Raw genomic sequence first — 72089 nt, forward strand, 5'->3', positions numbered from 1 at the left:
AAATTACTAACTCCCCTCTCCAGAGGGGGCTACTTATACCAGAAATAAAGTGTGTGTGTAATTCATGTTGCGTTTGGTTTCAGTTTTGGTCTATTGCTAATATAAGCCCTTTAGCACTACTGCGCTCCTCTTTGTGGTGGGGTTTGGAATAGGTATGAAGGGTCAAATGCTTCAGCCTTATCTTCTGACTGATGTGCTGGGCTCATCCATCATTGAGGATGGGGACATATTTAGAGCCTCTTCCCCTAGTGAGTTGTTTAATTGTCCACCACCATTGATGACTGGAAGTGGCAGGACTGCAGAGCTTAGATCTGATCCAATGGTTATGGAATGCTTAGCTCTGTCTATCACTTGCTGCTTATGCTGTTTGGCATGCAAGTAGTCCTGTGTTGTAGCTTCACAGGTTGACACCTTATTTTTAGGTGTGCCTGATGCTGCTCCTGGCATGCCCTTCTGCACTCTTCATTGAACCAGGGTTGATCCCCTGGCCTGGTGGTTTGGTAGAGTGGGAGATATGCCAGGCCATGAGGTTACAGATTGTGGTTGAGTACAATTCTGCTGCTGCTGATGGCCCACAGGACCTCATGGATGCCCAGTCTTGAGCTGCTAGAACTGCATGAAATCATCCCTTTTAGCATGGCGGTAGTGCCACACAACACGATGGAGGGTACCCTCAATATGAAGATGGGACTGCGTCTCTACAAGGACTATGCGGTGGTCACTCCTCCCAATACTGTTCTGGATGGATGCATTTGCGGCAGGCAGGTTTGGTTAGGATGAGGTCAAGTATGGTTTCCCCTTTTGTTACCATCTGCCGCAGACCCAGGCTGGGATATTCTGTGCCCACTGGCATCAGCTGTGTTTGGTGGCGTGAGCAGACAATATGTCATAATCGGTTTCACGACAGTGTGAAACCAGCTTGTGATCGTCCGCTCAGCCCGCCGATGATGGGCCGCATTTCCCGCCATCGGACGTTGGGAACCTCGATGTAATACATCAGCATACCATTACGAGGCCAGCCCGCCGGGGTCAGCCCCCCCCCACCCCCCCACCACCACGTGGATCTTCTGCCCACGTTGGCAGGAAAACATGCCAACGTGTTTCACAACAGCACATAAGCGACGTGCACCTGGCGGGCTGCACTTCACTCAGGATTTCAAGGTTTGTTTGCCTACCTTGCTTCAGTCAGCACTTTCAGTCATCAGTGCCAGGCTTCACAGACAGCACCACATCACTTTTAGGGGGCTCATGGCAGGTCTCTACCTACCTGGTCAGCCATATATAGGTGGTTTTTCAATGATTGCTGGGCTAGGGCTTGCTTGGGGAAAGGGGAAAAGTGGCTTCAGTCAAGAGAAGAGGTTGCAGGACGAGAGCTGTTCAGGGAAAGGAGGGTATCCCAGGGTGTGTGTCGGGGCACATGTTGATCTGTGCAAGTGGCCTCAAGATGGTGAGGGCTGAGGAGGCAGTCTCCTGAGGAGATGAGGCCAGATGGACATGTGAGGGGATGTGTGTTAGAATGGGTAGTGATGTTTCTTGTGAGTGACAGTGAGTGAGATGCCAGTGAATGTGTGATGGGCTTGAGTGTGTGAGTTTAGAGTGAAGAGATGGTTGCCTTACCCTGGCTGCACAGATGAGATCATTCATCCTCTATCTGCATTGGATGGTCAGCCTCTTCTGTGCAACATTGGCACTGACCACCACCTGCCATGTTGGATTGGTGATGCTGCTGCCCATCCTGGCCAGAGCAGGGATAGAGGACATCATGGCGGGACTCCACGGTGTCGAAAAGACATTCCATGACGCGTCATTAAACTTGGGAGCTGCAGTCTTTTTGCCTTTCACGGACATCTTCCCTGCAGTAGTCATGGGCTGGGAGCACTGAGTGCGCATGGCTGGACTTTAAATATGGCACCTGGCATGATGAAACGGCAAGGTGATGACGAGGTGGGTGAATGAGAGCCTGCCCGCCATGGAAACGGCAAGTTTCCCAGGAATGCATAGGTAATGCAGCGGGTTTAGGAAGATATGGCGTGAAAACCCAGCACCGTGGCCGACGGGTAAAATGTCATTTTACCCACCCGCTACCGCACTTAGTGAATATCTGGGATGCTTCCGCCCCTAGTCTAGCAGCTATGTCCTTTAGGACTCGGCCAGCTCGGTCAATAGTGGTGCTACCGAGCCACTCTTGGTGATGGACATTGAAGTCCTCCACCCATGGTACATTCTGTGCCTGTGCCACCCTCAGTGCTTCCTCCAAGTGGTGTCCAACATGGAGGAGCACTGATTCATCAGCTGAGGGTGGGGGGGAACAGTAGGGGGGGAAGGAGCAATACGTGGTGATCAGCAGGAGGTTTCCTTACCCATGTTTGACCTGATGCCATGAGACTTTACAGGGCCTGGAGTCGATGTTGAGGACTCCCAGGGCAACTCCCTCCAGACTATGTACTGCTGTGCCGCCACCTCTGCTGGGTCTGTCCTGCAGGTGGGACAGGACATATCCAGGGATGGTGATGGTGGCGTCTGGGACATTATCTGTAAGCTATGATTCAGTGAGGATGAGTATGTCAGGCTGTTGCTTGACTAGCCTGTGAGACAGCTCTCCCAATTTTGGCACTAGCCCCTAGGTGTTAGTAAGGAGGACTTTGCAGGGTCGACAGGGCTGAGTTTGCTGTTGTCGTTTCCGGTACCTAGGTCGATGCCAGGGACTCCATGTGATTTCATTCCTTACCCAATTTTCTGTAGCTTTTTGATGCAACTGAGTGGCTTACTAGGCCATTTCAGAGCGTATTTAAGAGTCAGTCACATTGCTGTGGGTATGGTCTGGACTCACATGTAGGCTAGACCACGTAAGGGAAGGCAGATTAATTGCCAATGGTCTCATGGTCATCATTAGGCTCTTGATTCCAGATTTTTTTTGAATTCGAATCCCACCATGGTGGAACCTGGGTCCCCAGAGCATTACCCTGGGTCTCTGCATTACCATCCAGTGATAATACCATTACGCCAAAGCCTCCCTCGGAGGCTCAGTGTAAAATATTTTTCCAGATTGTTCCTGATTTGGAACAAATCTGTCACACTTTAGGGACAAGAATGACCTCACACTAATTATGATTATGATTCCCTTCTCAGGAACAAGCAGATATTGTGGCCGTTGCAGGATGTAAAGACTGTGCTGCTGTGCATAGACACTTGGTACATGCGGAGGGCCACTTTGGAATTATGATGGTAATTCCCTAAACAGCCTCCAAATGACTACAATTTTCTGTTTGTGTCATTGGCCCTATTTGAGTTAATTTTTGCTGTTTGACCTGTAATCCCCTTCCATGTTGAATTTCCACACTCCTCCTGGCTCAACAAAAGGGTGAAGCAACTGGGATATCAGGCCAGCATCAGATTTCCCCCATGTCATTTTTCAATCAATGATGTTAATCACAGCTAAAGCTCCAGCTTATCTCCAGCATCTTCAAAGGTTCCACTTTCTGCGGTGATGAAGTCAGGGCTTCAACCATGGTTTCTCCTGTCAACAGGAAATGTCACACTGTTCAATGTAGTGTTGGCACCCTGTAATAAAGGTGGGGGCGGCGGTGGGGGTGGGGGGAACATAAGATCATTGTTAACATTTGAATCGTTAACATGTGGCTCAGTGTAAAATATTTTATCAGATTGTTCCTGATTTGTAGGAAATCTGTCACAATTTGGGGACAAGAATGACCTCACACTAATTGTGAATGTTGATTCTCTTCTCAGGAACAAGCAGACATTGTGGCCATTACAGGATGTAAAGTCTGTGCTGTTCTGCATATTATTTAATAAAATCAAAATGGAGTTGAGACTATGATCATCATATGTTTATGGTCTTTCTGCTAGCAAATTTTTCTGTAAATCCAATACCAGTTACAAAGGGAAAAATGTCCCCAGTTTTTCCCCTTCATCTACTGCCGATTGTTTGTCTTTATTGTGTGCTGTCCCTCACAGAACTTCTCTCTTTCCTTCACTGCCTGTCTCTAGAATTTCATAGAATGTATGCATTTGTCGATCAGTCTGACTTGCATCCTTCTGAGTATGAAACAATATCTCTTTCCCTGTTTCAACTGCCTCAGAATATTTGTATGTCTGTGTCTCCCTGTCTTCAGTTCCTGAGTGTAATTGCCTGATCCTCTTTTTCTCTCAGACAGATGCTGAACCCTCACAGTGCGCTGGTCTCGCTTTGTTTCCAGCCCATAAGAATATACTTTTATGTGCCTTTTGCTGTCTCCAGCCCCTTGGTGTGTGTCTCTCTCCAGTACTTGAGTGTGTGTGTCTCTGTCAATCAGAGTATCTCTCTTCCTGTCCCCATTGCCTCAGAGTGAATGTGTCTCTTTGTTCCAGTGAGTGAATGTTTCTCCACTCATCTGCAGTATCTGCTATCCTATATTGAAGCTTTCTTCTATCCTGCTGACCAGTTCCCACATCAAGCAGAATTTCCTCCACCTAAAATCAATTTCACAGTTTTTGTTAGCTGAGAAATATATTTAAGGTGGAATTTTCCCAGAATTGCACTAAGTGCGGTAACGGGCAGGTAAAATGGAGACCTACCCGCTGATGAAAATGGCGGGTTTTCACATCGTATCTTCCTAAGCCTGCCTCATTATATATTCCCTCCCGCAAAACACGCGGTTTTCATGGCGGGTGGGCTCTCATTCTTCCGCTCGCCATCACCCCGCTGCTGCACCATGCCAGTCACCATCTTTAAAAGGCAGCTGCCAGCAAAGCGCTGATCGCCACCAGCTCACCACCGCTGCCTGGGAGACATGGCCTGTAAAGGCAAAAAGACTGCAGCCCCCCCGCTCCAATGATGGGTCCCTCGAGCGCCTGCTGGATGTCGTGTAGGCCTGACGGGATGTGCTCAACCCCCGCTCTGGCCGTTGGATGGGTAGCAATGTCACCAACCCGGCTTGGGAGGCGGTGGCAGCGGTGGTCAGCGCGAACGCTCTGCAGAGGAAGACAGCCATCCAGTGCCTCAAAAGAATGAATGATCTCTTTTTTTCCGCCAGGGGAAGTCACTCTTTTCATCACTCTCAACTCACACACTCACAAACCCATCACACACCCACAGGGTCCTCACTCACTGCCACTCGGTCTTTCACACACTCCGTCATTGTCCTCATCCCGTCCATGGGACCACTCACCACCCACACAGGCCAAGCATACTTATCATCTGGCCCATCAGGCATCCTGATACACTCTCCCCATCTCTATCCATGCAGAACAAACTGGCTCACAACAGGAGGGAAAGGTCGCAGACAGGTGGAGGGATGTTGGAAATCAAAGTTCTGACAGTATTCGAAAACAGAGCCATCCAGCTGGCTGGCGATGACCGGGACCAGTCCTGTGCTGACGGTGAGGTTGGTGCTGCTTTACCAAGTGAGGGTCCAGCAGTGCAACATCCATCAGATAACCGTGCTGTGAGTGAGGTGTCCTCTTTCACAGACCACTCACTGCCATGCACTAATTATCTCCCCATGCTTTCGCAGGCACATCTGCCAAACAGTCAAGGGAGTCCATGACCCAGAGCCTTCAAACAAGCTCCAAAGAATCCTCTGAAGTAGAATCTGGAGGCATCCTCCCTGAAGTCTCGTCACAGTGCTCACCCACACCCTCCACCAGTGCAGAGACACACACCTCGGTGGGACTTAGCTTTAGAGTAGCCTCAGGATCACAATCTGGTGAGCACATTGCACTGTCTGATCCACAGCAGGCAGCGGCAGGGACTTTGAACAGTCCCTGGCACTCGGAGGCCAGAACATTGCTGAGTCTGAGTCAGATGACGAGCCTCTGGACTCGGTCATGTCACAGTTGCTGGAGCTGAAAAGGCAAGCTCGGGAACATCAGGAAGGGATGTCCACTGCACTCCTCAGATTGCAAAGCACAATGGAGGAGTCTGTCCGTCTTCAGGCTGAGGTGATAGCGCCGGCATTGCAACGCACTGAGATCAACACTTGCAGGATGATGGCCACCATGGAGACCTTGGTCCAGGACGTCACTCCTGCACTGCTGCATAGGCTTAACTCCATCACTGATGCCATAGTTCTCCTCCAACAGTGTGAATGCGTTAGGGGTGCTGTGGAGCTCGATCTCACTCCAGCTGCCCCTTCTGCTCACAGAGTCAGCCAGGGGCCCTCGGGCACCCATGGGGAGGAGGATCAGCAGCTGCATGCTCCAGGGCCATCCACCCAGGTGACTCTGGGAGTGACTGGCCCACCTGACTCCCTTCTTCCTGTGACCTCCACAGACCCAGCTTCACAGGCCGAGGAGGGTGCCACTGTTACACAGCAGGACCCCGAAAGCAGGCCAGGGCCCTCCAAGTCTCATCCCTTCAGAGGACGCCCGCCAAGGTCATCACAGACAGGGCATCACGGTTAACAGGCTGCCTCCACAATGGATGTCTGGGGAGCACCAAGACATGGCGGTAGGGTTAGGACAGTTAAGGAGAATTAGTTTCACAGCCTCGGCACAGGTGTTAATCACTTGTACATAATGTTCACTGTTGTCAGTAAACTCCCAAGAATGTCTCCCTGCCTATGGCTCCTTGTTCTGATGAGCAGTGTTCTTGTCACTCAGATGTGAAACCTTTTTGCACAAGATAAAGGCAGGTGTCTCAGTCCAGAGCCTCTTCACTGTGCTTTGTGCAGCCTTCAGACCAAAGTGATGGTCCGGCCTCACACTCCTTGGACACGTTACTGATGCCTGCACCTCGGCAGTGCTGGTCATTGCTGCCAGAATGTAGTGGGCAGGCGCCACAGAGTTCTCTCATACTCTCTGTGTGCTCTCAGCACCTTTAAGATGGGGCTGGCCCCCATCACACCAGCATCTGTGACCAGTGATGCTGTGCACCAGCTCCTGAAGGGCTGAGGTGCTGAAGGCGGACACAGCATCGGACGCGTCTAAAGTTTCAGGGCTGCGTCTCTGAGATAGCCCTGATCATGGAGCGCAAGCGAGCTGTCCTCGGCCATACAGGAGTCAGACATTCACAGAGGCTATGTGAAGATCAATGGAGTGCCCTCACTGCATGTTGTCATCATCCTCCCACAATCGAGCGACGATTAGGGCCTCCACTGTATCTCCATGACAGGAGCATTCTCGCAGAGGGTATTGGCACTGACAAAAGCCAGACTGGAGTCAAATGTTCACAGATGTGAGTATCTACAGGGACACCTCGCTGCATGTCATTATCGTCCTCCACAAATCTGGCAGCTATGAGGGCCTCCCGAGTGTGCCTGCCTCATCTAGCCAGTGCGAGAGCCTCATTCCTGTCATCGTCACCACCGAGGACCCCCCTCACCCTCATCCCTGTCAGTGTCCTCCTCATCGGAGGAGATGTGCTGTTCCTCCAGCTCCTCCTCAGCCAACTCCTTACCCTGTCGCTGTGCCAGGTTGTAAAGTGTGCAGCAGACGACGACGATGTGTGACACCCTCTGCGGACTGTATTGCAGGGCTCCACCAGACCGGTCCAGGCACCGGACACATCTTTAGCATCCCGATTGTCTGCTCCACCAAGTTGTGAGCTGCTGCATGAGCCTCATTATAGCGTCGCTCTGCTGCAGTCTGAGGCCGCTGCATGGGTGTCATCAGCCACAGCCTCTGCAGGTAGCCCTTGTCCACAAGGAGCCAACCCTGCAGCCTCTGTGGACCCTGGAAGACTGCAGGGATCTGTGAGCGATTCAGGATGTAGGTGTCATGCACACTGCCTGGAAACCATGCGCGTACCTGCAGGATGCGTTTCTGGTGGTCACATACCAGCTGCACATTCAGTGAGTGGAAGCCCTTGCGGTTGAAATCCACTGAGTGTAGCGACGGAGACCTGAGTGCCACATGAGTGCAGTCAATCGCACCCTGCACCTGTGGGAATCCTGAGATCAGGGCGAATCCAATGGCCCTTGCATCCTGGTTGTCCCGGTCCCGGGTGAAATGCACAAAGTCGTGTGCCATGGAGAAGATGGCATCTGTGACCTCACAGATGCATTTGTGGGTGGCGGATTGTGATATCCCACAGAGGCCACCTGTGGGGCTCTGAAAGGAGCTACTGGCATAGAAATTGAGCCCCACGGTCACTTTCATAGCCACTGGTAGTGGATGCCCTCCATGCCCCCTTGGCGCCAAGTCCTGCAGTAAGTGGCAGATGTGAGCCATCAGGACCCTAGACATGCGCAGTCATCGGTGACACTGGTCCTCAGTCATCTACAGGAATGGCAGGCGGCGTCTATAGACCCTGGGTGTCGCTAGGCACTGTCCAGCCACGGCTCACTGTCACTCCTGGGCAGCTTGTGCAGGAGCCCCTGCTGCCCCATCTTCATGAGGTTGCTGCTCCTGCCTTTGTGCGGCCAGGAGACTCAGTCACTCTCTGCTCCGTGTTCTACAGTCTCTGTAGGCCATCAGGCATACAGCTAGGTCACGAGGATCCATGATCCTGATGTCGTCCTCCAGCATCATTAAAAAGAGAGAGAGACGTGGCTATCATGGTTGTAATTAGCACCTTTTCCTGGCCCTGTGTGACTGCTCCTTAATGCTTCCTGGAGAGTGCTGGTCACCCCTCAGATGGCTAGAGATGGCTGCCCTGTTAACCTGCAATATGGTCCAAACCAGGATGCTGAGATTGCAAGGGGCTGTGAGCGCCTCCAGCAGTGACTGCTACATGGCCAGCGTAGGCACGAAGATTGTACAGCATGTGCAGTCCAACTGCCCCGCAGCCCAAAATATTGGTGACGGACTCGAAGTCTGTGCCGGGGGGGTGGTGGTGGAGGGTGGGGCTGGGGGTAAGGTATGGAGTGCTTGGTGGCCCTTTGGTGTCCCTGTGATGCTTGCATGGGTGGGCAGTCTAGGAGCCCGACCCCAATCCTATCACTGTGGCTGTGCCTGATCTGTCTTAGTTGCAGAGGCATGGTCAGTTTATACAGGTGTCCCTAATACGTGGCCACTCCTCTCGCTTACCCTGACCCTCACCTCGATTGCCTGTGCGTGGGATGCAGCGCCAGGGCGGCATTTGAACTTCCCCCCCTCCAACCTCAGCAGTGGCCTCCGAGGCTGGCCAACACTTGCCCCCGGGCACTTCCCACTCCTCAGCAGTCGTCTGCGGGGCCAGGCATCAGTTGCACCGCCACCCCCCCCTCCCCAATCCGGTGTCCCTGAGGCCTGTAAACAACGGGCAAGTGTGGAAAATTCTGCTGCTCACTCACCTCAGTTCCCCAAAGTGAAGGCCGCCAAGTGCACATCACCTGCATGTTATGGTGAAACATGTCGGCGTGCTTTCCCGCTGATGTGGATGGACGATACGGTGGGGTTCCAAGAGCCTGGCAGGATGGGCTTTTAATTATATGCTGATGTATTACAATCAGCTCCCCGCCTACCGATGGTGGAAAACGCGGCCCACTGTCGGCAGGCTGAGCGAAATATCGCGACTTGCCTTCACGTGGTTGTGATGTGGTTCCTGCCATATTTTCCGTGCACACCCCTTATCATGCCCACCGCCAGCGGGCTTGGAAAATTCTGCCCTTAGTTTGATAAACATAATTGTCATAGAGTGGTGAGTTAAGGTTTCTTGGCCCTTTTTGTAAACAGGCACAATGAAATGTTGCAAACACATTGTCCTTGTGGTTTCTGCTATGCTGCTACAGGTGTTGTTCTTTATTACGTTGTTGATATGTCTGTAACCACACTAGTGGCTGCCGAGTCCAGGTGCAAGATTGCCTTGCTTCGTTTGCAGTGCTTTTATAATTACAAGGTGCATTTCTGAACTGGCTCTAAAGACTGTTTTTGCACAAACGGGCCTTCGCAAAACAGCACAGTTATACTGAGTGAACGATCGAAGTATCAGCACAAAGGGAGCCCATTCAGCCCATCATGCCTGTTTTAGTGCTGGCTCTGTCTTGGAGCCCCCTAATTTAATTTCCCTGCTCTTTCCCCGTCTCCTTGTAAGACTTCTTTCAATCTAATTCCCTTTTTCATACTGTGATTGGCCTGGTTTTGTTAGACATTTGTATCATCCTAGGGAATCTGCATTGCTCCTTTTCACCTCACGCTGGCTTTCAGATGGCACAAGAGGTAGACCATTATGTCGCAAACTGTGCCTACAGGCTCACACACTGACTAATTAGCAATGACAATGGAGAAGTGCAGGCTCCAGATCCACAGAAAAAAGCTATCTACAGAGCTATTGTTTCTGCTGTTAAAAGACCTGTATCTAATCTCAAAGACAGTATTGCCTAACCAGCAACATCAGCATGGCAGACTGCCTAATTTCACCATACTGTTGGATTTAACAAGGTACAGCAGGTTATTCATGGCACCCTTTAGGCCACCTGAGGCCCTTGGCACCATGCAAAGACCCACATTAACAGAAGGTGGTTCTATTCCATCAATGCGATGCTAAAAGTATCTCAGGGGTCACAATGGAGCAAGTGAACAGTCTTAAGGTAGGAGAAGACTTGGGAAATGGTAACCACTTCTAATCAAACATTGTTATCTTTTCATTCTCTTCTTTAGATATTTGCAGTGTAAATCTAATTTGCTTACTAACTACCATATTAAAAACTGATTTAAAAACAAGGAGTCAAAAATAGATAGATGTTGGGCTGGAATTTGGTTCATCTCAGTGGGATGAAAGGAAATCTGCTCCGAGTTAGTTAGTTGGGAGAGAAAATGAAGACTGCACAGTGGACTAAGACTTTAAATATGAGATGGATAGTGCTACAATTCAATGAATTGAACTCATAACCATGGACAAAAGTTAAAGACATTTTCATTGTGTGTGAACACCGGGTTGTATATTTGGAAAGTACATAGTCTTATATAACTGTAGAAAACAAAATGGTAAGAAATGTGAAGAGTGTAGAAGGAAATAGAAAGAGAGATTAGAAATAACCAAGGGAAAGAGAAAGCAATTGTAGAAGCACATAAGAAGTGAAAGGACAGATAAAGAAGAGGCTAGGGCTCTTTAGAAATATAAGGCCCACCTTACATTTGAAAGTGTATCAATGAGGGCAATGCTTAAGTATTTCACCTTAGTCATTACAGAGGAATAATTTGACTGTAGGAGTACCTGAGCAGGATTTGAAACTGTATTATAAATGTGAAAAGGAAACTGGATTATAAATGTAATGGAAGAGAAGGGGGTAAGGTCACCAGGCCCAGTTGATATGCATGCAGAATACAGAAGGAGAGTGGGAGAGAGATAATGGAAGCATTCATTATAAATTTCCAACTCTTTGTGTAAACAGGAAGAGTGCCAAAGGATTGATGGTATCAGATATTATCCCATCCTTCAAAAAAAGGTAAAGGGCTAAGTCAGGAAATGATAAGGCATATCCACCCTTGGTTGTGGATAAAAATTATGGGTGCAAAATTCAACCCACACTGGCAGCCATTTCTGTCACGGTGTGCCATCTTGAGAAGAGCACCTGTGCAGGCATCCCCTGCAGTTGCCAGAATCAACTGAACCGATGCTATTGCCTACTGACCATTGCCTGAATTTCGATCACTCAAGCTCATTGTACGAATCTGTCCATCAGATCTTCAGCTGCAAGAGGGCCCCCACATTTGTGTTACTCAAAGGACCAGGCACCAACTTGCTTCTCAACCACTCCTGACCCCCTCACTGTCCGACATCCAGTATTGGATGAGCAGAAATTTCCTCCAATTAAATATTGGGAAGTCAAGTCATTGTTTTTGATGACCATCACAAGCTCCATTCCCAAGCCAACAACTCCATCACAGTTCCTGGCAGTTGTCTGAGGCTGACCTAGGCTGCTTGGAGCCTTGCCATTATATTTGACCCAGCGATGAGCTTCCTATCACACATCTGCACCATCACTAGGACTGCCTGTTCCCAACTTGCAGCATTATCTGGCTTTGACCTTATCTCAGCTTATCTGCCGTTAAAACCTTTATCCATTCATTGCTACCTTTAGACTTGATTATCCCAGTACACTTCTGGTCAGTCTCCTACATTCTACCCTCTGCAAATGGAGCCTTGACTTTAAAATTCTCATCCTGATTTTCAAATTGCTTCATGGTCTCGCGCCTCCCTTTCTCTAATTTCCTTCAATCCTGAATCCCCTAAATATCTACACTGCACAAATTCAGGCTCTTGACCATCCCAATTTTAACTGTTCCAGCATTAGCATCCATGCCTTCAACTGCCTAGGCCCTAAGCTCTGGAATTCTCCCCATCTCTTTTCCTCACTTTTCTCCTTTATGTCTCTCCTTAAAGCCTACATCTTTGACCAAGTTGTTGGTCAACTGGTCTAATATCTCTTTATGTAGCTTGGCGTCCAATTTTGTTCCATAACATTCTTGTGAAGTGCCTCAGGATATTTTATTACATTAAAGACGCTATATAAATATAAATATTTGTTGTTATTACTGTTCCTCACTTCCCACACTCTTATCCTCAAACAACCAATCAGGTCCAGTACAGCTCTTTGAAAGCCATCAGGTTGATGCCATTTGACACTTTTTTACTGTCTTCCAGTTTGGGCCCATTCCCTTTCCATTATGTGCCAATTTGTTCTACAAGCAGAGCAGTCATTTTGAGATGTTGCAAGGTTAAGCAGCACATAGAGCAGCAAGCAGCTGCACAACTTGCAACCCGTTCTGTGTGCCAGTAAATGAATGTGCATGAAGCAAATAAATAGCATTAGGTGATTTTTCTGAGATGCCCTTTATGATTTCACTGTGTCAAGAGTTTCAGGTACATGTTGCAATCTGTGTTTTGCCATGCTGCAATATAGTCAAGTATTCAAAGGGCTGTAAGGTTGTTTCAGTGCCTTGGCTGGGGCAACAGTGAAAGAATAACATGAGGAAATATGTGACATATATACTTGAAGCAACTATTAGATACAGGACAAAAACATAATTACCTGGAAAAACTCAGCAGGTCTGGCAGCATCGGCGGAGAAGAAATCAGTTAACGTTTCGAGCCTTCATGGCCCTTCGGCAGAACTGAAGCATAGTTAGGAGAAGGGAGAAATATAAACTGGTTATTTCTCCCTTCTCCTAACTATGCTTCAGTTCTGCCGAAGGGCCATGAAGGCTCGAAACGTTAACTGATTTCTTCTCCGCCGATGCTGCCAGACCTGCTGAGTTTTTCCAGGTAATTCTGTTTTTGTTTTGGATTTCCAGCATCCGCAGTAGCTTTTAGCTTTTTGTTTTTATTAGATACAGGATGCTGGTGAATCACTTTATTTGGCAGCTTTCCTTGGGTCTTCCGTCTTCTCCTTCATTTGGAACCAGGTTATCTGAGTGTAAGCGATAGTATTCGCCCTGTTAGCTGTCTTCTGTTGCATCCCTCTTTTCTGTCATGAGCCAAAGACCCTCCATGAAACAATAGGAATTTTAAAGCACAGAAGGAGGGCTTTTGGATCTTAGTGCTTACACTGACTCTATGAAAGAACTATCCACAACCCATTCCCCAATCTTAGAGAATCACAGATATACTTTGCTTGGATTCATCTAGCATAACCATGAGCAGAATTCAGGCTTCTGGGTTGTGAGGCTGGCAAGCCTCCATTATCAAGAAAAATGTCAACTTAAAAGCCTATTTTTCTGGTGAGAATGCGATTGTTTAAATAGTTGGTGGAGCTCTCTAAAATCATATCTGAAGAATCCTACTGAGTATAGAATAGCATGGAGCTTGAGAGATCTCTGACTGCACTGTGGTGGACATTGGCTGTGCAAGGCCTGTGCTGAACAAATGAATTTCCTTGATATTCAGAGTCAGGTACAGTGAATCAGTCCTCAAGGTCAATCTGGGATGGAGAAAGCATCAGTAATCACTTCAAACGCTCACATGGTGTCATTTCTGTTCTTGTTTTAATGTTACTTGTTTGAAATTGTTTCAATATCTGTTAATTTTCTTCACATTATGAAAGAGTATTTTGTATTTTTTGTTTACTTGGCTTGAAGTTGTCACATAGCAAGTATCTTGCATCCACCATGTGCTAAAATTCTACTTAAAATAATAATGAGGACATGTTAACACTGTTTTAATGAGGTGGTTAACTGTCCAGCAGTGTTAGTGAGTGAATTAAAAGTCAGTCTGAAAATGACTGGCAAGGTTCCATTTGTTTAGAAAGAGCTATATTAGTCATAGAATGGTCAATACTGATTGGACGATGACTTGTTTTTTGCCTTAAAAGGTGATTATTGTTTCAGAAGGGCACGCACAGCTCAACGGACGAAAGTGAAAAAAAAAAACCCCATGCTCTCGCTCACAACATCCAGACGTTAACTTTTCATTTCCAGACTCTGGCTTTGTCAGCTGCAGCAGTTTCTAAATTAATCAGCTTTGAACTGAAACTCTTGCCTGAGCTCTGCTGAGTTGGACTAATTCCTCAGTTTTGCAATGCTGCAGCTCGCAGCACCGCCACATACAGAAAGAGAATGGAGAAGGCGGACGAGGTGAGGTGGCGTGGGTGGTAAAACTCACAGCCTGGGAACGCAGCAAGCAGTCAACCACAGGCTGGGGAGGGGAAGTTGCTGTTCGAACAGATAAGAAATATCTGCTGCCCCACAGGAGCCCATAAACTTCTCCGATTGCACAGTGGCACACATGAGCTGTATAAAGCCTGTGCTGAAGAAGCCAACTTCCTCATTCAATGTGAGGCACAGTCAACTAGGCCCCAAGGTCAAATATGGGTTTTCAGTAAAGCTGCTGAATACTTCAGCCCCTTGCTAAGATACTAGACTGATGCAATGTTCCAACAAAGTCAGCTTCCTCTTTCTGTGAATAATTTTTGTTCTGTTGTTTCAGTTCTTCAGATGGTTTTATTGTAAAAATCACCAGACTCCAAATTAAAACCTGTTCTTAAACTGGCACCAACCGTTCATTTCTAACAATAAATAAAGAATAACGGATAACCAGGAGTGGGTTTACAGGCTGGATCTAATCGTGGAGGTTTGGATGGTTTACACACACAATATCTGAAAGTAAGGTACAGCCTGGAATCTAATCAGGGGCTTTCGGTGGTTTTATATATCGAATGATGGATACCTGGGAGTGAGTTACAGGGTGGAATTTAAGCAAGTGTTTCAGATGGTTTATCAAAGTGTAGATATTGACTGAGTGTGCTGGTAGTACAGGTGCTAAATGGGTGAGCGTGGAGTTGGAAAATCAGATGAAAAAGCTGTAGGCCTGTATCTTGCCTGTTCCACAAGCCACACAGTTTCCTGCTAAGAGAAAGACATTACACAAAGCCCTAAAAGTAATAAATATTTATGCTAATGACTATCAGTCGTGATGTTCCTTGCTTTTTGTGTGGAATGCATTAACAGGTTTGTTTGCCCATATAAAATGGACACTGGAGGAAGGGCATCTTCTAGCCTTTTGCTAATTTAATTCTTTATTGTAGGAATTGAAGTTTATCTATTGAAGCATGTGCAATTCCTTTTGCCACATTTTACTGTGGCATTAGTTTCTTCTTTTGCTTGGCTTTCATTTTGCATTTTATTTGACTCCACCGCATGCTCCCCACCTCCCCCCACACAACCCACCCCACCTCCCCCCCCGCCCTCCGCCCATCAACCCCCACCCCGGTTTGTTTACCATGGCATTATCATCATCTACAATTTTAGCTATTGCAGCCAAATATTTAATGAACATTTATACTACCCAGCATTATCTGCCATATTAACCCCTTAGCTGTGTATTAATGTATCATTGCAGCTGACAGAGGACGGAATTTTCCGTTCTGGAGACTAAGTGTGGTGGCGGGTGGGAAAATTGGCGTGTTTACCGCTGGGTGGCAGAGCGGATTTTTGTGCCCGGTATTCAGCTTTTCAGTGCACTACTTATGCATCAGCAAGGAGCTTATTGAATCTCGTGGCGGGACAGGCAGCGATTCGTCTGCCCTGTCATTACCTCACGGGGTCGAAATTCTTGGTGCCATATTTAAACGGCACCTGCACACACATTTACTCTCTGACCAGACCAAGTGTGTGCTGATAACTCAAAGCATGGGATCGAAAAGAAACAAACTATGTGCTCCACGGTTCAGCGGCCTCCTTGCTGATTCTCTTCCTCCATGCAGGAAAGGCGGGAGGTCCTCTTTCTGAGGGACGGTAGCACGAGGGCCGCCCATCTATCCTCGGCAGCCTAGGTGGAGGTCGCCAGGGAGGTCAGCGCCCATGGGAAATAAAAAAGGCCCGCCCTGCAGTGCAGAAGACAATGAATGATCTGACCTGCTGGCCACCAGGGTAAGTGAACTTTCCCCTCATTCTGAACTCACATTCTCATAAGGGTTTGCAGTCTAAGGGCTACAGTCCACAGGGATCTCATACACTATCAGCAGATGGGGCATCAACACTTAATGTCTGCCAGCCATTTTAACATCACCATCTCACCTAAGACCTTGCACAAATGGCACCTTCAGCCCTTACTGGGGAGGGCTCAGCACACACAGCAGGCATGCATTGTCCTGAATTCCTCTTCAATCTGTAGTACTCACAGTCCACCCAACTGTCTTTATGCAGGCCAAGATAGCCCACAACAAGAGGGAGAGATGCCAGACTGGAGGGGGCGATCCCGGATTTGCAGGACCATTCCCACTTCCAGGAGGAGGCGGCAGAGTTGGCTGGAGAAGAGAGGGATCAGTCTTGTGTGGAAGGCGAGATTGGCCTCCCCCAACAAGCCAGTGAGGATACATCCTCTATTCCTTGGCCACACCCTGACAATCACTGTGAGTTACATAAATCTGCTTACTCAAGCATTAATTCTATCTTCTCTCTGTTCCAGGTGCCAACAGGGAGAAGCTGGGACACTCCTCCAGCCAACACATCAGCCCCAGCCCCCAGACCACCTCAGATGAGTAGGAGGACAATCCACTTGAAGAAGACCTGTTACTACATTCCCCTGCACCCTCCACCAGTGCAGAGACACACACCTCGGTGGGTCCTAGATCTATAGTAGGCTCAGGGTCACTCTCCGGTGATCACCTTACCGAGTGTGTCCATAGAAAATGGAGGCAGTGACAGCTGAGATATCTGGCACTCAGAAGACTGCTGGAGACTAGGCCCCTGCTGAGTCCAAGTCAGATGATGAGCCTCTGCAATTGGCCCTGGCCAAATTGTTAGAGATGCAAAGAAGGCAGGGGAACATCAGGCAGAGTTGTCAGAGGCCGTTACCAGACTGGAACGAAGGATGGAGGAGACCATCTGTGTTTTCTCTGATGCTGTGGCTCTGGCGTGCGAGCACGTCGAAGTATCCATGGGATGGGTGGTGGTTGCCTTGGAGACCAGGGTCCAGCAGTTTCTGTCGATTTGCGCTCAGACCTGCACACCATCGCTCTAGTCCTCCCTCAGGTGCCCCTTCTCTTCAAGGAGACAGAAAGGGATCCTCGGGCACCCAAAGGGAAGAGGAGCATCAGCCGGACACCCAGGGCCACCCCCCAGGACACTCCCAGGGTGTCCAGCTGCTCCAAATCCCCTCTGCCTGTGACCCCATCAACCCCAGCTTATCATGCCGAGGAGGATGCACCTGTCCCTGAGCAAGAAACGCACAGCAGGTCGGGGCCCTCCAGGCTTCAGGCCCCCAGTCACCTGCCTTAAGTCAGCCCAGACAATGGGGCCTAGCAGTCAGCAGGCTGCCTCCTCCTCTGCTGTGGATGTTGGGGCTGCACCAAGATGAGGCGGTAGAGTAAGCAAAATTAAGAAATTATGAATGCACAGTGGTGGCACAGGTGTTCAATCACAGTAAATAGTTTGCACCTTTGTAAATATATTTTGATTCTCTCACTCAATGTCTCAGGTGCTGAATAGCTCTTCGATGTGATTCAATGTTCTATGCTCATTCAAGGGTCTCAGATGCCCCCAGTCCTAAGTTGTGTCCTTTTGTGTCCCTCAGCTCCATGTTGTCTAACTCAATCTCATCTCAGTCAGTCGCCTTCAGTTCCACATAAGCAAAATGAACAAAGGCAGTTCCTGACCGAACATGATGGTTGGACAATGCAAATGTAAGCTTTGCATCAGAGGATCTAATAATGTGGCCTCATGAGTATTGTCTTTGGAAGGTTATTGATCATGCTGATGCAGCAACACTGAAGTCCATTCTTTGTGAATGTTATAGGACTTGATTGAGAACCATGTTGGAGTTACTCCAAGTCCAGTTGGCAACAGCCTGCATTTAATGACTGTCAGGTTTTGGTCACAGTATGAATCATTGTTGAGGACCATAGTCTTTCATGGCTGCCTTCAGCATTCTCTCGCTACCATGCTTATGGCTAAACATTAACCCTTTATTAGTTCCCATTCTCCACATGCATGATGTAGAGCTATGGAGGTTGGTTTTCCTTGCTATCATTTGTAATGTCTGCTAGACGGCAATGAGTGTGCAATGTCAGAGTTGCGTGCCAAGTCTGGTGATACCAGCCTATTACATATGAGGGTGTTAGCTGTACCGGAAGGGCTGCCTGGATTGGCATGAGAGAATCCTGTGCCAGGTACCAGACGCGCATTCATTGTGGATTTCATGACCTGACTGTGCAATCAGTGTATTAGGGTTCCTTGGAAATATTGCACTTTGGGAGGTCGAAAAGGTGGTGGACTGGAATGGGATGAAAGCGATGCACCGGCACATCTCCTGAGTGCTCTTCAGTATTAACAAGGGTACTAAGTTATCATTAAATGATGTGTCAATACTGAGTGGTCGATGTGTCTTCCAGATGCCAGGGCAATGCTGAAAGTCAGCTTTGCTGGTGGAGTGCTTATCCCATTGCACAATGGCCACATGCTCCCTAGGGTGCGTAGCCTTCCAATGATGAGCCCACTATTAGCCTTGATGCCTTCCTTTGGAGATTGATGACCTTGAGTCTATGATGACAAAGAAAGTCTTGATGTCTTTCCTGGCTCGAAGGGTCAGGAGAACTGCACTTGTATCAGCTTGTCTTCACCTTACCCTTCCCGGAAAGTTGTTGCTATGAGGGTGTCATGCCCATACAATGGCATCCTCAAGAGGTGTGTCTGCCTCCTCACCCTCTTCAGCTTTATCTCATTCCACGTCCTCCTCGTCCAAGGAGTCGTGTGGCTCATCCATGTCTCCAAGTGGCAACACATCCCCCCTTTGCAGCGCTAGGTTGTGTAGGGCACAGCAAACAATGATGATGCAGGACACCATCTGTGGAGAGCTTTGAAGAGACCCACCTGACTGGTTCAAACATCTGAAGTACATCTTTGGGATGCTAATAGTTTGCTCTATTAAGGACCTTGTGGCTGAATGTGCCGCATTGTATCTCTCCTTTGATGCACTTTGTGGATGACGAACGGGTGTCATTAGCCACGTCTTTTGTGGGTACCCCTTATCACTGAAAGGCCAACCCCCAATGCATCAAGACCCCTCAAAGATCTGTGGCACCTGGGAGTGACTCAAGATGTAAGAGTCATGTGAGCTCCCTGGGTACCTAGCACAAACACGCATGATCTTCCTTCAGTGATCACAGGTAAACTGGATATGTAGAGAGTGAAATCCTTTTCTATTAATGAACCTTAATGGCTGCTGCCAGGGAGCTCCTGGAGCCACATGTGTGTAGTCAATTGCGCCCTGCACAGGGGGAAACTGGAGATCGCCATAAATTCCACAGCTCTGGCAGCCTGGCTTGCTTCATCCATGGTGAACAGGACATAGCAGTGTGTGCTTTACAGAATGTAAGCTCGAGGGATAGCGCCACAACTTTTGATTGAGCACTTTACAGCCTTATGGACTGAATGCTGAGTTCATCAATTTTAGATCCTAATCTCTGCCTCCATTTTATCGGATGTAACTGTTGGTGAAGATTGTGCTATTTTCATTTACACCTTCTCTAGACCCATCCTTTGTTTCTTTACCTGTCTCATTACTATCTCATTTCTCCTTCCACCATCACCCCTTTTATCATTTAATTTCTCCTGCCTTTCATCTTATCACGAACTTTCCCTTTGCTCCCCCAGGCCCATTCCCTGCCTCTCGGCGGGATTTTCCGCACCTGCCCACCGCCGCGATCTTCCGGTCCCGCTGCAAGTCAATGGACTTCTGGCTGGGGGGGGGGGGGGGGAGGGCAGCCTCACCCATGGCGCCTCCCACCCGTGACGGGGCTGGAAAATCCCGGCCTCTGTATTTGCTTAAAACCTGTTGCATCTCTAACATTTTCCAGGTCTGACGAAAGATCATTGACCTGAAATGCTAACTCTGTTTTTCTCTCCAAAGATGCTGTCTGATCTCCTGAATGTTCCAAGCATTTTATATTTTTGTTATACGAGGGTTTGCTAATAGGGCTAGATGAAGAATGACAGGAGGAGGTTTGTAAGGCCATAAATATTGGCATAGACCAGTTTCTCTGCTGATAGACACAATATAATTCCATGTAACATAGGCCAAAATGTACTGCTGGTGACAACAGCAAACAGCTATTTAATACATTTATTTTAAATAGGCCAACCCCCTGTCCCTATTAAAATAATACATAAAGAAAGGTGGTAGAAACACATTAAGGGCAGAATTTTTAGCTCGGCAGGCGGGTGTATGCCCAACCCGTGAAATCACACGAGATGATGTCAGGCGAGCATCCCAATGTCATCCTGCGCTCGCTCGATATTTTGGTCGACGGGCGAGTGCAAAAGTTGGAAGCGACAATTAAGAGGGCAATTAAGTCCAGTAATGGAGCAATTGATCCTGATTTTTCGTGGTCCGTCCCACCTCATGGTTGGCTGGGCGGCCTTTACATTTTTCATGAAGCATCATCCACGGCTGAGATGAGGTTTCCGTGGTTAAATAAAGTATAAACAAATTTTTGTGGACAGCAGTTTCAGTCGCTAAATTTTCAGGTGATTTATTATGACACACGGACACTTTCTTTCAGCCTCTGAAACCTTTATTTTTGTTTTTTCAGGTCTTCAGCTCCCCGAGGCAGCTCTCTGCCTTCAGGGAGATTTCTCTTAGCGCTGGCCTGCGCCCGTGTTGACGTCAGTGCCTGCCCTCTCGCCGTTCCCACCCCGCCAGCGCTGAGCTTCTCAGCACATTTCACGCGGGCTGGCTGTTAATTGGCCAGCCAATGTGAAATCGCGGTTAGGAGCCGATTGCGGTCGGCGGTCTGTTCCCCAGCCGATCCTGGGCCCGCCGATCTCGCCCAACTGCCGACCTAAAAATTCAGGTCAAAGCGTTTGTCAGCTATTATTATCAACAGTGATATGATATGTCGATGTGTCAGAAAGGGTTTGAAATGCATGGTGGCTTCATGACCATCTAAAAGAGGAAAAAATAGTATACTCTCTGGGTGTGGCTCTTCACCAGTACTCTAATCTGAGGCTTCCTTTTGATGACACTGACTCACCCTTATTTCTCTTGAAGCAAAAGCAAAAGCTGTTTACTTCAAAAGGTACGATTAGCGCATAATTAGTTTAAGTAATGCCTGACCCCCATCATGCTATGGAGTCAGGGAAGAGGGAGGTGTGATAGTGCCAGAGTTTTGTTCATAAGTAAGTGTCTAGATTGTAAACTGTTTCACAACCAGCAGTTCCTATCTTTCTCCGATATTCAGCTGCCTCTATGTAGTGATAAAGAGCAGGAGCCTTGTCTTATTTTTACCTCTTTCAATGTAGGAGCATCGAGGCTATTTATAGCTCCTCAGCTGCTGCTTAACTAACTAACCGCAGAGCTGGGATTGAATCTTGGATTTGATCTGTCTGGCGCTGTGCTATATTTGGAGGCATCACTTTGAGGACTTTCACCCCTTTCAGGGGTGTCCTCAAAGCATCCCTCCAGAGTCCAAACATGCCCGTTGACTCATTAAAGACCCTGGCTTGGGACCGACCAAAATGGGGAAAGCTCATTCGGGAAGACACCACAAACATCAAGAGACTTGGTCAAGAATGTGCAGAAACGACGTCGGGATGCCGGAGGGAGTGCACAAACCTTCAAACATCCAATCTATCCATCGCTTCAAGCAACGCTTGCCCCACATGTGCCTGAGTCTGCAGGTTGCACATTGGATTTATCAGCCATTTCAGAACCCATTGAACCAGAATGGAAGCAAGTCACCCTCAATCTCAAGGAGAAAGAGATTTGGAGACACCTTAACCCAGCATGTTTTTGGGACAAATTGCTTGGCATTCCTTATTGAGGTTAATTTCTCTTAGCTCATTAAGAATGTATTAAATGAGAGTTTTGTTTATTTTTTGCACATAAGCATGCCCGCACACTTGATTGGTCTGCTGTGAGGTTAGAATCAATGTGGAGAGCAGTCATGATGGACTGAATGGTATCCTTCGGTCCTGTATTATTCTATGATTCTATGAACTAAAGCACATAGAACTGTCATTCAGAACCTGCAGCAATGGTGATGAATCACACTCTAACCATCTCAATGATCACTTATCTAGAATAATAGAGTCAGAGAGGTCTACAGCACAGAAAAGGGCACTTCGGCCCAACGAGTCTGCGCTGGTCAAACAAGTACCTAACTATTCTAGCATTTTCCAGCACTAGGCCCATAGCCTTGTATGCTATGGCATTGCAAGTGCACATCCAAATACTTCTTAAATATTATGAGGGTTTCTGCCTCGACCACCCTTTCAGGCAATGGGTTCCAGATTCCCACCACCCTCTGGGTGAAAAAATTCTTCCTCACGTCCTCTCTAAACCTCCTGCCTCTTACCTTAAATCTATGTCCCCTGGTTATTGATCCCTCTACCAAGGGGAAAATTTTCTTCCTGTCTACCCTATCTATGCCCCTCATAATTTTATACAACTCAATCATGTCCCCCCTCAATCTCCTCTGCTCCAAGGAAAATAACCCCAGTCTATCCAGTCTCTCCTCATAACTAAAACACTCAAGCCCAGGCAACATCCTGGTAAATCTCCTCTGCACTCTCTCTAGTGAAATCACATCCTTCCTATAATGTGGATTCCAGAACTGCACGCAATACTCTGGCTGTGGCCTAACCAGCGTTTTATACAGTTCCAGCATAACCTCCCTGCTCTTATATTCTATGTCTCAGCTAATAAAAGCAAATATCCCATATGCCTTCTTAACCACCTTATCTACCTGTCCCGCTACCTTAAGGGACCGGTGGACATATACACCAAGATCCCTCTGATCTTCAGTACTTCCCAGGGTCCTACCATTCATTGTGTATTCCTGTGCCTTGTTTGTCCTGCCTAAGTGCATCACCTCACACTTATCCGGATTAAATCCTATCTGCCACTGATCAGCTCACCTGACCAGCCCGTCTATATCCTCCTGTAATCTAAGGCTATCCTCCTCACTATTTACCACCCCACCAATTTTCGTGTCATCCGTGAACTTACTGGTCAACCCTCCTCCAATCAAGTCTAAATCGTTTATATATACCACAAAGGAAGGGACCCAACACCGATCCCTGTGGAACCTCACTGGACACAGGCATCCAGTCACAAAAACACCCCTCGACCATCACCCTCTGTTTCCTGCCACTCAGCCAATTCTGGATCCAGTTTGCCAAATTGCCTTGGATTCCATGTGCTCTTACCTTCGTTATCAGTCTCCTATGCAGGACCTTATCAAAAGCCTTGCTGAAGTCCAAATAGACTATGTCAAATGCATTGCCCTCATCTACACACCCGGTCACCTCTTCGAAAAATTCAATCAAATGGGTCAGACATGACCTCCCCTTAACAAAACCATGCTGACTGTCCTGGATTAATCCCTGCCTCTCCAAGTGCAGATTAATTCTGTCCCTCAGAATTGCTTCCAATAGTTTCCCCACCACTGAGGTTGAGGTTAGACTGACTGGCCTGTAGTTCCCTGGTTTATCTCTTCCTTCCTTCTTGAATAACAGTATCGCATTTGTTGTCCTCCAGTCCTCTGGCACCTCTCCTGTGGCCAGAGGTATTGAAAATTATTGCCAGCGCCCCTGCTGTCTCCCCCCTTGCCTCACTCAAAAGGCTGGGATACATTTCATCCGGGCCTGGAGATTTATCTACTTTTAAGCCTGCCAGACCACTTAGAACCTCCCCACTTTCTATGCTAATTTCTTTAATTATATCACAGTCCTTCTGCCTGATTTCCATACCCACGTCATCCCTCTCACTTGTCTACACCGACACAAAGTATTCACTTAAAACCCTACCGGCTCCACACACAAATTACCACTATGGTCCTTAATGGGTCCTACTCTTTCCCTTGTCATCTTCTTACTCTTAATGTACTTGTAAAATAACTTTGGATTTTCCTTTATTTTACCTGCCAATGCTTTTTTAAGTCTCTTTTTGCTCTCTTAATTTCCTTTTTAAGTTCCCCCCTACACATTCTATACTCCCCTAGGGCTTCCGCTGTTTTGAGTCCTCGGTATCTGCCATAAACCTCCCTTTTTCTCTTTATCCAATCCTGTATATCCCTTGACACCCAGGGTTCCCTGGAATTATTGGTCCCACCCTTTATCTTTACTGGAATATGTTGGCCCTGTACTCTCCCTAATTCCTTCTTGAATGAGTCCTGCTGCTCTGACGCAGATTTACCTAAAAGTAGCTGCTCCCAGTCCACTCTGGCCAAATCATATCTGATCTTATTAAAATTGGCCTTCCCCCAATTTAGAACTCCGATTCCTGGCCCATCCTTGTCCCTTTCCATAACAACCTTGAACCTAATGGATTATGATCACTATCTGAAAAATGCTCCCCCACTGATACCTCTACCACTTGCCCAGCTTCATTCCCTAAAAATTAAGTCCAGGACCATCCCCTCTGTTGTAGGACCTTTTACGTACTGGCTTAAAAAGCTCTCCTGGATGCATTTTAAGAATTCTGCTCCCTCTAAACCTATCACATTATGGCTAACACAGTTAATGTTGGAGAAGTTGAAATCCCCCACTATTACTACCCTATTATTTTCACACTTCTCTGAAATTTGCCTAGATATCTGCTCTTCTACTTCTCCCAGACTGTTTGGGGGTCTATAGTGCATTCCCAGCAATGTGATTGCTCCTTTTTTGTTTTTAAGTTCTACCCATATGGCTTCATTTGAGGAGCCTTCTAAGATGTCATCCCTCCTTATGGCTGTAATTGATTCCTTGATCAATATTGTGTTACCCCATCTTCTTTTACCTCCTTCCCTGTCTCGCCTGAAGACCCTATATCCTGGAATATTGAGCTTTCGATCCTGCCCCTCTCTCAACCGTGTCTCTGTGACAGCAATGACATCATACTTCCATGTGTTAATTTGTGCCCTCAGCTTATCTGCCTTATTCGTCAGACTCCTTGCATTAAAATAAATACCATCCAACCTTGCCGAACTCCCTTGCGCCTTAACTGGCCTATAATTCCTATGCCTTCCAAGCTCACTTGCTCTCTCTTCTAATTTTGGCTGTGCATCTCCCCCTGCTGAACCTCCTCTCAGGATCCCATCCCCCTGCCAAGTTTAAACCCTCCCCAACAGCACTAGCAAACCTCCCCGCAGGGATGTTGGTCTCATTCCGGTTCAGGTGCAATCCGTCCACCTTGTACAGGTCCCACCGGCCCCAGAAATCTAAAGCCCTCGCTCCTGCACTATCTCTCCAGCCATGCATTCATCTGGACTAACCTCCTATTTCTATACTCACTAGCGTGTAGTACCGGAAGTAATCCAGGAATTACTACCTTTGAGGTCCTGTTTTTTTAATCTGCTTCCTAGCTCCCTAAATTCTGCTTGCAGGACCTCATCCCTCTTTCTACTTATGTCATTGGTACCAATATGTACCATGATATTTGTTTGTTTGCCCTCCCCCTTTAGAATGCCCTGCAGCTGTTCAGTGACATCCTTGACCCTGGCACCAGGGAGGCAATATACCATCCTGGAGTCACGTCTACAGTTGCAGAAATGCCTGTCTATTCCCCTTACTATCGAGTCTCCTACCACTATTGCTCTTACCCTCTTTTTCCTCCCCCCCCTGTGCGGCTGAGCCACTCACAGTGCCATGAGCGTGGCTGCACTCCCCAGAGGAACCATCACTCTCACCATTTTCCAACACAGTAAAATGGTTTTCGAGTGAGATACACCCTGAGGATTTCCTGACTACCTGCCTGACGCCTTTCTTCTGACATTTTTGTGTTAATTGAGCTGTAGAGGATGTAAGATTGTGCACTCATAAAGAGATCAAAGGTGATTTCAGTGAAGCAGATATCACTGTGGGGACCCTAGCCTTCATAGCGAATGATATCCAGGAACTGAAAAATGGTAGTGACAACCCCATAGCACATAGCGGTTCTCAAACTAGAGCTGGGGGTCTGTAAAGACTCTACAGACATCTGTGAAATAACCTTTCTAGCAGGCCAGAAAGAAAAACACAAGAGCGGGGTGAGTAAAGACAAGGAAGCAAAAAAAGACATATTGTCCACTTTGTATAAATTAATGATAGTTGATGTTATCCTTACACAAGTAGCTGACAAGATGTGCACTCCAGAAGTTCCCAATAGCTGCCCTTCTTCATGGTGGTAGGTGCCTTAGCTGCCAGGCTTTCGATGGTGAATCTTGCATTTTCTTCTGGCGGGAGGGGCGGAGAGAGCCCAGCTACTGCTGCGACAGTGGGTTTGCATTCAATGTTGACACATGCAAGAGAGCAAGTGCCATTATAATGTTGCCTGACCTGCTGAGTGTTTTCAGCATTTTTCAGTTATAGTAACCTTTTGGGGGCACGGGAGGAGGGGTTGGTAGTGGGGTATGGTTAGCTCAGTTGGCTAGACAGCTAGAATGATGGCAAGAGCACAGGGTTCAAACCCCATTCTGACTGAGGGGGCCTGTCTCCTCAGCCTGTCCCACAGTAAAATCAACGCATAAGCCACGGTTCAGCGCCCCTCAAATAATAGAGGATGCTGCATGTAGAAGAAGAAGTAATCTCTTACACAACAAAAACAAACTTACCTGGAAAAACTCAGCAGGTCTGACAGCATCTGCGGAGAGGAATACAGTTAACGTTTCGAGTCCGAATGACCCTTCAACAGAACTAAGGAAAAATAGAAAAGAGGTGAAATATAAACTGGTTTAAGGTGGGGTGGGACAGGTACAGCTGGATAGAGGGCCAGTGATAGGTGGAGATTGCCAAAAGATGTCATAGACAAAAGGACAAAGAGGTGTTGACGGTGGTGATATTAGCTAAGAAATGTGCTAATGGTGACATTAAGGGTAGAAAGCAGGACGAGCAAGGTACAGATAGCCCTAGTGGGGGTGGGGTGGGGGGGGAAGGGATTGAAATGGGCTAAAAGGTAGAGATAAAACAATGGATGGAAATTCATTTAAAAATAATGGAAATAGGTGGGAAAAGAAAAAAATATATAAATTATTGGAAAAAGGGGGATCAGAAAGGGGGTGGGGATGGAGGAGAGAGTTCATGATCTAAAATTGTTGAACTCAGTATTTAGTCCGGAAGGCTGTAAAGTGCCTAGTCGGAAGATGAGGTGCTGTTCCTCCAGATTGCGTTGAGCTTCACTGGAACATTGCAGCAGGCCAAGGATGGACATGTGGGCATGAGGAGTGATCTCTTGTTGATTTGATTCTAGTAATCATGGAAAAGTTGTCAATCTCAAATACATAAATCTTCCATCATATTGCAATAATGTTAATTTCTTGCATGATTAAATAACACTGAGAAATTGGGCAGGATTTGCACAGATCTGTAAAATGTTCTTGAGAGTGTGGCATTCAAGTAAGTACTCTGAAATAGAATTTGAGGAAAGGAAACACATAAGTATTTAGGAAGTTTTGTTTTAAATTAAATAGCTGCCTGCTTTGAGCCTGTTAAACTTCTAAATATGGTGAGACTGCAGTTAACACAGATTTGGCCAATAGCTTTTTGTGATCTGCGAACTGATTGTATATGTACACCATTTGCAGGCAAGTATTATTAAAAAAGAGTTCTTTAATTGCTCCCCAATGATAGCCTGCTGCCGTGTCAATTCCTGCTCCAGCACACCAGACTCCACATAATTCCTGCTGGCTTCAGCTAAAAGTCAGTCCTGAAATACCATAGTGAGCCAAGGTGGTTAAAGGGACCTCATGCCAGTGTGGCTAAGCAAACCTGTCACCAATCCTTCTCAACCCCAGCTTCAATGTTATGCACTCGTTCTAAGTTAAAACCAGGGCTAATGTTTCCCACCTACTGTATTTGGAAGAAGGCTATGTAGAAGAAAGGTGCAATAAGGGTTACTGCAGCTATCTAACACCATTCGAAATCAGATTGCCTGTCAATGAATTTACATTGTTACCATAATGTTGGCGTAACGACTCCGCCCACTCTATGGGCGGAATCTTCTGGGCCCTCCTGGAGTAGGAAGAAAAGTGGGAGGAGAACGTAATTGCATGGGAGGCCAAAATTCAGCTTCCCAATGGCAGGATAAACTTTTGCAATTAAGTCCTCGGAACTTTAAAGGTGGGTCGAGCTTCCCCACAGCATGCTTGTCAAAAGGCCAGCTTGTCAGAATTCAGCTCCCCCTCCAAATTAAGTTGTCCACGAGCGAGAAATATGTGCCTTCAGATTCACGACTGCAAATAAGTGGTGTGCACCTGGCAAGGTAGACTCCTTCCTGGGCTTTGGAGTGAGTAGCCACTGCTTTGCCCTTCTCAGGGACTGTTCGTAAATGTCAGGCTATTGATTGACATCAGGTACCAGTCGGCCAAGCTGTATGGGAGCTGGGCAAGGGTGGCAGGGTCAGCGAGGCAGAGTAGAAGGGTGCCTGGGGAAGGAAGCCAGACTGACCAGGGCAGCGAGGGAGGAAGGCTGTCTGGGCCAGGGAGGGTGCAGGGACGTGGGTGGGAGGGAAGAGCCTTACATATTGTTATAGGTTCAAGGGTAACAGGGCCAGTTCAAGGGTGACAGAGGGGAGAGGGATGGTTATCTTGGGTTGGTCAAGGGTGATGGGGGGAAGTTGGTGGGTGACAGTGGGAGGGTAGAAGGTGGTGGAGCGAGTTTGAAAGGTGACGTGTGGTTTTTTTTATCTGAACTAGAGAACACAGTCAGTCAGCAAGTGCAATCCCTCAAAGTTGAAGGAGGGTCTTGTTGTGTGGGTGGAGTTAAAAGTGAACGTAATTGGTCAACTAAAGGGACATCCTAATAACCATGATGCAACTGGATGAGAACCATGCTCACTTGTATTACTCCCTCTGTGGTGCAGCAGGTTGCTCCCTGATTCATGGAGCTTATAACATCCAACAAGGTCAGGAACTGCAGTAATCTTACCTCATAGGACAATCCCCAGTCCCTGGAATAAGTCTGGTGAACCTTGGTTGAAACCCCTTCATGTGAGGTCAATCCTTCTCTAGGTAAGGAAATTAACAGGACAGGCAATACTCCAGGTGAGATTACTCCAAGGCTGTAGTCACCTACAGCCAGGCCTCTTTTATCTTACACTCAATCCCTCTTGCAATCTTAGGCCAATTTGCCTGTTGCCTCCTTTCTTGCCGGTTGCACCTGCTCCTTAGCTCACAGTTACTTTTGAACAAGAACAGCCAGGCCTGTTCGGATGTCCACACTTCTCATTATCTCAGCATCTAGGAAGGACACTGGTTTTCTATTCTTCAGACCACAGTGGACAGCCTGACGCTTTTCACCCTCACACTCCATTTACAGTGTTCTTGACCATTCACTTAGCCTGTTTAACTCCCCTTGAGTACTCTTTGCATCCTCCTCACATCTCACATCAGGACAACAGCAGCAGGAGATGCAATGACTTTGTTGCAGATGCTGTGCAGGCAGCATTCTCATAGAGCTCAGAACCTGGTGAGGTGAAACTGATGGAATGCATGATGTGTGCTTAGGCTGCACATCTTCATTTCAGAATAGTCAGTGATTACGATCCTGATGATGTGAGACAAGTGTCTGGATTATAAGATGTATTTGGGATCTGAAGGGAGACCAGATTCCATGCCCTGACATGTCCGCAACCGTTGAAGCAACTAGCAGCAAAATGAGAATGCAGCAAACTTCCAAACTGCGCAAGTGAGCATATATTTACAAGTTTGCAACATCTATACCATGGTTGGACGCCCATGCCATGCATGTGCCTTCAAAGCTTCTTCATCTTTCTTTTCCTACCCGGTACACTTGGATGACTACAACACTCTGGTCTTTCCATCCACGTAGGCTTTGTCCTGGTCCTTCCTGGCAATTTCCGCAGCCTCTTCCTCAAAGGGCATGAGGATTCTTATCTTGGATAGACCTCCTCCAGTCTTATTTTGCTCCTGGCAATTATGAGCATTGTTCATCTGCAAACAGATAGACAGAATGATTGAGAGTCATCTCAATGGGTGTATGACCGCTTTATGAGCATGTATGCCCATTACAGCTCCTGAATCTCCTCAGTAAGTGCTTGACAGCCACATTGCCCTGCAATTGGGACAACATTGACAACAGGAAGTGGCTACCACACATTCAGTGCACATGTTCCATCTGCTGCTGAGGCTTGCAAGCCAAAACCCTTGTCTGACATCCTGCACTCACATGCTTTCACTGCCTGATGCCCTAATGAGTGTCACTTTGCAGCGGGTAGACAGTGCCACTTACCCTGGCGGAGTGCAGCAGATCATTCACCCTTTTGTGGCACTGGAGTCAGTCTCTGGAGAGGGCCCCACGGGCTCTAACCTCTGCTGCGACGTACGTTCAGCCTGTCTTGATCAGGCAGGAGGGCATCCTGTTTCCATCCCTGGGAAACAGGGCCTCCCACCATTCCTAGATGGCCTGGAGCAGAACCTACAGCGAGTTGTCTCTGACCTGTGGGGCCACTCTTTGTCTGCTCTGAGACATCACTGGTAGTGGCAGGGTGTGTGAATGACAGTGACAGTGATGCCGATGGCTTGCAGGGAGTGAGTGGTTATCCAGGTCCCTTTAAATATGGCGCCTGGGCCTTCGATGCCTGAGGTAAGGGAGGGGACAGTGACTCCCTGCCCGCCCCCGCCACCAGATTCACTGTGCCCCTAGCACATGCATATCTAATGAGCTGATCTGCATCCGATCACACGTGGCCAGTCGTCAGACCCCTAAACGGAAATCACCCTCATTTCCGCTCCCAGCTCTCAACTTAAATTCCAGAATGGAAGGTTCAGTTTGAGGGCTCAGTCAGCTGCACCTATTGGATCTCCTTAGTGGGACTGCCTGTCACATTGACTGGAGTAACAGCAGGTTTTCTTCATGGTGGCTCAGCTGTGAAGGTTGGTCATTGTAACCCTCCAGCCTGAGTGCTTGCTGGGTCTGGGGGAACTGAACGAGACCGCTCGGCGTCAGGTCAGTTGTACCCATTACTAATTGATACCTAAGGAGGCTACAGATGGCAGACATATTTGCCTGAGCATTTTCACAAAATATAACCACAAGAAATTTATTCTGTGTTCCAATTCTGACAGTTCAGTCAGGTAAGAGGTAAAAAATCCAAACAGGCTCAAAACAGACAAAGTCTATATCAAGCTGTTACGAATGATCAGACCAAACCTTGAGTACTGTGTCTAGTTCTACACCCAGAGATGTAAGGAAACATTCAAGCTCTGAAGGCAAGGCAGAGAAGAACCATGTCTAGTCTTTGATATCTCAGCTATGAGGAAAGACAGGCTCTTAAACATCCAAAGGTGACATCTTAGAGGTGATCTTGTAGAGGTAAATAAGATTGTAGAGGATAAGGTAAATACACAAAATTATTTTAAGTTAATTTGTATGGAGCAGTGTAAAGAACCACAGGGGATAAATTAGACAGACCCAGAAAACAGGTGTAGTGATTGTGCTGTGCAGTTTTCAACGTAAAGCAGGCAGCCGCCATCTTTATGTTGCCTGTTCATGATCATGTTTTCTGCATGCAGCCAGTACCAATCATGCTGTTCACTGCTAGCACCACTAAAAGATAACCTACATTGCTTAAAGTTAACCTGCACCACTGAAAGGGAAGGGGCATCACTGCTGCTGGAGGTGTTACATCATGCGGTGTAAACCAATGCAACAAAGACCAATGGCTGACCTTTGGAGAGCATGGCCAACAAAGCTTTTGGATGCTGCACTGGAAGAAGAGATGTCCTGTAACTGCAGTGGGTCAGAGCCCCCCGCACCCTCCCAAACCCCCCACCACACACAGTGAGAAGACAGTGGGAACAGGTAGGCATGTAGGTCAATGCAGTTTCACCCTGAGAACTTAGATGCAATGCCATAAGAAGTTTAATAGCTGCACATGAATGGCCAAGGCTAGTGAATGCATCTTCAAATGCCATACCATTCCAACTGCACCACTATCCCCAGCCGCTGCTCAATTCACCACATCCTCATCACTCACCAAGCGACAATCTTTATCAATCAAGATACATATCGAATATCTATATGCTTCACCTCACCCTCACACATTTAGCACCGCTGCAAGTCTCAAGCCCACATCTCACAACTTGAACACACTGGCAGCTATTCAACCATGAAGCCACATCAGGTAAACCTGCTGCATGACAGTCATTGACACAGTTCCCTGTCTCTTGCAGAAGAAGGTGGGGTGCATAATCAGAAGCAGCAGGAACTAACTAGAGAGGGAGAAGGAATGACCATTGCTGAGGCTGTGGCCAGTGATGGGCTTAAATCATTGAGGATTATGGTATATTTCTGCCCAATTGACCTCACACCCTACTTCAGCCTCATTCCACAACCTCTGCTGACTGAGAAGCTGCAGGTGCTGTAAGCAGGTATGCCTTACTTTCTACCCCTTCCCTCACCACAACCTTACCTTTGGGCCTTTCCTCTTTCAAGCTCCTCCATGCAAGGAGGAAAATCAAGAAGACAATGATGATGAAGACACACCATCACTTGATTTCAGACTTGCAGGCACCAGCTGGGGGGATATATTTTAGAGGATAGCATGGATCTCCGTGTGCTGAGACACACGGGGCACAAGTGGGCTGCAGTCAAAGCAGGAAGCAAGGATAGTGCAGGTTCAGTTTGTTGGAGATAAAGGTTCCACACTAGTTCTGCTGCAGATGACTTTGCTGGGCCAGGGTACAGAAAAGGGCTGATGGGTTTACACAACAAAACCTTCGGTCCATTGGGAAGCCTACGAGAAAACCTGAGTTCAATGTCAGAGAGAATGGAGGATTCCAGCTTGGCACAGGGCTTTGTGCAGAGCTCAGAGCCCATCCTTTCTAGCAGGAACTGGTGGCCAACTCCATCAATACACCTGTGGACACAAACATGGTGCAGCATCTGATGGTTGATGATTCAACTTTCAGTGCAAGGTCAGACTGCTGACATAGTTGGTGCGAATACCAGTATTCAAAGAGTTTGCAATGCGTCACAATAACCTTTCCTCCAATAGATATCTAGGGTTCCTGAAGCACCATGCTGGAAAAGTGACAGTGGCTTCATGGAGCATGAATTTGTTGTCCTGTCTCAGGATGACTTCTTTCATGTTCCCACCTCTGCTACTCTGCCACTGCCTCTGTTGTTGCCTGTCAGTAAGCCAACCCAACCTGCTGCCATCCATGGTGAGATGATGCAGTCTGAAGCTGGGTCTTTTAGGTCCAGAGCTGCTTAAGGTCATCCTCCAAGGCCATCTGCAGTCTCCCCCACTGAAAATTAGCAGCCTCCCACCAATCCACGTGGAAAGGGGCTGTCTTGGTTGCAGCCCCCCTTCTTTTTCCACTCCTTCTGCTGTCTCCTCATCCCTCTTCTAGCACCTTGTCCTGTTCTGCATGGTCCCTAGTCATTCTCCCAGTCATGGTTCATGAGTGTACCCATGTTTGGGAGTAACTGGCTTGTGAAGAAGCCTCAAAGTCACCAAAAAGTAATTTAGCACCTGTTGCAGTACTCTCTGCAGACTTTTGAGACTTGAAACAACTTTGGAAAGCACCAAAAACATATAGAATTGTGGCAACAATCAGAAGAAATAAACTAGCAACTAACTTTTAAGTGGTTGATGATCCCTTTAAATAGCATGAATGGGTTGGAGGGAGGGGTCATCAAGCTGCTTAACATTATATTCAGTGCAAGGTCATAAGAGGGTGTGAAGCTACAAAATGACAGCACTGGCAACAAATCAGCACTTCACACTGATTGACACCACAATATACCTGCTCTGCATACTTCTACTGGATGTTGAGAGCAACGCACACTAATCCATTACCAATGTGGAGTCTGGTGCACAGAAGTGTGCACATGTGCCATGAATGCCACATTGGTACCCTAAGTGCACTTGATAATGCCCATAAAAGCACTGTTCATGATTTTTTTCCAGCATTATGTAGGAAGTGGAATACAAAAGATAGGTAATGAGGTTATTTCAGAATTATTATTGTATGCCAGTGAGAGAGTTTGATCATTATGTACAAACAGAACAGGTGTTACAAAAGTACTCTAGCAAAGTAATTGCACTCTAATATAAACACTTAATGCAGCTCTCCCTAATGTTAATAGAGTTTGCAATGCATTTTGCTTTTTATTTGCAGAAGAAAATATGATGGCTCAACCATTGAGAATTAATTCAAAAGTCACACAACAACACAACTGTTTACATGTACAGGGATCAATGGCTGCTTTTGGAACTTACCCTCCCTGGACTATATGGAACAGCTAGGTGGCTGTCAAGCTGTTGCCAATCCCTTAGAAATACAAGTCTTCTGAGAACATATTACAAGAAGCATAAAACCCAAAGCATTCACAGCTAGAATAAGATGTGCTGCTCCTGGGCCCTGGGGAAGGGATACTTATCAGCTGTGGAACATGTAAAGTTAGCTTCCCAGTGCCAAACAGGTTGTCAAGATACTGCTCAGGAGTCCTCCACATCTCATCCTCTTGTGACTGTTCCACTCAGTTGTCACCAGTCACAGCTTTTCGCATCAATTGTCTTTGTTGGGTCAAGGTGAATGCATAATGAGAACTCATTAGTGTTTTTATCAATGCTTACACAAATGTTGAGGTGCAACTACGTTGTTGAACAAATTGTGACTGTTCTTACTGATGTCTCCTAGTGGCATCCGGAAAATTTTAGTGGAATTTGGTTATTTTCACTTTTAGCTACTTTCACTATCCGTTGTATGTCCTTGGCCACATGCCTGGTTCTGGAGCTTACACAGCTCATTGACTTATGTTCCTGGTGAAATGCAGCCTCCTACAGATCCAGGCCTCTGTTGCGCCCATGGTATCCGAACTCCATTGGGTAGTTGTGCTTCTAGCTGGTCTGCTAGCTGCATGCTCAAATCTCCTCGATATCTTCTCCTGTTGACCCTGTTCCTCCTTCTCAAATATGTTTAATACAAACAAAACATTATGATGCACCCATGATGCTAAGTTCACTGAGAGACTCCCTGAATATTTTTGTAAACCATGGACCTTCATAATCTGTCAGCTCCCTTGGAGGGAAAGGGGGCAGAATTGCTTTGGCCACTGGGTGTAACATTATTTTAATTACATGCATAATGATTTTCTTGCTTCATTTATGTGTTAAAGGCATAGACATGTTCTATTTGGTGAAGAAAGGAAATGTAAAATAGGCAGCAAGTGTCCCAGAATATTACAATTTTATTAATTTAATAAAGCTTCCTTTTGTAATCTGTTGTAATCTGTTTTTCATACTTATTATTGTTTATTTTACTCTTTTGTACCCAATGGTATTCTATTGTACCTTATATCTCATGGTATCTTTTTGTATCCTATTAAATTCTCTTATATTGTGTCCTAGCATATTCTATGGTATCACATTGTAATCAGTTGTATCCTATTGTATTCTATGGTATCATTTTCTATCAAAATGTATTGTACTCTATTCTGCTGTACGTTTCTGTATTCTGTGCCATCCCACTGTAGTCATGCTCATGCTAGTACAAGTTATTAAAGACTCAAATACAGTGAAGATTATCCAAATGGACTGAGGTAGTCTTTTAATTAATAGACTCAACTTCTGTAATCATTCAATCTATCCACAACTTAATATTCTGGTACACATGCCAGCCTAGTCACAGCTTGATGCAACAGTACACTAACCATGTGTGGTATAATAGATTGGACCATCAATTAATACAATAATTCATAGATAATGAGCAGTAAACATAATTGGAGGACTGTATTCAAAGGCGTTAATCTCAGTTTTAGACTTTAATTGGTGTTTAAGTAGTCTACATTAGTGTGACAATTGTAACACATATTAGCTTGCACTGATTATACTAAGTAACACACTATATTGTCAAAATACAATTGTAGAGAAAGAGTTCTAAAATTAAGTCTTAATGATAGATTTTGCAATCAAGTGGAATCTCCTTGTCACCCAGAAGACTGTGTGTAGGAAAGTCGAGTGAATGTTTGATTTGTATTCTAAATAAACGCCTTTTACTTAAAGTTAAATATTTCTATTTGTATCATTAATAAAATTAGCTAAGATTCAGAACTCAGAGATATTGGAATTTTAGAGTTGACAGTTTCTCCTCCAGTTTTTTGATGCTTGTTCAGTATCTGCCCAGTCGTCTATCCATAATCAATTAGTGTGAAGATCAAATGTTTATAAATAACATCTGCTTCCTACATTACAACAGTGACAACATATCAAAGATATTTAACTGTAAAACACTTTCTGATACCTGAGGCTGTGAATGGCATTATAAAAATGCACATTTTTTTTTCTTATGAAGTGAATGAATTATACAGCTATCCATTTTAGCTGCACTATAATCAAACCTATACTAATCTGTGGAGAGAGTTCTCAGAGCAAGTGCTGGATAATTTTGTAATCAGACCTGCACTAACACTGATAATGTGTAATAGGAGCGAAGGGTGAAGTGCCCTATATTCAGTGAAGGATGAAATGTTGTATAAAATGATCAATTCTAACGCTGTTAGTGTGCACTGGGAGTGAAATGCCTCATAATGCTAATGCTAATCTTCACAATTTGAACCAGGAGTGAAGGGTAAACTGATGTATAATCAGACTTGTTCTAATGCTTACTGGGAGTGAAGTGTCCTATAATCAGACCCATGCTAGTGTGGACAGTGTAAAAAGGGAATAATGAGTGAAGTGCAGACTTCTGCTAACGCTGATGGTGTATACTAGAAATGAAAGTTTAAGTGCCCAATAATCAGACCTGTGTTTATGCTGATGGTGTGTACTAGCAGTAAATGAGTCTGTTATACGGTCTGTGTTAATATTGATTGCGATTCCTGCAAGTAAAGGGTGAAGAGTTCTGTAATCTGACTCATTAACACTGATAGGTATACTGAGATTCTGCTGCAGCATGAATATGTAGCAGTTTGAACATGTCCGAGCTGTAAATGGTTTCAAAGGTCAAGCTTTTTACAGCTAAACCTACACCAAGGAATTTGATTCTAGTGAAGAAAGGATGCCCTACTCTTTCAGTTGCTTTTGCTTGATCCCAGAGGCAAGGGAGATCTAAGATATCTGGGTAGCTGCAGTGGATGACCGATGCAGGGAGTTTCTCTGCTTTTACACTTTGCTGCAGGCCATTGACGATTGCTAATTATGTCTTATGCCATATCACTATTGTGCAAGACGAGGAGGTAGGCCCAAGAACTATCTCAGCCAATATGGGGATTGAATCTGTGCTGTTGATCTTATTCTGGAACATATTGTTCGTCAACTTAACTAACTGACCCGATGCAGATTTTGTTGTAATCTCTGTAAGGAGGCCCAGTTATAGGCTAGCACAATTAGTTTGTGGTTTTTTTTATATTTAAAACTTCCAGGTGATTACTAGGATAAAAAATGAATTGATTTAAGGTCTCTTCAATTTAACTTTTGTGATCTATGAAGATAAACTAGATTGCCTATATTAACAGAGTATTGCTACAAACAAAGGCTACAGCTTTCATTGATTGTTGTCAGGATTTTTGGGATGATCTTGGAGTTGTGGTGATTTCCATTTTTATTAAGTTAGGCATGTAGAATTGGAGAAAAATTGGATGAAATCTCATCCCAGCTTCTGAAGTTAGATTGATAGTTTCGATTTCAGATAATTTTGGACCGTGAAGAGGAGCAATATTAGACTCCAGAAAGCCCCATTAGGGCTAAATATCCACGTGACTGCAAGGCAGGCATGTCAGTGTCAGATAGAAAAGTCATACATCCATTCTACTGCCAACCACCAATGTACATGTGCCCCATCCATGTTACTACCAGACAGGTGTGGTGGTGCCAGATACCTATGCTGGTGCTGGACAGGCATACGAGTATCATAAAGCTGTGCTACAGCCAGACAATGATGAAGCTAGAACCTGTAGTGGGATCTAAAGTTCTAATGTGGGAAAAAGTGGATTCTGTTATCTCCTAAAAGATGATGGTTGAATTTGCAGTTGTTTGGAAATTGTTAATTATCGATTATGTTCCATGAACATTAATTTCAAGATGTTGCAATTGGTGATTTTATCAGCACAACCAGCAGACCTCAATATAAGAACCTGCCTGGTCCTGATTTGAGGGACCTTGTTGTCGCTGGGTAGATTGCAACCACAAAGTGTTCCTAGGGGAAGGGGACAAGTGTCTGAACAAGGTGGGAATCCACAGGGGTTTCCAAGATAATGGTTGAGATACAATAGTGGGAACCTATGTGAAACCATAAATAGCTCAAGGACTCTGTACCATAATTTGCTGGTGATAATGGGGTTGGCACGCATTGAGAATAATCTAAGGCTAGACTGTGCTTCCCTCTCTGTTAAAAAGCCTGTTAGCACTCACTGTTTAAACTCACACATTAGGTATGGGAGGGCAGCCAGCCACCATAGCAACTATATTCCAGTAAGGGACAGTTCCTTCAGGGAGGAAAGAGAAAAATAAATACAGGCAAAAACCTGGTATAATGTGGTGAAAAGCTGGTATCATACTATTGTATACCATAGTATTGACTCAATCCAACATAAACCTGGGACAGTGTAACATCACGAAATTGAGCTTGTCACTCAATAGCTATGCCTTGGATGAATGGCAGAGTTCAAGATTTCAAGTTATCATTTTTGCTAACAGAAACAGTTGAAAAACAGGACAGGTCTCAATGGAAACAACAATGAATTTTAATTGAGTCAGATTTGGAAACGGTTAGATACGGAGGTTGTTCAGAAGCTTTTGTTTGTACAGTAATCATTTTCAGGAGGCTGGGCAAAGAACCATCTCTTGCCAACTAACTTCTTCCCCTCACAATGAGATAGAAAGGCTGAAACCGTGAGCACAAGTCTGCCACTAATCCACATAACCTCAGGGCAGCAGCTGAAGAAGAAGCTGTAGTGCCCAAGAAGCAGTTGGGATTTAACACTGAGAGATGGCTGAGTGCAGCGTCCATAGCTTTTAGTTTTATTCATTGCAGAATCCCAGGTTGATAGCCCTTTGTAATTTTTAGCTCTCAGTTCCATTAATATTTTATTTTGTGCTAAATTTATACTGGAAGTGGAGTCTCAGGATGGAATTGTTCTAGATTTGCACTAAGTGCTGTAGTGGGCATGAAGAAAGTCGCTTTACCTGCTGGCCGCAATGGCGGGTTTTCACGCCATATCGCCCCTTTCCCATCTCATAAATTACGCAGTCATTGAAAACACACTGTATTGCTGGCGGGTGGCCTCCAATTTGCCTGCCGCACCATTACCTCTCCGCTTCCTCTTGCCGGGCACCATATTTAAAATGCAACCGCGCGCGCACTTCTCAATATTTGCAGCCCAAGGCTGTTCCAGTCAAGACATGGCCCCAAAAGCCAGGAAGAGTGCAGACCCATGATTCAGTGATGCAACCCTGGGACACCTTCTGGACATTGTGGAGGCCCACTGCGATGTCCTCTGCCCCTGCTCTGGCCGCAGGAGGCCTATCAGTCTCGCCACTTCGGCTTGGGAGGCAATGGCAGAGGTGGCCAGTGACAACGCTGCACACAAGAGGTCAGCCATCCAGTGTAGAAAGCGGATGAATGATCTCATCCGTGCCATCAGGGTAAGTCAACTATTTCATCAATCTTAACTTACCCACTCACAAGCCCATCACACATTCACTGGCATTTTACTCACTGCCAACTCAAGGGACACCACCACTCACTCTCTCACACACACCCTCAAATCTCTATCTGGATTCACCTCCTCTGGAGATTGCCTCATCATCCCGTCCATGGCTCCACTCAACACACATGCACACCTGGCATCCTTCTCATTTGGCCTGGCATGTGCCTTGCTCACACCCTCTCCGTTTGTCTCTATGCAGGACAATATCATGCACATTTGCCGGGAGAGGTCCCAGGCCAGGGGTGGAGTGCCAGACATCAAGGTCTACACTCCATTTGAAAGCCAAGCCTTTGATCCGGCCAGAGAGGATGTCGACCATTCCTGTGTTGAAGGTGATGTTGGCGGTGAACACCCACGTGAGGATCCTGCACCACATCATCCCTCGCTCAACGCTACTCTGCGTCCACTGTTCTGCGTTCAACATGGCTGCCAATCACTAATAATCCCTGCTTTCTTTTCTAGGCACCCCTGACACGATGCCACCTGTCAACCATGACCCTGACCCTAGTATCTCCTGAGGACATTACCATTGAAGGCCCATCACAGTGCTCACCCACACCCTCCAGCAGCGCAGCGACACACGCCTCGGTGGGACCTTGATGTAGAATAACCTCGGAATCGCAATCTGGTAAGCACAGCACACAATCTGTTCCACACCGGTTCTCAGAGGACTTCTGGAGGCAAGGAATCTGCTGAGTCCGAGTTAGATGATGAGCCTCTGGACTCGATCCTCAATCAGTTGGTGCAGCTGCAAAGACAATCACAGCAACATCAGGAAGGGATGTCTGGTGCACTCCTCAAATTGCAGGGGATGATGGAGGCGCCTGTCCGCCTTCAGTCTGAGGTGATGGTGCCAGCATTCTGACACATTGAGGTCAACACTGGCAATGATGGCATCCACCATGAAGACCTTGGTCCAGGACATCGGTCCTACACTGCTGCGCGGGCTGAACTCACTCACTGACACCATAGTTGGCCTCCAACAGTGTCAGTGCGGGAGGGGTGCAAGGCAGCTCACTCACACTCCAGCTTCTGCTTCTCCTCAAGGAATCAGCCAGGGGCCATCGGGCACCCATAAAGAGGATGACCAGAAGTTCAACATCCCGGGGCCATCCACCCAGGTGACTCTGGGAGTGTCCGGCCCATCCGAATCCCCTCTTCCTGTGACCCGCACAGCTCCAGCTCCACAAGACAAGGAGGTGGCCCACAGCAGGACAGCCAAAGCAGGCAGGGGCCCTCCAGGCCTTGGCCCTCCAGCGAACACCCACCAAGGTCATCACAAACTGGGCACAGCAGTCAGCAGGCGGCCTCCGCTCCGCTGTGGATGTCGGGGAGCACCAAGACATAGTGGCAGGGTTAGAAACGTTAAGAAGATGTAACTCTTTTGAGTCAACCAAATAAACTAAATTAACAAAAGTGAAGAAGATGTAGTTGCACAGCCTGGGCACGGGTGTTAATCGCTTGCACATAACCTTCACTATTGTAAATAAACTGCCAAGAATGTCTCCTTGCCTATGGCTCTTTGTTATAATGAGCAGTGTTTGTGTCACTCAGATGCAAAACCTTGGTTCCTGCACAAGATAAAGGCAGGTGTCTCAGTCCAGGGCCTCTTTCTTCCCTGTGCAGTGTGTAACCTTCAGACCAAAGTGATGGTCTGGCTTCACACTCACTGGACACATTGGTGATGCCTGCACCTCAATGGTGCTTGTCATTGCTGCCAGAATGTCATGGACAGGCATCACAGAATTCCATCATTCTCTCTGTGTGCTCTCAGCACCTTTGAAGTGGGGCTGGACCTCTTCCCTTCAGCATCTGTGACCGGTGATGCTGTGCTCCTGAAGGGATCAGGTGCTGAAGGCTGACAAAGCATCAGGTGCTTGTAAAGTTTCAAAGCAGCGTCTCCATGATATGACCCTGATCACAGAGCATAAGTGAGCTGCCCTCAGCCAGACAGGAGTCAGACGTTCACAGAGGCTGTGTGAAGATCTTTGGAGTGTACCCACTGCATGTTGTCATCAGCCTCCTGGAATCTAGCGACTATTAGAGCCTCCACTGTGTCTCCATGACATGAGCCTGAGCGCTTAGTGTACGTATGCTGCCATTAGCCACACAGGGGTCAGACATTTACAGATGCAGGGTGAGGATGTCAGGACTGACCTCACTGCATCTCGTCATCATCCTCCACGAATCTTGTGACTATGAGGGCCTCCCAAGCGCGTCGGCCTTGTCTGGCCAGTGCGATGGCCTCATCACCGGCATTTTTGCCTTCAAGGGCCTCATCACCATCACCCCCTTCAATGCCCTCCTCGTCAGAGGAGACGTGCAGCTCTTCCATCTACTCCTCAGTCAGGTCCTCCCCCCTTTGCAGCGCCAGGTTGTGGAGTGCGGCTGTGGGGACTGTATTGCAGGGCTCCACCTGACCTGTCGAGGCACCGGAACCTCATTTTCAAAATGCCTATCATTCACTCCACCAAAGCCTGATTCGCCTCATTATACCATCGCTCTGCCTGCAGTCTGAGGCTGTTGCACGGCGTCATCAGCCACACACTCTATGAACAGCTCTTGCCCCTAAGGAGCCAATCCTGCAGCGTCTCTGGACCCTGAAAGACGTCAGCAATCTGAGACCATTAAGGATGTAGGAGTTGTGGACAGTCCCTGGGAATTTCAGGCCTGCAGGATGTGTTTGTTTTGCTCACACATCAGCTGAACATTCAGCGAGTGTAAACCCTTGTGGTTGACGTAGTTGACTGCTTGTTGTCATGGAGACCAAAGTGCCAGGCGAGTGCAGTCGATGGCACCTTGCACCTGTGGAAAACCAGAGATCGGTGCAAATCCCAGCGCTCTTGCTTCCTGACTTTCCTGATCCAGGGCAAAAATGCACAATATTTTGTGCCTTTGCAAAGATGACATCCATGAACTCCTGGACACCCTTGTGCATGGAGGTTTGCGAGATCCCAAACAGGTCACCTGTGGAGCCTTGGAAGGAGCCACTGGAGCAAAAATTGATCACCGCAGTCACTTTCACAGCCACTGGCAGTGGATGCCCTCAATGTCCCTGTGGCACCAAATCTTGCAGCAGGTGGCATATTTGACCAACTAGTTCCTTAAACATATGCAGTCTTCAGCCACACTGGTTCTCAGTCATCTGCAGGGAGGATAGGCGCTGCCTATAGACCCTGGGTCTAGCGAGGCACCTACAAGTGAAAGCTTGCTGTGGATCTTCAGCTGCAGGTGCAGCAGGCCTTGCTGCCCCTTCATCTTGAGGGAGGGGCTCCTGCTTTTGCCGAGCCAGGTGCCTCTGCCACTCTCTTCTTCTTATCGGCTCCCTATAAGCCATGAGGTATACCGCTAAATCACTAGGCTCCATGATCCTGATGTTCTCCTCCTGCAGGATCAAAGAGAGAGATGCGTGGGTCTCACATATGCTAATATGTATCTTAAGAACCTCTCTTGGTTAAGTCCAAGGCCCATTCACGCAAACGGGAGAGTGCTGGCCACCACTTGGGTGGCCAGTGTGTAGTGCACTTCATGGCTGCCCGAAACCCCACCCACCTCCGCCCCACTCTACTTGCTGATTGGTGGCAGCTTTGCCCACTGGACTGCATGCTGTGCTCTCAGCTCAGGCACAGGCATTCTCCTAACTCACACTGCAAGGCTGCCCTGTTGGCTTGAACTATCAGGGATATGGGTCCAAACCTTAATAAAGACATTGCAAGGGGCTGTGAGTGCCTCCACCAGTGTCTGCACCATGGCCACCTTTGGAAGGGGATCATACAACTTGCCCAGTCGGTCAATTGTCCTGCTGCCCTCTAAAATGCACATTAATTTGCAGTCTGCGCCCGAGGAGTGAAAAGTTCTGGAGCATTTGGTGGCACATTCATGCTTTTGCTTGAGCGGACAGAAAAGCTTCAGAGGCCCAACTCCAAGCATGTCAATGGAGCTGCTGCTGGAAGGTCTCAGCTGCACAAAGATGCTCACTTTTGAGAAGCTTTTCTTAGAGCTTGGCTGTATCCCTCACCCAAACCCCTCCCCACCACCAGCATGTGCTTGTGTGCTTCCTTCAGCCTGTGCTGCCTTGCCCCCTACACACCCTCGCCTCACCCGCACTGGAGCCTTTGCGCCAGCATCACCCTGAAAGCCAGATGGGAAAAAGCGACTTGCTTGCGCCCCCTCGAATGCATGGTGCCTCTTCCTTGATGTCCTATAGGCGATGATCATGAGCGCTGTGCAAGGTTGTGTGCACTCATCTCCAGGTTCCCCTCAAAGTTCAGGTCACCAGGTGCATGCCTTTTAAAGGCAGTCATGAAGCACGCCGTTCTGAACTCACGCCAACGTGAGCGGTAAATGTGACTTGGGGGGATGTTTCCAGCACGCAGGGCTTCCAATGGGATACCAAAGTATTGAAATTAGGTTTTGATATGCGGTGGAGGAAAACACGGCCCACCATTGATGGGTGGAGCGGACATTCGCAGGTTAGTTTCACAACGGCATAAAATCGATTGTTGGCTTTCTCGCCATATTGTTCCCTGCCTCCCCCACCCATCATGACACCTGATGCCAATGGGTCTGGACGATTCTGCTCTTAGGCTGCCCTTAGTGACTCATTTAGCTGAATAATTAGATATTGCACTTGGTCCAACTCTACTCAAGGAAAGCCAGCTACTAATTTCTGCTTTGTGAATTGCTCGTGGCACAGAGTGAACTCATCTCAGTAGCAGAAGGCTTCATGAAGGGAATCAATTAGGAGGCAATAGGTTACTTCTGCAATCACTGCCTGATGATTACACATAACCCATCGATGTCAGCATTCACAATAGAAACATTCATACAGTCAGTATTTGGCACTGCAATTTCTGAAAGTGCATTCTTCAGCTATGTTGCTGAATGTTGAGATTCTAGTAATGCACATTATTTTGAGTCCTTTAGGATAGATAAAACTGGGTCCATCGATCTTGGCAGGACCCTCAGAGAATTTATGTAGAGATTTTCAAAACCTCAGGACATCCCAAAGCTGTTTACAGTGAAAAAAAATGCACTTTAGAAGCATAGTCACCGTTGTGCCAAGCTTTTGGTCACCTGTCATAAAATTTCCTTGTATGTCTCGATGCCAAATTTTATTTGATAAAGCTTTGTAAAGTGCCTTACTCCCTTTAAGGTGATATATAAATGCAACTTGTCATTGAAATATAGGAAACATGGCAGTCAATTTGAGCACAGCAAGCTCCCATAAAGAGCAATGTAATAAATGACAAGATGTCTGCTTTATGTGTTGGGTGAGGGATAAATATTGGCCAGAAGTCCAGGAGAATTCCCCTGCTCTTCTTTTTAATAGCGCCATGGAATCTCTTACACTCACCTGAGAGGACAAATGAGCTTTGGTTTAACATCTCATTTGAAAACAGTACCTCTGAGAGGGCAGCAATCCCTCAGCACTGCACTGAAGTGCCAGCTGAAATTATGTGTTCAAGTTTCTGGAATTGGTCCTGAACCCACAACCTTCCGTCTCAGAGACTAAACTACTACCGTTGAGGCAGGGCTGACAGAATTGGAAAGAGAATTGTGCCTATTCTTATCTCTTGGGGCTATGTCACCATGTTCCTTACTAGAAATGATTGAAGCTGAATTGCTGGCACAATAGTTAAGTGTTAAATTGTTAAGACAGTTTCTAAGGTATAATTTAGCTTATTTAATTTAAGGCATTGACCTTTAAATAAGCAAGGGGTAAATTTCAACAGATGAGGAGCAATGTATCTGTGCGTGTCTTAGTATAGAGAACCTTGATACGCTACTTCCTTCTTTCACAACACTTAGACCACTGAGGTTTAGGTTGCTTAGAGACAAGTGTAAAATAATTCTCTGGGTCAAAGTGGTGAGTTCCGGCTGTGGTTTGTAAAGCTACTACTTTCAGCTAAGAATTATACCAGAACTATCAAAGTTTCCAGAAGTTCTACAATGATTTTGAATGAGCACAGAGTTGCAAATGCAAACATTTTATAAGGCGTGTTTTCTGAGTGAACTGTTTTGCAATGTGTGTGTAGAGACATAGGTAAAATGTACTTATGATTTTAATGCAAGTAGCAGAACATTGCACAGTAAAGCAAGCATAAATGACCAAAGAATGTTTTCTCAGCAAAATCGCCACATTCTTAACATGTATTGTTAGAACATAGTCTAAAGACCAAGATTCATCCAATGCCACCTAAATCCACATCTCTCTATTGCCACTTCGGCTCCTGCCTATTTAGTGCCATCTCAACTGCATGTTCATGTCATGTGTCCTTAACACATACTGATGCAATACCACCTCAATCCATGTCTATCAAATAGCATCTCAACCAACTTCCAATTAAAACACCTCATCCCATCTCTATGTAATGGTGCCTCAAACCACAACCATCAAATGTCAGCTTAGCCCATATTTCTCTAATGTTATTTGAAACCATGCTGTTTCAATGCCATTTCTATCCATGACTGTCTAAAGGTACCACAATGAATTTTCATCTAATATCACCTTATCCTATTTCTTACTAATACACCTCAACTTCTTTCTGTCTAATGGCACCTAAGTTGACATCTACCCATTATCAATTGAACCAATTTACATTTAATAATGCCTTGACCTATTTTCATCTATTATCGCTGAATGCATAATATGTAATGTGTGAAAGCTTAATCCTCTATAACTTATTGATCTTTTTGGTTTCACAATCTACTCTGACCACACTTCCCCCATTGGGTCTAGTTGCCATCGAGAAGCTTCCTCTTTGGTGCTAAGCATTAATTTCCCCTCAACATCTCTTATCTTTTTATGAAGCTAAGCCCATAAAAGGCTTGAAGACTACTCCCATATATGGAGAAAACATCACGTCTCTGCTGGTGGCACAGCAGAAAATGCTTGTCATCTGATAATTAATCCCCCTCTCATTTGTAGCCTCCAACTTCTCTCCCATATTCTTTGGTGCAAAATTTCTTATTTTAATTTTACTGACACTACTTTTATCAGTGTTACTCTGAGCTTTCCTCTTTTGTTCCTGTTTCCTAAGTATGCTGTTTTACACACGCATCTTTCCATCCCCTAAAAGTCTTCACTGTAAGCTCTTGTGCACTGCAAACCACACTAATACCAAGGATTCTACAGTACTTTCTGACTGCCTGTCTGGTAGGAACTGCTCCTGTAGAGGTTTTAAGTGCAAGTTGAAAGTTTTCAAATTTAATTCAATAAATCCTCTGATTTAGGACCAGATAATGAAAGTTGCTGGATTATTATTAAAAGGTCAATTAGCTCACCAATGTCCTTCAGGACTTCAAAACCTGAGCGCAAAAACCTAGGCTGACACTCCAGTTCAGTACTGACGGAGTGCTGCACTGTCAGGGGTATAATTTTTCAGCTGAGATGTAGAAACTGAGGCCCCATCTACCCTTTACTGTGAAAGTAAAAGATCCCCTGACAATATTTCAAAGAACAGCAGGGGAGTTATCCCTGGTATCCTGGCCAATATTTATCCCTCAATCAACATCCCCAAAACAGATTATCTGGTCATTATCACACTGTTGTTTGTGGGAGTTTGCTACGCCAAATTGGCTACTATGCTTCCTACAACAGTGACTACATTTCAGAAGTACTTCATTAGCTGCAAACGGCTTTGGGATGTCATGAAAGGCAGTATATAAATGCAGGTCTTTCCTTTTCAATGAAGGGAACCCATTACCCCTATCCATAATTTCATTCCACAATATGGAGTTGGCTTTTGATGATTTCTGAAGTGTCGCAGCAAACAAATCACTGCACCTAGGTGCACACATACAAATATTAATCAAGCTTTGCCCATCCATGCTTACACATTTCGGTTAAATTAAATTATCATCCTTGACCCTTCAGGAACTGTGTTGCATTAAACTTTTTCAAATCATTTTCTGTGTTAGAAACTCCCAACCACAATATGACCTCTGCCATCTTTCTGTTTCAATTTGATTGTGCAAACTGAGGTTATTATTTAAAGCTGGAGGAATGGCTGAGGCAGGACTTTCCAAGTACCCCAGGAAGTAATGTACAATAACTTCCTTAGGACAGCCAGAAAGAAATGAAAACAAACAGAAACATTTAAAAAAAGAAAGGAAAGCACTGCATATATTTTAACTGCCTTGATGCAAAACACTTAAGATTGTTAGCAACATTAGGGAAAGCACTGTCAATATAATACTGCTATTATGTAAAGGACAGCCAATGTTACTACTACCCTTAGGTAACGTGCTGCTAGTATTATAGCTACAATTAGATAAAGCGCAGCCAATGTTATTCCTACTGTTAGATAAAGCAATGAGCGCCATTCCTGCCACTAGCTAAATTAGTGTTAAAATCGTTGCTGCCAATGTGTAAGGTACTATTAATATTATTGTTGCCATTAGATACAACATTGTTGGCATTATTCCTGTCAACATTTTTAATGCCATTCAGTAATGCTGGCCAGAACCTTCCGGTCCCGCCTGCAGCAAGAAGCAGGAGAACTTGATTTGGCGTGAGGCCAAAGCTCAGTTTCCCGATGGCAGAATGAACTTTCACAATTATGTTCTCGGAACTTTACAGGTGGGTTAAGCTTTCCGATAAACAGTGTCAGGAAGCCCTTTTGCATGTCTTAGCAAGTCATGCATGCACATTAAAAGGCTACCGCACTGGAATTAAGTTCCCCCTTCAAATCAAATTAAGTTCCCCACCAGCCAGAAATTAGAACGTTTACATTTACAACTGCATATGTGGTGTGCACCTGGTGAGGTTGACTTCTTCCAGCTTTGGCCCTCTTGGGGCCCGCTCAAAAATGTTGACCTCTTGATTGAGATCAGGTGCTGGTAGGCCAAGCTGTGTGAATGCTGGGCATGGGAGGTAAGACCAACGGGGAAGGATGGAGTGGAGGCTGGACAGGGGAGAGAAGACCAGCAGGGAGGGTGGGAGGCTGTCCTGGGAAGGAAGACAGACTGTCTTAGGCATGTTAGAAGAGTAAGCACATCACACATATCTTGGTCCTGTTGTGGGAAATGGAAGGCCTCTCCAGGCAGTGAACATTGTAGAGAGATATGTCCAAAGGGCTTTGTACGTGAGTTCTTGAATTTTGTTGTAGGGATCTTAAGGTGGGTACTGGGACTCAGAGGGTACAGTCACAGTCAGAGCAGGGAGTGGATCAGGCAGGGTGGAAGTGCTATACTCATGGGAGGGTAGTGGACTCATGAAAGGGCAGTGGATGGTCTCATGGGGGTGTTGTGGGAAGTCATGGTATTGCTGGCCTCGAGAACTGGAGGGGTCAGGGTCAAGAGGGGCATGGGCACATTGATAGGGAAGGGACCGGCGGGGGGGGGATCGGTAATATCAAAATAAAAGATAATTGGGTCCAGGATAATGGGGAGAGGCTGAATGGTTACAGGAGGGAGATGAATGAGAAGGCAGTAATTGTGGAAGAGGATGGGGGAAACAGTGGGTATCAGGGAGAGGGTAGAAGGTGCTTGATGCACTGGTAAACCTCAAACGCACCATGCTGAAGCTCTCAACGTTGTTGCGCAGTTTGTAAAACCGCTCAAGCGTTCAATATGGGAGGCGTCTCAGAAGAGGTGGGAGGAGCTAATGACTTGTCTTTTGGGCTGAGTGAAGGGTACCCTATTAATTATTAGTTCACTCCAGTTAGCTGAGTTCTGCTCTGGAGGTTCCAATGCCCAATAAACCAGCATTGCTCCGTGACTAATGGGTCACATTCCAGTTAGAATCATTCAAGGTCTGGAGCTGCCATTCATTCCATGCGATTTGCCATCTGCTGCTGTCAGAGGCAGGGATGAAGGGAAGGCCTCCAAGGGGCATGAGTAGATGATGGCAGCAAACTCCATCAAACCTCCATCTTTCCTAAGTGGTCATGGCTGACAAGGGCTCATGTGGTTAGTCATAGAAACATAAAAAATAGGAGCGGGTGTAGATCATTCAGCTCCACCACTCAATATGATCATGGCTGACCCTCTATCTCAATGCCATAGTCCTGCTCTCTCCCTGTAACCCTTGAAGCCTTTACTGTCTAGAAATATATCTATTTCATCCTTAAAATATATTCAGTGACTTGGCCTCCACGGCCCTCTGTGGTAAAGAATTCCACAGGTTCACCAGCCTCTGAGTGAAGAAACTTCTCCTTATCTCAGTCTTGAATAGACTACCCCGTATCCTCAGACTGTGACCCCTTGTTCTAGACCCCTCCCCCCCACCACCCCTTAGCCCCCCCACCCAGCCAGGGGCACATTCTCTGCATCCAGTCTGTCCAGTCCTGTCAGAATTTTATATGTCTCAATAAGGTCCCCTCTCATTCTTCTAAACTCTGGTGAATACAGGCCTAATCAATCCAATCTCTCCTCATACGACAATCCTGCCAGCCCAGGAATCAGTCTGGTGAACCTTCGCTGCGCTCCCTCTATGGCAAGTATATCCTTTCTTGGGTAAGGAGACCAAACTGCACACAATACTCCAGGTATGGTCTCACCATGGCCCTGTACAGCTGCAGTAAGACATCCTTGCTCCTGTACTCAAATCCTCTCGCAATGAAGGCCACCATACCATTTGCCTTCCAAACTGCTTGCTGCACCTGCTTGCTTGCTTTCAGTGATTGGTAGATGAGGACATCCAGGTGCCTTTGTACATCAATGTTTCCCAATCTATCACCATTTAAGTAATACTCTGCCATTCTGTTTCTCCTACTGAAGTGGGTAACTTCACATGTATCCATGTTATACTGCATCTGGCATGTGTTTGCCCACTCACTCAACTTGTCTAAATCATCTTGAAGCCTACTTACATCCTCCTCACCACTCACATTCCCAACAAGTTTTGTGTTGTCAGCAAACTTGGAAATATTACATTTGCTTCCCTCATCTAAATCATTGATATATATTGTGCATTGACTCCTCCCACCTGTTCTGAGATGCCTCCCATATTGAACGCTTGAGCGGTTTTACAAACTGCGCAACAACCTTGAGAGCTTCAGCATGGTGCGTTTGAGGTTTACCAATGCATCAAGCACCTTCTACCCTCCCCCTGATATCCACTGTTTCCCCCATCCTCCTCCACAATTACTGCCTTCTCATTCATCTCCCTCCTGTAACCAGGGCAGGGCCCAAGCACTGATCCCTGCAGTACCCCACTAATCACTGCCTGCCACTCTGAGAAACACCCATTTATTCCTACTGTCTGTCTCCTGTCTTTCAACCAATCGTCAATCCATGCCAATATATTACCCCCAAACACATGTGCTTTAATATTGCACACTAACTTCTTATGTGTGACTTTATCAAAAGCTTTTTAAAATCAAAATACACCATACCCACTGGTTTTCCCTCATTTATTCTACTACCTATGTCCTCAAAACACTCCAGCAGTTTTGTCAAACATGATTTCTCTTTAATAAATCCATGCTGACTTTGTCTAATCTCATTGATATTTTCTAAGTGTCCTGTTATCACATCCTTTATAACAGAGACTAACATTTTCCCTTCCCCTGATGTTAGGAAAATCAGTCTTAATTCCCTGTTTTCTCCCTTTCTCCTTTCTTAAATAGTGGGGTTACATTTGCTTCCTTCATCTAAGTTATTGATATATGTTGTGAATAGCTGGGGCCCAAGCACAGATCCCTGCAGTACCCCACTAGTCACTCCCCTCCAATTACCCTCTAATCTGCTGGGACTGTTCCAGAATCTACAGAATTTTGGAAGATGACAACCAATGCATTCACTATTTCCATGGCCATTTCCTTTAGCACCCTGGGATATAGATTATCAGGCCCTGGGGATTTATTGGCTTTTAGCCAATAACCACTCCAGCACTTTTTTTTACTAATGCTAATATCCTTCAATTCCTCCTTCTCACTAGACCCTTGGTTCCCTTACATTTCTGGGAAGTTATTTGTGTCTTCTTCCATGAAGACAGAACTAAAGTAGTTGTTTAATTGCTGTGCTATTTCCTTGTTCTCCATTATAAAATTTTCCTGTTTTTGACTGTAAGGGACCTACATTTGCCTTCACTAATCTTTTTCTTTTTAAATACTTATAGAAATTTTTACATGTGCTTTTATGTTCCTTGCAAGTTTACTCTCATACTCTATTTTTCCCCTCTTAATTAATCTCTTGGTCCTCCTTTGCTGAATTCTAAACTGCTCCCAATCCTTGGGCTTGTTACTTTTTCTAGCAACTTTATATGACTCCTCTTTGGATTTAATAGTATTCTTAATTCATTTTGTTAACCATAGTTAGGCCGCTTTTACTGTTGTGTTTTTGCGCCAGAAAGGAATGTATATTTGTTGCAATGCGTTCATTAAATATTAGCCATTGCCTATCCACTGTCATGCCTTTTAATGAAGTTTCTCAACCTATTGTAGCCAACTCATGCTTCATACCTTCGTGGTTTCCTTTGTTTAGATCTAGGACCCTCGTTTCACATTGGACTACTTCACTTTCCATCCTAATGAAGAATTCTACCATATTATGAGCACTCTTCCCTAAGGGACCTTGCACAAGATTATTAATTAACCCCTTTTCATTGCACAACACCAAATCTAGGATAGCCTGTTCCCTAGTTGGTTCCTCAACGTACTGGTCTAAAAAAACATTTCAAATGCATTCCAGGAATTCATCCACTGCAGTATTATTGCTAATTTGGTTTGCCCAGTCTATATGTAGATTAAAGTCACCCATGATTACTGTAGCACCCTTATTACATGCATCTCTCATTTCCTGTTTAATACCAACCCCTACCTTACCACTTGGAGGCCTATAGACAACTCTCACTAATGTTTTCCGCCCCTTGTTGCTTCTTACCTCCACCCAGACTGATACTATATCTAGATATTCGGAGTCAATATCCTTTCTCACTATTGCACTGATTTCACCCTTAAATAACAAAGTCAGCTCCTCCTTTGTCTTTTTTTCCTGCTCTTCTTAAATATTGAATATCCTTGGAAGTTCAATTCCAATTCCAGACTTGGTCACCCAGTAGCCATGTCTCCGTAATCGCAATCATATCGTATCTGTTCACATCTATTTACATTGTGATGCCAAGGCAATTGTCTCTCTATAGAGTCTTATAGAGGAGTAATGGATGCAAACTGAATAGTGTCTGAGGGAGGGTTCTCACACATGGGCTGTCATCACCCTGGTAAATGCGCAATGGCTCCATGCACGATGATGTATGATTGGGAGGAACACTCATCTCTGGTCCTCCAGGATGTCCTTCACCTGCAAGGGGTGGGGCGGGAATGACATGTCTAGACAGAAGCCAGGCACAGGGCTTTGGTGGCTCAGAGATGGAGGCTAATTTACAAAGAACATGCTCACTAGATAGTTTACTGCCATTCATTCAGAGCTCCACTAAGGCCTAGATGATGCAGGCTCCAGGCAACACTGCCTTTCTACTGGCTTTCATCCAGAAGAGGAGGAGGTTGGCACAGGGCCAGGAGGATCAACAGCCTGAGTAGCAAGAGCCAGCGGGGACTCAAGAAGATTAGGATGCTGGTGACCAGGGGCCAGTGTGATGACGAGCATTTGCCCAACCATGGTAGGTCGCAGGTGGTGCAACTGTCTACAGATGAACGAAAGACCGGAGGTGCCTTAGGATGTCCCGGAATGTGGTTGCTCACATCTGCCAGATTCTCCAAGAGGACCTGCAACCACCAGGAGTTGGAGGCAACCCCATGCCAGTGGCATTAAAGGTCATTGCAACCCTAAACCTCTTTGCCAGTGGCTCCTTCCAAGTCTCCACTGGGAACCTGTGTGGTATCTCCCAGTCAGTGACACACAAGTACATCTGGTAGGTGACAGATGCCCCGTTCAGGAGAGCACACCAATTTGTCCAATTATGGCTGGATCCTGAAAGCCAAGCCGCAAGAGCATTGGGTTTTGCAACAATCACAGGTTACCCACAAGTGCAAGAGACTACTAGCTGCACAAATGTGGCTTTGAGAGCTCCCTGGCAATAGTCAGTCACATTCATCAATAGGAAAGATTTCCACTCTTTGAACGTGCAGCTGATATGTGATCACAAAAGACAAATCCGCCATGTTTGTGCTCAGTTCCCAGGGAGCTCTCATGACACCTACATTCTGAACCACTCCCAAGTGCCATAGGTTTTTGAAGAAACTTGGTGATTGCAGGGCTGGCTCCTTAGGGGCAAGGGATACCCCAGAAGATCTGGCTGATGATGTCAGTTCACTATCCACAGAGTGCTGCTGAGGAAAGGTACAATGCTGCACATTCCTCCATAAGGTTCATGATTGAGCAGACAATAGGCCTCCTAAAGATGAGGTTCAAAATTTGGACTGCTCAGGCGGGGCTCTCCAATACTCACCACAGAAAGTGTCCTGGATCATTGTTGTTTGCTGCACCTTGCATAACCTTGCTGAGGGAGACATGGAGGACCAAGATGTCTCCTCTGACAATGAGGATGGTGAAGGGGATGGTGGTGATAAGGGCCAGCATGTCACTGAGGAACATGCAGAGGCCATTGCAAGGGTACCACATAGCAGAGAGACCTGCGAAAATCTGATAATTAACAGATTCCAGGCAGAGTAAGCTGCCAAGGCATTTCATTTACTATTTGGTTTTCTATCTCTGTTGGCTGGCAGGCATTATACTTTGCTTTAATGTACCTTGATTTATGAAAGCTTAATTAAATTGCACTACTTAACGCCTGCCCTGCTGCTTGTTTGATCCTTTGCATGCGCCAAACTGTGTTGATATTGCCACCCTTGTTAAGGAGACGAACAGACCAAACAATTCTTCATGTGAGGTCTCACAAAAGCTTCAGTCAACTGCACATAGACCTCTTTAATCCTGCACTCAATCTCTCTTGTAGTAAAGGCTAACTTGTCCATTGCCTCTTTACTTACAACTTTCACCTGCATATTAGCTCAAAATGACAAATCACCAAGGAAGACCATTAACAATTGGAGGTGTCCACCACAGCTTTCTCCAGACATGTAGAGCAGTCTCTGGTTTTCTATTGTTAAGAAGACAGTGTAATGCTTCATTCTTTCAAACCTGACACTGCATCTACAGTGTTCCTTGCCACTCACATAGCATGTTTAACTCCTCTTGAGTACTCCGTGCATCCACCCACATCTTACATTAGGGTAACAGCAACAGGAGATGCAATGACTCCCTGAACACTCTGTGTGGACATCATTTTCCGAGGTCAGAACATGGTGAGCTGCAAGTAATGGACTGCATAAAGCATACCCAGGCCGTACACTCACTAATGATGGCCAGTGCCTAAGCATGTAAATGTGGGATTATTGAATAATCATTATGGGGAGGATTTTCCCCTCGCGGGCACGGTGGGCGGGCCTGGGAGCAGGTGGGAAACAGTCCGTCGCCCGCAATCGGGCTTTGACGCTGGCTGGACAATTAACGGCCAGCTAGTGCGAATCGCCTGCTGAAACGCTCAGCGCTGCCTGGGTGAGGGGGTGGGGAGGAGGCCGAGCGTGGAAGCCAGTGTATGTGTGCAGGTGCGCTAAGAGGGAGCCTGAAGGCACAGAGTTGAAGATTTTCTCAGGGAGCTGAAGATTTTTCACATTCAAAATGAAGATTTTAAAATTAAGGTAAACACTCTGTCAAATGGGCAGGGACACGTTAAAAATGAGATTTAAAAATTTTAATGTTTTTTTTTAATTAACAACGGAAACCTCATCCCGCTCGTGGATGAGATTTCCTCAAAAATCCAAAGGCAACTTGGCCTTCTCGCCCAACTGCCAACTGTAAGGTTGGACGGGCAGGGAAAAATTTAGTTTAATTAATTTATTAATGGGCTTAACAGCCCTCTTAATTGCCGGCAGGCGCGCTGCTGACTCCCGTGTGCGCCCACTGACTGAAATATCGCGCGAGTGTGCAATGATGTCGGGACACTCACTCGACGCCATCGCACGCTATTTCACGCTCGTGCGCACTGGACATGCTCCCACACAACGAGGTGAAAATTCAGCCCAATGTTGATAATGTGAGAGAACTGAATCTATTATCGGACTCTGATGGGAGAACAAATTTCACATCCTTAAATGCTCGCTACCATTGAAGCTACTAGCAGCAAGATGATAATCCAAGGCACTTCCAATCTGTGCAAATGAACATATATTTATCTACAAGTACCAAAAATATGTACTATGGTTGCACACCCATGCCAGCTGTGTGCCTTCAAAACCTTTTTATTTTTATTTTTCTATTACTACATCCAGGTGCAGCCACGACATCCACAGCTGAGGTGGAGGCAGCCTGCTGACTACTATGCCTTGTTGACTGTGATGACTTTGGGGGCATCCTCTGGTGGCCTGAGGCCTAGAGGGCCCCAGCCTGCTAACAGTATCCTGCTCAGGTGCAGGTGCACCCTCCTCGGCCTGACCTGCTTAAGGTGAAGGGGCCACTGGCAGAGAGGAGGTGGAGCAGCAGGGCACCCTTGGAGTGTACTGGGATGAAGCTGCTGGGGGGGGATCTGGCTTGTGCTCCTCCACCTCATGGGTGCCCGATGGCACCTCCCTGACTCCTTGAGGAGAAGGGGCACCTGGAGGGAGGTCCAGGTACCCAATCCCCCTCTCGTCTAGTCACTGGAGTGCAGGTCCTAGTGATTATCTGGCAACCACTGTGCTTCTGTTTGACCTGGGTCTCCAAGACAGCTGCCACCCTTCCCATAGAGGCAACCAAGTGCTCACATGCCAGAGGCATGACAGCATTCAGAATGTGGATGGACTCCTCCAGCCTTTGGTCCAGTCTGACATCTCTGCCCGATGTTCCCCTGCCTGTCTCTGCCGCTCCATCAGTCTCTTATGGCCGAGTCCAGAGGCTCATCACCTGCATGGACAGGAACCTGGTCTCCAGTAGTCCTCTGAATCCTCGACTGTCACTTCCTCCACCAGCTGTGGACCCGTGTATGTGATGTGCTCACCAGATTGTGACCCCAGCTCTACTCTAGAACCTGCAACCACGAGGTGAGTGTTGCGCTGGTGGCAGATGGAGCTGAATGCCCTGAGGGTGCATTCTGAGGCTGGGGTTAGAGCTGGTTCAGTGGCTGGTCTCCCTTGTTGGCCTCCCCCTTTTCTTGCTGGTACCTGGAATAGAGAAAAGACAGATTTTGTGGATGCCTAAGCAGGGTCTCTTATTAAAACAATGTCTCACTCAGTCGCGCCGCCTTTGATAACTGCAGAGTGGAGGCATCCTCACTGACTTCCTGGGAAAGTCCTATCTCACCTTCAGTGCAGGTGCGGTCCCCTACCCCCAACCGACTAGCTCGGCAGCCTCCTCCTTGAAAGGGGTGAAGATTCTGATGTCAAGCAGGCCTCCTCTGGTCTTGGCCTGCTCCCTCCTGTTGTGTGGGGTTTTGTCCTGCACATAGACAGAAGAATTGATTGTCATCCTAATCAAGTTTAACTTCCCAGGCAATTGCCATGCGATCCTTACGTGGAGACTTCCGGGGAGGGGTGGGGAGTCCCTCAATGCATCTTTGGGGTATCCTCTGGGTACGATGCCCTGGACATTGGATGTTATGGGCCAATCTTCAAGTGGCTCAGTGTGATATTTTGGGACGTTTACGTTAAAAGGGATATATAAACATAAGTTGTTGTTGTTTTTGTCATTGTTATGGAGGATAACTGGCCCATGACAGAATTTTGCAGTTGTATTTACATTTATATTTCACTCTTTAATATCTGAAGCTTTATTGCTTCCAGCTTGTATGTAACATATAAATAAATGTGTCAGTTATCATAGTCTGTCTCTCACGGCCACCATTTCTGAGTTATATGTGATTGTGTAACAAAACTTTAATCTGTTTCACAAACAACTGCAAATAGATCATTGTTAACACTCTGTGTCAGTCTGGATGGGAAAATTATTCCAAAGATACGGCTGCTGGATCACATGGAGCCAGGTTCACTACAGAAACTGCTGTGATCTGTTTGGCAGATGTATAAGAGCTCCATATTTCAACTGCTGGATCTTGTGTGTGAAATTTTATGAGAAAACATTGCCTCTAACTTTGCAAAATGTTCATTGTTTGAAACTTCATTGCAAGAACAATTCTAGTCTGTGATATAATTGTTGTAGGAAGAAGCTTTCAGGTCACACTGATTTGTCTGGTAGGATTATATTATTATTATTATGGCATATTTTTAAGCTGTTTACCTTCTCACCACTGGAACGTCACTGATACCTGATCTCCCAATAGCTTGAGATATTCACTGAATATTGCAAATAAAATCTTGTAAAAACAAAGGATCTTGGCTAGAAACTGATGTCACATTTTCATCCTCTGTGAACCACGCTGAATCACACTGCATGAGCTATAACAACTGGCTGCTTTTCCTTCTGGGCCATTGCTGCTATATTTTCAGAAGTGTTAAAAAATATTTATTTGACATTTATACTGACTGACATACAAACGCCAAATGTGAACAAAAAGAACTCTTGACCTTTTCAAGCCCACATTACTGCTAAATTAGTTTGGATTTCATTCTTTTAGTCGTCATTAGATATGACTGAATCTGATATGGTGGCTCTGAAGTCTATTTTTTGTTATGAGTTGAAAATAATTATTATCTTATCAGAATGACTAACCTTATGAATGTACTTCTGCAATTACCTTGGACTACTGAAACGATTAATACCTATATTAGCAATGAAAAGACTTGTATTGAACCTGTCCCTTAGTACACCTCTCAGAAGTATCCCAATGTGCTACATTGACCCAAATTATGTTGAGGTGTAGTTACTGCTTTTATATCCAGGTGGAAAATAAATGGGTGACCATTCGGCAGGGCAGAAAGAGGCAGGAATCCTTTAGGAGTGTGAGACGCCTAGGCTTGTTATCAGTGCTGATTACCATGTGATGATACCTCAGGGGAGTGTGGACTAGAGCTCATCTACAGCACCATGGGGCAGATGACTGTATGGTGGGGCACTTTGGAGAAATGCAGCAGCCATAGGAAATTCAATAGTCAGGGGAATGGACAGGCATTTCTGCATCCACTGTCATGTGTCATGGTGTGTTGCGTCCCTGGTGTCAAACTAAAGGGTATCGCTGAACAGGTGCAGAACATTTTGTGGAGGGAAGGGGCACCATCAGAAATTGTGGCCCATCATGGAACAAATAGTATAGAGAGGATAAGGCTTGAGGGCCTACACATTTCAGGAGGAAATGGGGGGAAGTTAAAAAACAAGGCCTCAAAGTAGTCATCTTTGGGTTATTCCCAGTGCCATGCTCTAGAAAATATGAGCAATAAGACAGCTGAATGCATAGTTGAAGAAAGGGTGCAAGAGGGAGAGCTTGTGATCTCTTGGGAAATAGGACCGGTTCTGGAGCAAGATGAACGGGTTGCACCTCGACAGTGCTGGAACCAATGTCCTCAAAGAGAGGTTACCTAGTGCTGTGGGGGAGGGTTCAAACTAATTTGGCAGGGGGAGGGGTACAAGCATGAAGCATTAGAGAGAAGATACAAGGTGCACAGAGGACTGTAGGAGACAAATAATATTAGAAACAATAGTTCAGAAATATGAGGGATTAGACAGGGGGAAAATGCTTAAGACAGGCAAAGATGGGTTTAGAGTGCTTATGCAGAGATGCTGAGTGGTAAATAAAGCTGATGAGCTGTAGGCACAAGTAGCCATGTGGGATTCTAATGTAAAAGCAAAATATTTTACACCTGAAAGAAAGAGACAAAGTTTCTTGTTAAGGCTTGGAATTCTAATGTAGTTGCAATACTGGAGACCTGACTCAAACAGGGGAAAAATTATTACAATTTATTCAGGAATGGTAGGAAAAGGTAAAAAAAAAGGAAGGGGCTGGCAGTATTGTTCAAAGATACAGGGCAGGATTATTTGGATGGCAGCGTTTCCTGTCGTGCCACCTGAAGAATGGGCAGAGAATGCTGATAATTGGCTGGAGTTGGGACTTCTGCCCCTTAGCCAGACAGAAGTCCCATCGCTGTGAGCTGTTGGCCAATTTGATTGGCAAGCAGCCCTGTAGTCCTAGCCGTGCTATTGGCAAGTATTGGGACTGCAAGCCGCCCCCAGATTCTAAGATCTGGAGTCCATGAACAGATAAGTGGGGGGGGGGGGGGGGGGGGGGGGGGGGACTCATAGCAGGGATGGGAGGTGATGTTGATGCTGGTGGGGGGGCGGCGGGGGGTGCTGTGGTGAGGAGAGAGGGGTGGGGGTCTTGATGGAGATGCCAGGGGGAGGGAGCACCTCAGGGAGCAGACTTTCAGTGGGGAGTGGGGGGGTTGGCAAGCTCCTGATATGGAAAGGGGACCCTTGAGGGAGGTGGAAGGCGAAGAAGGTTTATGATAAATGTTGGGTTCATAATTCAGCAGAGAACCAAGCTGAATTCAAAAGGTACAGGGGAGAACTGAAAAAGGAAATAAGAGGGGCACAGAGTCTTACAAGAATAGATTAGCAAGTAACATAAAAGGGAACTTAAAAAGCATTTTATATATTTATAGATAGCTAAATAAAAGGCAAAGGAAGGGTGGGGCCAATCAGGGACCAAAAAAAGGTTGTCTTGTGGAGGCAGAGGGAATGGCCGATGTACTAGTTGAGTACGTTGCATCTGTCTTTACTAAAACAGGGTCATTGCCAAGTCACAATAAAGGAGGAAGTAGTAGAAAAATGTATAGGGTAAACATAATGAGAAGATGCTTAAAAATTTATCGGTGCTCAACCGTGCCCAGTATAAATGGGATACATACAAAATTGCTGAGGCAAGTGAGGGTGGAAATTATGAAGTATCATAATTTTCCAATCCTCCTTAAATTTGGGAGGGGTGCCAGAACACTGAAGTATTGGAAGTATTGCAGCCCTGTTCAAAAAAGGGAGTGAGGAATTACCTAGGCTAATACAGGCTAAAAACCCAACATCAGTGGTGGGGAAACTTTTAAAGACTTTAGTCCAGCTCGAAATTAATTGTCCCTTACAAAATTATATGTTAATATATGAAAGATTGCATGGATTGCTAAAGACAAACCCTGTTTGAATAACTTTTTGGACAACTCTTTGATAAAGTAACGGAAAGGCTATTGTGGTTGATGTTGAGGTTTATGGGCTTTCAAAAGGTGTTTGATAAAGTACTTGTGGATTTGTTAGTAAAATTGACAACCATGGGATGAAAGGGGTAGTGGTTAAGAGGACGCAAAATTGGCTAAGGAACAGAAAACAGAGAGTAGTGAGGAACAATTGCTTTTCAGACCTGAAGGAAGTGTCCAGTGGTGTCCCCTGTGTTCGGTGTTGGGTTCACTGCTTTTTTTGTGATCAACAAGCCATCAGTATGTTGAAGGTGCACTTCAGGTGCTTAGACAGATCTGGAGGTCCTCCAGTAGACACAATCTGGGTGTCCAGAAAGGTAGTGGTGTGTGGCACTCTGCACAATATTGCTCAACAGAGAGGTTTGGACCTATAGGAAGAATAAGGTATAGAGCACAGGCCATCTCTGAATGACTCTGAGGAGAAGGAGGTGAAAGATGAGAAAGCTGAATGGGAGAAAAATGTTGAGGGCAATGCAACACCAATTACTCAAATTGCTGTCTGGAATGTCACAAATGCTCTTATTAAAGTAAAGTTCACTTAGGTTGTCAAGAAAGTTAAAAGACAATATGCCACCAAAGCAGCCAAGAATGCACAGGACAGGGTAGTGAAATTTATGTGATTCAGCTAAAGAATGGAAATTTCACCATAACATTTTATCATACAACCATGTTGTACAGTTGTACATACAATTGTACATCTTTGTACAATTACAAAACTTTATTCTTCCCCTTCCTTCATGGTGTAACCCCAGTAACTTGAGCAGAGTAGAGCCAGGCTTCTCAGATCCATGAATATTGAAATACAATTGGCAAAAGGCAACTGGGTTGGGGCCTATGAGGACCCTGCCAAAGACTGATCCACCTGTACCTGTGCAGGAGCCAATTTGATCATTGGCAATGAGGCAGAATGTTGGATACTGGTAGGTCATGGGTTAGCAACAAGTGAGATATGAGTGGAGTCCCCACTTCTCTTTTGGCCATCATTCCTCTCATGGTGCAGCCACACTTCACTACTACACATTTATAGGAGAGCACTTTGCTGAAGATCAGTATAATGTTGTAAAGTCAAAGCTAATGTACCTGTCTTCTTATTTAAGGTGCAGGCATACTGACATCCAAAGTCTTTAGGGCCATGTTCAAAGCATGGACTCATTTGATTGCCATGGAGTTTGCCACTCTATCTATGCAAGAAGACATCATCACAATGCCATGGCTGCAGCAGACCCCTCTAATCTCTCTGCAATCTGTGATGATTCCATTTTGAAGCTTTGTCACTGTATTTTACATTTTCTGCCATTTCTCAATGCGTCTCCTTTTCATCAACAACCCCTGAGGCTAAGCAGAGCCTGGGGAGGCCTGTGCCTTTTGACATGGTCTTGCCACTGCTATCACTGCCACTAATATCTGCTCTTGCTCACTTGTGAAGTTTGAGAATTCAGGTAAAAACCCAACTATCTGGTACCAGCAAACTGCATGTGTCTGAGCTGATGCATTGTAAGCATGAGTCTTGTGATGATGGATTCTCAGACAGAATTAGCTGGTCTGAGTGCAAACTTCATGCACTCCTGCTGAACAATGAAGGCCCTGATGAAGAGAAAAGATATGAATTAGTGCTTGGAAAATAAGTATGTTGCAAGATATCATTATGAATATGATCATACTTCACTTGCTGTTGAAGTCAACATGACTGAGTTATGACATGTGCATCATTGATATTTAATTGTGTCATTCAATGGCATTAACATCACTGAATCTCTTACTACCAACATCCTGGGAGTTACCATTGACCAGAAAATGAACTGGACTACCCATATAAATACTGTGGTTACAAGAGCAGGTCAGAGGCTGGGAATTCTGTGGCAAGTAGCTCACCTCCTGACTCCCCAAAGCCTGTCCACCATCTACAAGGTACAAGTCAGAAGTGTGTTGGAATGTTCTCCATTTGCCTGGATGAGTGCAGCTCCAATAGCACTCAACACCATCCAGAACAAAGCAGCCCGCTTGATTGCCACCCCATCCACAAACATTCACTCCCTCCACCACCAACACACAGTAGCAGCAGTGTGTACCATCTACAAGATGCACTGCAGGAATTCACAAAGTCTCCTTAGACATCACCTTCCAAACCCACAACCACTACCATCTAGAAGGATAAGGACAGCAGACACACGGGAACACCGCCATCTGGAAGTTCCCCTCCAAGTCACTCACCATCCTGACTTGGAAATATATCGCCGCTTCACTGCCGCTGGGTCAAAATCCTGGAACTCCTTCCCTAACAGCACTGTGGGTGTACCTACACCACATGGACTGCAGCAGTTCATGAAGGCAGTACACCACCGCCTTCTCAAGGGAAAGTATGGATGGGCAATAAATGCTGGCCCAGCCAGCAATGCCACATCCCATGAATGAATAAAAAGAAAAACCAGGTAGCTGGGATCTCCCTATCTCTCTATGTCCGATTGCCAGTGTCACTCAAAAGCCATTGATTTCCAGGAACTCCTGCTCTGTGGGCATGTGTTTCCAGTAGTGTCAAGGTGCCTGGTACTGGAGTTTTTGCCTCTCCCCAAAGTTGTGTGCTCTCTTCTCCTGAAAGAGTATGAGAAATGGATTGTGTGGAGAGGAGGGAAGGACAACATTGGAAGATGGTCACTGTGAGGTTGGGTGCGAGAGGGCAGTGGGATAATTCATGATTATTACTAATCAGATCAGCATTTTATGCCAGATTTATTAATTTATTGAATTTAAATTCCCAGCTGCCATGGTGGAATTTAAATTAATGTCTCCGGAACATTAGTCCTGTCCTGTCCTGTCCAGTAACATTACCATTTGCTACCATACCCCATCCACAAGTGGGAAACAGCTTCTCCTTATTTATTCCAGCAGAAGTCAATCTGCAGTCTAAATTCTGGGGGAAGGTGACTTCATAAATTGTGAAACCAAATTGTGGGTAGTTTGCACATCTTGCTTCATAAGCAGGATTAGATAACTCTCAAGGGTATTGGTTATCTTTCACAATATATAAGAACACAATTTAAAATTGCTTTTTCTTTAGTTGTGGTCTGGCTCAGCAATTGGCTTCTTGACGATGTTTGGTTTTCAAATAATGCAGCTGCGACAGGCCTATGGAGGTCACTCATTTTGTTACCAGTGTCAGAGGATGTTGCAGTCACTGCTTTATTAGCAGGCTATTTCTACAGGGACATTGCCGGAACACTTGCAGCTTCCTGTTTGCTATGAGTAGGCTCACATCAGGCCACCATATATGTGCCATTACAGCTACTGATGCAGGCAATATGCAAATAACAGGACAAAGCTCACTTTTTAAATAACTAATATGGGTTCCTTAGCAGAATTGTCTCTGACTGACTTTACACAAGTGTACACACATACGCCTCTATATATACACATCAACACACACACAAGTATTCATGCACACGCACTTATACTCTCATACAAGCTCACATCTAAACTCATGCACGCATTTAGGCATTTACTCGCAACCAGAAATTGTCATGAGTTTAGTTGCACATGCATCTCTACACACACATGCAAAAGGGAAGCTGAGTGAGCATAGGGAATGTATGAAAATGAAGGACAGAAAAAGTCCATTTGGTGCATTAAGTCTGCCCGATACTGTCATGGTGTGACTTCTACATGCCATCATCCCCAGTAGCATCTCCCCCATTTCATCCCTGCCACCCCTACTCCCACACACTTCAGCCAAGCATGTTCTGGAAGAGGCAAAAAAATAAAGAAAATATCTTAGGCCAATTTAGGAAAAAACTTTAGAAAATTCTTCTTCAATGACATTGATGATCAAACAAGTTCCAGGAATCTACTGACAGGGACATACCCCAACCCCTGCCAGGAATCCACCTATTTCAAGTTCTGTTGGCTCCACGATAGCATTCTTTCAGTCAGAAAATTTTTGGTTCAAGTCCCTATTAGGTGGAAGTAAAAGATCCCAGGGTACTATTGAAAGAAGAACAGGAGAGTTCTCCCTATTATTCTAACCGATATTTATCACTCAACGAACATCACTAATATAGATGATCTGGTCATTATCTCATTGCTGTTTGTGGGACTTTGCTTTATACAAACTACTGTTGTGTGTCCCACATTACAACAGCAGCTACACTTCAAAAACATTTCATTGCCTAAAAAGTGCTTTGGACATCCTGAGGTTGTGGCAGGTGCTATATAAATGAAAATTCTTTCTTTTGGATATTTGCCTGGACTGACAACTTGATCCAGAGGTCAATATGAAGTGGAAGAAATACTCTCTAACATTTAACCTAACTCTATGTAAGTTGAAGTCATGTTCTCTGACCCTAACTAACCAGCTCAAATAACCTATCCACATGGACTGAGTTTAAACCTTTCCTTACTTTAATGGGCTCAATCAGCCCATTTTCTCAGTAAAAGGCCCCAGTTCTTCAAGTCCGTTGTAGTAAATAGTACCTACAAACTAAATATCAATCCAGTGGCTTTTCTTTGATTCTTTTCTAGGACTGCTGTTTCCCATCATGTAATGGCACCAAAACTAAATAAAATATTCTAGAATAGGCCTTGTGCAGATGCAAAATAATATTTTGATAGTACTTAATCACCTTGGTAATACATTGCAATCCTGCATCCTCTTTAGTGATGGCCTCACAACACTAGCCATCAACGTCTGAAGATTCATGTGCTATAACACCCAGGTACTTTTCCCATGCAGCAGCCTTTAAGAATGCAACACTGCATAGTGTATACATGTTTGCTTTATCCCCAGCTAAATGCAAAACGCTGCCTTTATTTAGGTAAAAGCACATTTGTTAGGTGTTCCCCTGTTGCATCTAAATCTGCCTGTCGTCTATTATTTTCATCTAGGTCCTGACAAAGCACTTTTATTGAACTCTTCATCCTGAATCAGTGATAAAGATGATGAAATGCAATGGTCCTAGCAGTGATCTCCACAATGATCAAATCCCATGCAGAATCATTCTCATTAAAAGCCAACTTCTGTCTACGTGAATGCAACATGGTCCTTATGCAACCTGAATGCTGCTTGCTAATCCCACAAGAATAATGCTTATTTAATAGTCTTTTGCAAACATAAGAACATCAGAACAGGGGTAGCTCATTCAGCCCAATCAAGCCTGTTCTGCCATGCAATGAGATCATGGCTTATCTAACTCCATCCATCTGCCTTGGCTCCATACCCCTGAACAGCTGTGGCTAGCAAAAAATCTATCAATCTCAGATTTAAAATTATTAATTGAGCTAACATCTACTGCTTTTTTGTGGGAGAGAGGTACACACTTCTACCAATCATTTTGCGAAAAAGTGTTTCTAAACTTTCCTCTTTGAAAGGCCTGGCTCTGATTTTAAGGTTATGTCCTTTGTTCTAGACTCCTCCACCAGCCGAAAAAGAATTTTCTCTATCTACCTTATTCATTCCTTTCAAACTCTTAAAAGCCTCAATTAAATCAACCCCTTAACCTTCTAGATTCTAGGTAATACAAACCTAGTTTACGTAATCTTTCCTCATAATCCAGCCCTTATCAAAGTTTTTATGAAAATCAAAATACAATGTAAACGGGCTACTGCCCTCCATCAGTTTAGCAAATAATTCAGATAACTCAACCAGGTTGATGACATGGGACAAATAAAAACAGAAAGTGCTGGAAAAACTCAGCAGGCCTGGCAGCATCTGTGGAAACAGAAACAGAGTTAACACTTCAAGTCTGATTTGTCTCTTCTTGGGATGACATGGGACCTTCATTTCCAGGAACTGTGTTGAGATTCTCTAATAGCCCTTTCTCTGTCAAAGTGTACTACAGTGTATCTGTACTGATCCCTCAGCAACTTGTTGATAACTGAAGCTAAAATGATGGGGCTGTAAATGAGCTTTCACTTTTTAAAAATATTGGCAACACATGAGCCTCTCTCCAGTCCATATGAACAGTGTTTAAAATACAAGCAAGGGCTCACAGAACATGGCCCTATCTCTTTGAGCACACTAGGTTGAATACGGTCAAGGCCAGCCTAATCTGTTTTGAGACCCCTTATTCTAGCTAGGACCATATCCACATGCACTTTGACATATGCAATTTTAATATCAGCTTTACAATATGTAATTGAAAGCTAAGCATCATCTTCTCAAGTGAAGACTGATGAAAAATAGCTGTTTAAAACCTCTGCCACATCCTGGGAGTCAACCCATATCTGTGGTGCAGTAAGTTATCTCATGCTATTTTCACTTCCGGGCACTGTGTTTAAATCCAGGTCAAACTAAAATGATTGATGTCTCCTCTCTCCTCCAACTATGTAGAAGTTTTAATACCACTGATAGACAAAAATCATTACGTTTGCTCTAATTTTCTCATGTTAGTCATAATTCTTCACATACAATTAAATATTTGTATATTGTCAAGGCAGGCTGAGCCCCTATCTAGGAACATAAATGATTTTCAGCTGTTTTTTTTTGTCAAGTATTGATTTAAAGTCCTTGAGTGACGTTGAATTTTTATCAAAAACAGAAAATGCTGGAAAAACTCAGAAGGTTGAACAGCACCTGTGGAGAGAAAGACAGAGTTAACGTTTTGAGTCCATATGACTCTTCTTCAGAGCTGAATTTTTATATTGTTGCAAAGACATAGTAAGAAAATGTTAACATTCATGTATAAAAATTGAACCGAGTCCTAAAATGACAAAATGCAAGACTCTCTTTGTAATGGTTTGCAGGAAAGGATGACCTAGGGGTCAATAAAATGAAAGAATGCCATATGCAGAAAAATCTTCGGAAATGACTAGACTTCACCTTGGAGGTTTTGAGCCACACTGTTCCAAACAATTAAATATTTGCATTATATAGCAGCTTAACAAATCTCTGAGATGATCTTAAAAACAGTAAGTGCTGGAAATACTCACCAAGTCAGGCAAGATCTGTGGTGAGAGGAACAGATTAAATGGGAAGAATCTGTTGAGCTGTTGGAAGCCTCACCTGTTGGCTCTTAGCGGGGCCTCCCTTTCCCAGTGTTGAGTTCCTTGATCAGGCACTGAGTGGCTTTGACTGAGGGATCCCATCAGCCACCCCTCCCCACCCAACCCTCCCACCCCCCGATCCCTGGAGATGACAAGCAACCTGTACAGGTTTAGCTGTCGTGTACACTGCATGGCGACAGGCCTGCCTGCAGCTGGGTTAATACCAATGGCAGTGGGATGAGGCCCTTAAGTGGTCATTAATTGGCCATTACCTCAACTGGTTGCAGGGCAGGAGGATTAACCATGGGCCTTCCTGCCCACAACTTAATTCAGGTGGAAGTGGGAAGGCAGTGAGGTTCTGGTACGTCACCATCCCGCCTAAATTCATGCCCTTCCCACCACCAAGCTCACCACCAGTGAGAGCACAAGATTTCACCCAGTGTTTCAGGTTGATGACCTGTCATCATATCTGAGACAAGTTAGAAAGGTAATAGGTTTTAAGCAGCTAAAAAGGAAGAGGCTGCTTTGAAAGTATTACATTTCCAAATTTTCCCTGTTCCGATGAAAGGTTATTGATCTCAAACCGGGATCTCTCTCCACAGATGCTGATTGACCTGTTGAGTATTGCATCATCTGCTATTTTATTTCAGATTTTCAACATCTGCTGTTTTGACCATATTGGTTCAGGGGGCAATTTTGGCCAGGTCACAGGGAAAACTACTTGCTCTTCTTTGAATAGTGCAATGCATTCTTTTACGTCAATCTGATCCTAAGTACTGGGCATACATGACCTTGGTTTAAATGTCTCATCCCTTAACACGACATTGGAGGGTCAACTTAGACTATGTGCTTAAATCTTGGAGTGTATGGACCCCACGAGCAGGATAACATATAATGAATCTGAAGAGCTATGCTGCCCCTTGTTTGGGATGCAGCTATGATTATACTGATTTTTAAAAATGTTAGCTGCTCTAATTGATTATATGAATGCAAATCCCAAGCAGTGTGCTCAAACCATCCCAAACTGAACCCTCAAAGCTTTGGATACTTTGTGGCCCTTAAATTGATTATCTAAAACATATTCCATACAATAAATGATACAGAATTGGATAGTTGAATCATGCAACCAGACTTATGCTTTTCCAAATGCAGGCATGAAAAGTTACACAAACACATATGGGAGCAACAGTACCCAGCCATTCAACCCTCTACCTTCATAGTGTTAGAAAATGACTATATAAGGCAAAGTGAGAGTAAATTTGCTGCAGAAAACATGCAAATAATTCAAAATGTTGATCTTTATATTCATTTAAGTTGTTATGTCAGGGCTATTGGTATGTGAGATGGATTTACAGATTGCAAACTGCTGACAATTATTTTTCCTATAAACCTAATCTGGGAATACCTGAGCCTGGTGCTCAACTAAATTACCGTTGCCCATATTTAAATAAGACGTTGGGTGCTAAGTGTCACATATACCGTACTTAGACTTTATGAGTGGGCCTCTGGGCGTGTTAGAAGCAGATTGCACGTTTCCTGTGGTTTTATCACGTGTGATTGTGGAGTTAAATACAGCAAAGTGACGGTTAAGGTTCTACTTACAGAGACAGCGAGCATGGGATGGTAAGATCATGGACTGAAGCTGGGTAACTGAGCATTATACCCTTGTGTAATGTCATTGCGATTCGTTAAAACTGGTTAAGATATAGCGTTCTATGCAATCTTAAAACATTAGTTGTAGCAAGTTTTAATATTGTGGGTGTCCAATTGTTAAAAGTTGTATTTTTCAATGTGATTGGTGTTAATACTAGGAAAAAGTAGATTGCTGCCATTTTCATTCACTATTTACTGATAATGTGATGTTGCTTTGATTCAACCTATTACCGGTTTTATATATATACATATATATTGTATATGGTAATTTACTTCGCTAAGTTAAACTTCGATTGTAAAGGAGCACTATGTTGAACCGGCCAGGGCCGAATCTCTAGCAGTCAACCCTAACTTTAGGAATTTCACGGTTTCTGTTCAGTGGTCTCTTGAGTTCTGTCATTCAATGTAACTCAGGGTTACTGTCTAGAGGTCGATGGTCCATCAGTTTGGGGTTGGCTGGGTTCCTGACAGCCGGTTGATGAATTGTCTCTAACTTTTTTTTTATTACGAACATGTTCAATAAATTTGAGATTGGGTGGATGATCTAAGGGCTTTTTTTGTTGAAGTTTAATCTGCAAAGTCTGTGTTATTGTAAAATCTAGAGGTTGCGAGTTCATTGAGTTGGACCTTGGCTCTATTCTGCTAGAGCACGTGGAATAAACCGTTTCCAGCATTCTAAAGAGACGTGGGTCGGAATAATTATAATAAAGTGAAAGGAAATCCGCTCTGTGTAAATGAAATAGTAACTAGATGGATTCAAATGTTTAATGTAAAATATATGGGTGGGGAAAGCAGAAGTACGAGACGGCGCTGGAGAGAAGCGGAAGAGGACCTAATGATAGACAGTGCAGTCATCCATAAAGTAGAAAGCACTACTAAACCATTCAACCCAGTGTAGTGTTTCCTACTTTATGGATGAGTGCACTGTGAGCTTCTGAGAGAAGACAAGCGGGAGAAGAACACGACTCAACCAACCAAGAACTTTGAAGAATATGTGAGATGGGGAATGTTCAATTCAGTGTATCTCAGTGTCTTCCTATTCTAGTTGTGTGTCCTTGTACTGATTTTGAAACATTTTTGGATTCTAACCTTTGCTTCAATTTGGCAAAGAAAGAATTGGAGTAAAGACTGTTGCTCTTGTGCTGGTGTCTTGTGTGGCTTTTTATTTTGGGAAATGGGTTATCTGTAGTTAGCAGGCTCTCTCTCTTTCAGGAGCCGCCCATTAATCAGATTATTAGATATTATCCGGTTTCACAGCAGCTCATCCTTAGGAAATTAAGACTGGGGCCTTGGGTCATAAACTGCACATTTTTACCCTCAGTGCAGGGCTCACTGTGACAGGGGAGACTTCAGCGGTGGAAACGGGGGGAGGATCTGCTGTCTTCGTTTCCACCCCAGCCCCACAAATCACCCACCCACCTGCTCAGCCTATTGCCCCTGTGCTGACCAGTCCACCTGGACCCCTGCGCTTTCTGCTGCATTAAGGGACGGTTCCAGCTCTGATGTCCCAGTTTCGGAAACCCATGACTGATAGACTCATCCTTGGCCTGAGCATTGCCTTTGCTCCCAGCGTGCTGCCCTAGCCGTTTTGAGGGGTCAATCTGGATGGAGTTGTCACCAAGGCTGGTGTTTCCTTGCTTTTACCTCGGGTTGGCAGGTACCTGATAAATCTCTCCCTCAATTCACATAAACCACTAGTTGGTTAAACTTCCTTTTACTTTCGGGAAGATGTTCTGATAACCAAACTGGTGGTCTCAATGTCTGCTAGTTGGAGGGATTCCTCAGTCATGAATTGTCTTCCGGACTTAATCGACCCAGATATAATGAGCACTAGAGTACAATGCAAAACCACTCCTAATAATAGCTGGGAAATACACAGTATTGGCTTAGTAGGAGAGGGGGTGCACTTTCAAGTTTATGAAATAATTGGCCCAGATCTTCCAGTCTCCAGGTGGTCAGAGACCAGACATAACATGGAAGATGTGCTATGGGACCCCTGGGAAGTCCCAACGCAGACTTTGTGGGAGTTGCTTGGGAAGTTTCAACTTCCAATGGGCAATTCCCCTGTTTCCTGGGACCCTCCAAAAATGTCTCCAACTTAGAGTTGGAGACTTTGGAGGGTTCTGACTCACTTACCTGGACAGTTACCCAGAAAACGTTAGACTAAAAGGAAACAGGTCTAAATCCTGGGTAACTATACAACTGACCACCACCCCCCTGACTCCCGTCTTCTGAACCTCCCTGACCCTTTGACTCCCTCCAACTCCCCCTGAATCTCCAACCCCTCCGACTCCCTAATTCCCCCTGACCGTCTGACTCCCCCTGACTTTCCAACCCTCCCAACTCTCTAATTCCCTCTGACTCCCCTGATTCTCCAACCCCTCCGATTCCCTAATTCCCTCTCTCCCTCCAACTCCTCCCTGACCTTGCGATTCCCCCCAATCCTTTGATTCCCCCACAACT

At 45.5% G+C, this 72089-nt stretch overlaps 1 long non-coding RNA gene across 2 annotated transcripts; it reads left to right on the forward strand.

The window, feature by feature from the left end:
• Nucleotides 1–14409: 14409 nt before the first annotated feature.
• LOC144684192 (uncharacterized) lies at nucleotides 14410–35808 on the forward strand. 2 transcript variants are annotated; one of them, XR_013577441.1, is made up of 5 exons: nucleotides 14410–14966; nucleotides 16062–16227; nucleotides 16504–16637; nucleotides 16766–16917; nucleotides 34401–35808. It is a non-coding gene; the product is annotated as an uncharacterized LOC144684192 (long non-coding RNA). The 2 variants fall into 2 exon arrangements; XR_013577442.1 differs by having other exon boundaries at nucleotides 14410–14961.
• The last annotated feature ends 36281 nt before the right edge of the window (nucleotides 35809–72089 follow it).

The sequence above is a fragment of the Cetorhinus maximus genome, chromosome 9 (assembly GCF_964194155.1).
Source record: "Cetorhinus maximus chromosome 9, sCetMax3.hap1.1, whole genome shotgun sequence".
Taxonomy (NCBI): Eukaryota; Metazoa; Chordata; class Chondrichthyes; order Lamniformes; family Cetorhinidae; genus Cetorhinus; species Cetorhinus maximus.